The 71,063-nt window shown below is 44.0% G+C and overlaps 3 protein-coding genes across 3 annotated transcripts; 2 read left to right on the top strand and 1 right to left on the bottom strand.

Moving 5' to 3' along the window:
• The first annotated feature begins 40,432 nt into the window (after positions 1-40,432).
• On the top strand, positions 40,433-53,368 carry Prelid3b (PRELI domain containing 3B). The gene is made up of 6 exons (XM_045157708.1): positions 40,433-40,569; positions 46,427-46,595; positions 47,371-47,460; positions 50,349-50,419; positions 50,529-50,631; positions 51,578-53,368. The coding sequence occupies exons 1-6, from the start codon at positions 40,538-40,540 to the stop codon at positions 51,695-51,697; spliced, it is 585 nt and encodes a 194-aa protein (XP_045013643.1). The 5' UTR covers positions 40,433-40,537; the 3' UTR covers positions 51,698-53,368.
• Positions 53,369-53,610: 242 nt separating this feature from the next.
• Atp5f1e (ATP synthase F1 subunit epsilon) lies at positions 53,611-58,099 on the top strand. Its single transcript, XM_004669480.2, has 3 exons — positions 53,611-53,767; positions 56,392-56,518; positions 57,959-58,099. Exons 1-2 carry the CDS (start codon positions 53,736-53,738, stop codon positions 56,513-56,515), a joined length of 156 nt encoding a protein of 51 aa, XP_004669537.1. The 5' UTR covers positions 53,611-53,735; the 3' UTR covers positions 56,516-56,518; positions 57,959-58,099.
• Positions 58,100-62,755: 4,656 nt separating this feature from the next.
• Tubb1 (tubulin beta 1 class VI) lies at positions 62,756-70,062 on the bottom strand. The gene is made up of 4 exons (XM_004669479.2): positions 69,969-70,062; positions 66,056-66,164; positions 63,926-64,036; positions 62,756-63,837 (listed from the first exon to the last, which is right to left on the bottom strand). Exons 1-4 carry the CDS (start codon positions 70,023-70,025, stop codon positions 62,756-62,758), a joined length of 1,359 nt encoding a protein of 452 aa, XP_004669536.1. The 5' UTR covers positions 70,026-70,062.
• Positions 70,063-71,063: the final 1,001 nt, after the last annotated feature.

The following is a 71,063-nucleotide window of genomic DNA, read 5'->3' as shown; positions in this document are numbered from 1 at the left end:
GGAGGCAAAGGGTAGGTGGATCACTGTGAGTTCAAGGCCAACCTGAGACTACATAGCGAATTCTGGGTCAGCCTGTCCCAGAGTGAGACCCTACCTCAAAAAATAAAATAAAATAAAAATAAAAATTCTCATAAAGCAGATACAGTGGTTCACATGTTTAATGCCAGCACCCAGGAGACTGAGGTAGAAGGAACACTGTGAGTATGAGGCCAGCCTGGGCTACAGGCTGAGTTCCAGGTCAGCCTGGGCTACAGGCTGAGTTCCAGGTCAGCCTGGGCTAGAGCAAGACTCTAACTCCAAAGAAAAAGATTCTCTTGGCACATTTCAAACATGATATTGGAACAGCTAAATGTGAGCACACTACAGCTTGAGATGTGTGTGCTTTGGTTTGGTTTGGGAGGAAGTTCAGGACCAGAGGACACATGATAAAAAGGGAAATGAATAGGTCTGTGTTGTCCAACATGACACCAGGGTGTTCGTGTCCGTGGCCCGCCCACGTGCAGAAACCTGGCTGCTTGGTATCTGGTTTCCATGTTGGAGACCAGTAATCTAACTTGGTCTTTGTGATGCCTCATCTCTATTGTTGACTTGACCGGATTTGCCATCACCCAGAAGGCACACCTCTGGCCATGCTTCTGAGAATGTTTCCAGAGAGGGTTGAGGAAACACTCACCCTGACGGTAGTCACCACTATCCCACGGGCTGGGGTCACTAACTGAACAAAAACGGGAAATGGAGCTGGGTGTGGTGGCGCACACCTTTACTCCCAGCACTCGGGAGGCAGAGGTACGAGGATCACCGCAAGTTCAAGGCCAGCCTGAGACTACACAGTGAATTCCAGGTTGGCCTGGGCTAGAGTGAGACCCTACCTCGAAAAGACGAAACAGGGCAGGGAAGGCAGTGGAGGAGATAAGCTAGCACCGGCGGTCCTCTCTGCATCCTTGCTACAGGGGCAGCGCGAGCAGCCGCCTCACGCCGCTGTCTCCACACGTCCTCCATCCTCATGGACTGTGTCCTTAAACAGTGAGTAAAATAAGCTCTTCCTGCCGGGCGTGGTGGCTCATGCCTTTAATCCTAGCACTTGAGAGGCAGAGGTAGGAGAATCACTGTGAGTTCAAGGCCACTCTGAGACTCTATTGTGAATTCTAGGTCAGCCTGGACTACAAAAAAACAACAAAAAAAAAACCAAAAATAAATTTAAAAAAAAATAAGCTCTTCCTTCCTTAAACACTTTTGTCAAGTTTTTGTTGTTGTTGTTGTTGTTTTGGTATTTTTTTTCCCCCAGGTAGGATCTCACTCTAGCTCAGACTAACCTGGAATTCACTATGTAGTCTCGGGCTGGCCTTGAACTCACAGCAATCCTCCTACCTCTGCCTCCCGAGTGCTGGGATTAAAAACATCACCATGCCCAGTTTTTGTCAAGTATTTTGTCACAGCAATAAGAAAAGGAACTCCTGAGGCTACATAGTGAATTCCAGGTCAGCCTGAGCCAGAGTGAGACCCTACCTTGAAAAACCAAAAAAAAAAGGAACTAACGCAGTGTCCCATTTCCTGCTGTGATGGGATAAACTTGTCCATGAATAAACATGACAACAGATGAGTAGAGGAAAGGCTGCCTGATGAAGAGCCCACACGCACCTGTCTTTATGTACCTGTTGAGCCCCAAGGCCTTGAGAAAGAACCACCAGATATTCCCCTGAGAGCCTCAATCAAGAACCTCACACCCATAAGGCACTGAGCTTCAGGTAGCCCTCTGCACTGTCAGGCCCGCTTCTGCTCTGGGGCTCTTGCTACTTTCTGAAGGGACTTGATCTGTCCTTACAGGATGACTGTAAGGAAAGTGTAGGAGAAAAGCAAAAGAGAACAGTGAACTTGATCTCTACAGACAGACTGCTTATTGAGAGAAATAGTGAGGGGCCACAGCCTTCCCATGGGATGAAGGCTGAAGCATTGGACCAGGGTGGGGTGCAAGCTTATAAGGAGGATCCTAAGAAAAAGAGACGGTACCAGCTGCAGGCCCAAGGGAAGTGATAAGGAACTGTAGTTATTTGTGTGCTTGCTCAGAATAATTTAGCTAAATTATTTAGGGAAGGTATTCTGAGTTAAGGGAAGTTTATCAATCAGGAGGAGCCTGTCAAGACCACATGGCTCTGTGACTTCTTTACTGCCTGCTACTTTTAAGGATAGTTATTAACTCCTTACTTCCCTCTAGTTTTCAGAGAAAGCTATTAAAACTTCAGTCCAGACTCTGGAAGGATAAAAAAGACTGGGGAGAACTGAGAATGAGTGGGTGCACTGAAGGGGTGGGCTGCACGACAGGAGCAGGGGGAAATTCAGATCCTGTGGTTACTTCCCGCTGGGAGGCAGGAGATCTCTCCGGGTGTTCCACATAGTCCTTTGAAAGTTGGATGTCTAGGGCTGATGTGCAGTGGCCATGAAGAATTTAGTGACCTGCTGTAAAGTGAAGGTGAGGATTTTATCTTGAAGGAATTTAGTGAGAATCTGAGTAGGTAAGGACCAAAAGATGGGGTGAACATTATCATAATCAGGGGAATAAAGTACATGTCAGAGACAGGATAGGTTTAACTTGAAGGGAGTAGAGCTGTGAGATGGGCTAACACATAGCACTAGATATCTTAGTTGGTCACAGAAAGATGTCAGGTCACATGTGGAGAAATAATATTATTGGCTATCAAAAAGGCTAATACAGCCCAAAATATTATTGGCTCTGGATTGGTAATATTTACCTCTCCACAAGTATTATAGTCCATCATTGAAGTTTTAGTCATACAGGTGTGGCTTTTGGGAGTTTTAGCTTATAGTTTCCCATTTTCCAAACTTTATTTCATTATTTTGTAGTTTGTGTACATAGTAGGCTATTACCTCATGTTGGTCTTATGAACAGACAAGGTGGCAGCTCTTCAGGAGAGTGATAGTTATCAGAGCCATTAGGAAATAAACACCTAGATCATGTCAAACTAATTATCTAATATGACCTGGTTATTATCTATTTATGAGTTTTCCTGCATGTGGTATGACACTTGCAGGTGGCATGAACACTACATTTAAGGCAGAAAAATAATAATAATATAGGAGCAAGGTATGAAAGAAGGAGTTGTTAACTTAGATGGGAAGTTAATTGGAATTTGTGGAAATATAAAGACATGGTTTATCAGTTAGGAAGTATGAGAGATTAGTATTGAAGACACTTATGTTAAGAAGGCAGTGTAGGAACCATCCTGAAGCAGCCTAGGGGAGAAAAAGCCCCCCCCAAAACCCAGCAAAATAAATGCTTCTACTACAAAGGGAAGGTGTATAAGGAATTATCAACCACAGCAGAGATGTAGGAGAGACCCAGAGCGTCCAGAGCCCACAGAAGCAGGCAGAAGCAGCTCCAGCAGTGGCAGCACCAGGGCTATGTGGCCACAGCCTCCAGGCTTGGCATCAGCCACAGGAAAAGCCAAGTGAGGGGACTTTCCACTCACACCAGCCTCCTTGCACTCAAGAAACATGAAGGGAGGGCGGCAGGGAGCAAAGGAGTGGCTTGCGAGGAAGAGAATCGCAATGACCAGTGGGACGACTTCAGCCACCATCCTCAGCCTCCCCTCCCCCACCACCAGCACAAGTGACAGCAAGCACCAGAGACCTGGGGAAGGGAGCTCGCCTAGACAGCACCCAGCACTGGTGATCAGAGCAGCGACCCAGCAACCCAGCCAGCCTGCCTGAGCCCACAGCCAAACAGAAAGGAACCCAAGCGGGCGCGCAGGTGACTGGAACTACACCAGGTTAGTACCCTTCAAATAAGTCTGGTATGTAGGCTTGAACTGGAAGTGCTGGTTGCACCTTCCATGTCAGGGTAAATTATGTTAAATCTGATGATCGTCAGATTTGCCATTCTTAAATAAGATATATTTTAGGCTTGTCATTTGTTGCTTCATGATTTATAGTGCCTTTGTTTCCTCTTCTGTTGTTGGATACAGAAGGGTCTCACTCAGTCACAAGCTGAGTTGGAGCCCTCGACAGACCAGAAATCTTAGCCTCCCAGTTGACAGGATTAAGGGTATGGGGCAACACACATACTTAGGAACTGTGACTTTGTTAGAGGATTTGGTTGACATAACACCTACTCTTGCATTCTCTGTGCTGTTTTTTCATTAAATGTGTACATTGTTTAGTCAAATTTTAGAATTTGCATGTATTTTGTTCCACTTAGCCTACTTGAATAATCTCATACCAGGCAAACCCAACACCTACAGTCACTCCTGTGGTTATTCTGAGTGTCTCAAGAGCCACAGCTAGCATGTCAAGCTCATACCCTGAAGATATATAACATCAGATTGATTGATACATCTAATAATACTGCAGATAATTAGAAAAACCAAGCTATTAAATTAATCCAAGATGCAAAAATCACTACATTATAATACAAGAAACACAAAAAATCAAGATAATATAAGTCTACCAGAAAGATTTAATGCATCAGAAATGACCCCCAGGGAGACTGATTTAGATGAAATGCCTGAGACGGATTTCAAAAATATGAATATAAATATTTTCAAAGAAATCAAAGAGGAAATCAAAGGAATAAAAGCAGACACTAGAAACCAATTTAATGAAATAAGGAGGTCAATACAAGACAACAAATAAGGAAATAGAAATAATAAATAAAAACAATCAGAAATATGAGCAATAAGGAAAACAGTCAGTGAAATAAAAAACTCTGTAGAAAATCTCACCAGTAGAATGGATGAAGGAGAGAACAGAATAACTAGAAGACCAGGTAGCAGACCTAATACAGTCCAACAAAGAGAAAGACAAACTAATAGGAAGGTATGAATGGGAATTTCAAGATATTTGAGACACTATGAAAAGATCAAACATAAGAATTCAAGGCTTAGTAATAGAAGAATTTCATTCCAAAGGCATAGTAGACATTTTCAGCAAAATCATTTCCCCCAAATTAAGAAAGAGATGCCAGTGCACATACAGGAAGCCTTTAGAACACCAAATAGACAAAACCTGGAAAGAACCTCTCCTCACCATATTATAATTAAACTACCAAACATACAAATGAAAGGAAATATATTGAAAGCAGTTAGAGAGAAAAATCAAGCCACATACAAAGGCAAGCCCATCAGGATCACAGCAGATTATTCAATACAAACCTTAAAAGCCAGAAGGGCTTAGAATCATGTATTCCAAGTTCTGAAAGATAACAACTGCCAATCAAGGTTACTTTATCCTGCAAAACTATCCATTCAAACAGAAGGAGAAATGAGGACATTCCAAAACAAATTCAGGCTAAAGGACTATTTGAAGACAAAATGAGCTCTACAAAAAATACTTGACAGGATCCTCCATGCTGAAGAGAAAGAAAAGCACACATATAAGGAACCTGAAAAAAAACAAACCACACTCACATACTAGTTAATACAAGAGACCAAAGATTAAACTAGAAGAACTCCAATACAAGAAAATGACAAAAATAAATACAAACCTTTCATTAATAGCTCTTAATATCAACAACCTCAATGCCCCAAGCAAAAGACACAGGTTTGTAGATTTGGTTAAAAAGTAGAATCTTTCAATTTTTTGCCCCCAGGAAACTCACCTTTTTACAAAGGATGGATACTATCTTAGAGTGAAGGGTTGAAAAATGGTGTTTCAAGTAAATGGACCTCGAAAACAAGCAGGGTCTGCTATCCTACTATCTAACAAGGTAGACATCAGAGCAATGTTAGTTAAGAAAGAAAAGGAAGGTTACTTTATACTGAATAAAGAAACACTCCAACAGGAGGACATTACAATACTAAACATATATGCACCTAACATGGGGGGAGCACCCAATTTCAACAAACACTATTAGAACTAAGGTCACAGATAACACCAAACACAGTTTTAATAGGTGACTTCAACACCCAACTCTAGTCAATTAGCAGGACATCTCAACAAAAAAATAAATAAATAAACAGAGATACATCTGGATTAAATGAGGTCATAGAACAAAGGGACCTAACAGATATATATATATATATATATATATATATATATATATATATATATATGACATTTCATCCAAATCTTGCAGAATAGACATTCTTTTCAGCAGCACATGGAACATTCCCTAAAATATACCATATGTTAGGGCACAAAGTAAATCTAAACAAATACAAGAAAATTGAAATAATTCCTTGCACTCTATCTGATCACAGTGGGATTAAACTACAAATCAAAAACAAGAAAAGCTATAGAGCATTCACAAAATCATGAAAACTAAAAAATACACTACTAAATGATGAATGGGTCAATGAAGAAAAAAGAAGAAAATCAAAAGATTCATAGAGTAAAATGATAATGAGAACACAAAATACCAAATCTTTGGGACACAATGAAGGCAGTCCTAAGAGGGAAATACATAACCTTAAGTGCCTATTTGTAGAAATCAGAAAGGTCGCACGTAAACAACTTAATGCTTACCTTAAAGCCTTGTAAAAAGAAGAACAAGGAAAACTGAAAATCAGTAGATGGGCAGAAATAATAAATATTAGGGCAGAAATTACTGAAATAAAATAATAATAATCATCATCATCCAAAGAATCAATGAAACAAAGAGTTGGTCCTTTTTAAGGATAAAAAAGAATGAAAAACCCTTAGCAAACCTGATCAAAAGAAAGAGGGAAGAGACACAAATTAATAACATTAGAGATGGAAAAGGCACCATTGCAACAGATACCAGAGAAATTCAAAAACCCATCTAGACATACTATAAGAACATATACTCCACTATGTAAAATTAGTAGAAGGGAAGAAATAATAAAGATTAGTGCAGAAATCAGTGAAATATAAAGCAAAAACAAAAAAGAATCAATGAAATAAAGAGTTGGTTCTTTGAAAGGATAAACAAGATTGATAAACCCTTAGCAAACCTGACCAAAAGAGAGAAGAGACACAAATTAATATAATTAGAGATGAAAAAGGCAGTATCACAACAGATACCAGACAAATTTAAAAAATCATAGAGGCATACTATAAGAACATATACACCACTAAGTTTGGAAATCTGAAAGAAATGGATGACTTCCTTGGTTATATGACCTTCCTAAATTAAACCAAGATGAGATTAGCCACTTAAGTAGACCTATAACAAGTATGGAGATCCAAGCAGTTATCAAAAATCTCCCAAGTAAGAAAAACCCAGGCCCAGATGGATTCACTGGTGAATTTTACCAAACCTTCATGGAAGAACTAACAGCAATGCTTCTCAAAATTTTCCATAAAATAAGTGCCGGGCATGGTGGTGCACGCCTTTAATCCTAGCACTCGGGAGGCAGAGGTAGGAGGATCGCCGTGAGTTCCAGGCCACCCTGAGACTCCATAGTGGATTCCAGGTCAGCCTGGGCTAGAGTGAGACCCTACCTTGAAAAACCAAAAAAAAAAAACAGAAAAAGAAAAAGAAAAAATTTTCCATAAAATAGAAAAAGAAGGAATCCTACCAAATTCTTTCTACAAAGCCAGCATCACCCTGATACCAAAACCAGACAAAGTTAGAACAACAACAAAAAGATAATTACAGACAAATTGCCCTCATGCACACAGATGCAAAAATTCTCAACAAAATCTTGGTAAACAGAGTACAAGAATATATCAGAAAGATCATTGATCAGACCAAGAAGGCTTTATCATGGAGATGCAGGGATAGTTGATAAATGTAATACAGTATATAAATGGACTGAAGGACAAAAATCACATGATCATCTCATTAGATATATAAAAAGTATTTGACAAAATCCAACATCCCTTCATGATAAAAGTCCTACAGAGACTGAGAATAGAAGGAACATATCTCAACATAATAAAGGAACCTACAGCCAACATAATAATGGAGAAAAACTTGAAGCTTTGCCACTCAAATCAGGAACAAGACAAAGGTGTTTCGTAGAGTATATAGCACTGGAAGTCTTATGTACGTATATAGTATTTACATAGTCCTCCTGTTGGAGTGTTTCTTTAATCAATATAAAGTACCTTCCTTATCTTTCTTGACTAACATTGGTCTGAAGCCTACCCTGTCAGATATTACAATAGCAACCCCTGTTTGTGTTCTAGGCTCATTTGCTTCAAACATTGTTTTCCAGCCTTCCACCCTAAGTTAGTGTCTATTCTTTGTAAAAAGGTGAGCTTCTTGTGGGCAACAAATTGAAGTACTTATATAGTACTGGAAGTCTTAGCCATAACAATAAGGCAAGAGATGCCATAAAAGGGATATAAATTGGAAAGGAAGAGATCAAGTTATCATTATTTGCAGATGACATGATTCTATACGTAAAGGACCCTAAAACCTCTACCAAAAACTGTTAGTGCTGATAAACACCTACAGCCATGTAGCAGGATACAAAATAAACACACAGACATCTGTAGCCTTCCCAAATGCTAACAACAAACACACAGAGGATAAAATGAGAGACTCACTCCCATTCAGAATTATATCAAAAAAAATGTACCTTGGAATAAACCTAACAAAGGAAGTGAAAGATCTCTACAATGAAAACTTTAAAACACTCAAGCAAGAAATTGCAGAAGACACAAGGAAATTGAAAGACATCCCTTGTTCTTGGATCAGAAAAATCAATATTGTGCAAATGTCAATCCTACAAAAAGCAATCTACACATTTAATGCAATCCAGATCAAAATTCCAATAGCATTCTTCATGGAATAGAAAAAAAATCCAAAAGTTAATTTAGAAACATAAAAAACCTCGAGTATCTAAAACAATTTTGAGCAACAAAAATAAGGCTGGTGGTATCACCATACCTAATTCTAACCTATATTACAGAGCCATTGTTACAAAAACAGCATGGTACTGGCACATAAACAGACATATAGATCAGGAGAAGAGAATAGAGGACCCCAGATGTAGCTATAGGCACCAACTGGATATGTATGTGTAGAAGGATGAAAATAGATCCTTATTTTTCTCCATGCACAGGAATTAAGTCCAAATGGATCAAGCACCTTAATATCAGACCTGAAACTCTGAAACTGCTAGAGGAAAAAGTAGGGGAAACCCTTCATCATATTGGTATTGGCAAAGACTTTCTGAATACAAACCCAATTACTCGGGGAAAAAAAACAACAGAGATCAACCGCTGAAACCTCATAAAAGTACAAAGCTTTTATACAGCAAAAGACACTGTGAATAGAGTACACAGGCAACCTACAGAATGGGAGAAAATCTTTGCTAGCTATACATCTGACAAAGGATGAATACCTCAGATATACAAGAACTCAAAAAATTAAATAATAAGAAATCAAACAACCCAATTAAAAAATGGGCTATGCCAGGTGTTGTAGTACATGCCTTTAATCCCAGCACTCAGGAGGCAGAGGTAGGAGGATCGCCAGGAGTTAGAGGCCACCTGAAACTACATAGTGAATTCCAGGTCAGCCTGGGCTAGAGCGAGACCCTACCTCAATAAAACCAAAATTTAAAAAAAGGCTATAGAACTAAATAGAGAATTCTCAAAAGAAGAAATACAGATGATATACAAACATCTTTTTAAAAAAAGTTCTACATCCCTAGTCATCAGGGAAATGCAGATTAAAACTATGCTGAGGGCTGGAGAGATGGCTTAGTGGTTAACCGCTTGCCTGTGAAGCCTAAGGACCCCGGTTCGAGGCTTGGTTCCCCAGGTCCCACGTTAGCCAGATGCACAAGGGGGCGCACGCGTCTGGAGTTTGTTTGCAGAGGCTGGAAGCCCTGGCGCGCCCATTCTCTCTCTCTCTCCCTCTGTCTTTCTCTCTGTGTCTGTCACTCTCAAATAAATAAATAAATAAATAAATATTTAAAAAAAAAAACTATGCTGAGATTCCTTCTCACTCCTGTCAGAATGGCTACCATCATGAAAACAAATGACCATAAATGCTGATGAGGATGTGGAAAAAGAGGAACCCTTCTGCATTGTTGGTGGGAATGCAATTGGGTTCAGCCATTGTGGAAATCAGTGTGGAGGTTCCTGAGATGGCTAAAAATAGATCGACCGTATGACCCAGAAATACCACTCCTAGGCATATTTCTTAAGGACTCATCTCACAACCTTAGAGATACTTACTCAACCATGCTTTTTGGCCCTCTGTTCACAACAGCTAGGAAATGGAAACAGCATAGATGTCCATCACTGCTGAGTGGATAATGAAGATGTGGCACATTTACACAATGGAGTTCTACTCAGAGGCAAAGAAAAATGAAGTTATGAAATTTGCAAAAAAAAAATGGATGGATCTGGAAAGGATTATACTTAGTGAGGTAAGCCAGACCCAGAAAGCCAAATGTCACATGTTCTCTCTCATATGTGGATCCTAGTTACAAATGATTGGACTTCTATGTGAGTAGGAATAAAACTCACTAGCAGAGGCCAGTAAGCTAGAAATGAGATACAAAGGGAATAAAAATGGAGGGAAGGGGGTCTTAATAGGATAGTATTTATATATGTAAGTAGAAGAACAGATTAAGTGGATGTAAAGGCCTAAGTGAGGCCAGGGGAAGAGATTGAATAAAGGAAAGATAGAGAAAGGGCTAATCAAAATCTAAGAGGATATAAATAAATCATATGGAAACCTACTTTTTTGAACAATGGAACACTCAGGAGCCATAGATTGTTACTAGAAAATTTTCAGTGCCAGGGATGGGATACCTTCCAGTGAGTTGTTAGCCAGGGAGGTCCCTGATACCCCCAAAACATTACAGGCAATTACTGAGGCCCTTGGTTTCCCACCAGGAATAGATAGTAAGACCCTATTGCTGAAGACTCCACACACATGGGCTGCAAGGCCACTGAGAAATCCTGCTGGAACTGAGCTGATAGCCTCCTCCATGTAAACCAGCTGACAGAAAGCTGAAAAAGCTGCATGCAGTTCAATGGGAGAGAGAAATCACCAGTGACGGTAGTCAACAGTGGACACCACAAGCCTTATATTTGGCCAGCCAGGTCAAATGAGCCACCGGGTCCAATAGTAGCAAATCTGTTATGGAGGAAACCAACAGCCCTCTAATTGGACTGGAGGCCTGCTCCATGGGAGGGAACATATCCCTGATACTGAAAACCTACAATAGGGTTAGTCATGAGCCTTGGGGGTGTAACATCTGCTGGTGTCTGGCTAAATGTATATACTGTGCTCACCAAACTGCCCAGTAAGTATTTCTCTTAATGTCCATACCCATATATTAATGCTCTTCTCACTTTTTGTTAGAGAAGCTTCTCATTTCAGGTGGCAATGACCTTGGGATGACTCAGGAGGCACCATGGTGCTGAGAAGTGACAGAAGAGTGCTCAGCACACCTTCCAAGGCTCAGGGTCCATTGTGGAAGAGGTGGCAGAAAGAATGTAAGAGCCAAGTGAAGGGTAAGACTCCTTAGAATGTGCTCCTCCAGACACAAAATAACCTGGATAGCCATGACCTCACAGTATCTGACAGTAACTTCACAAGACCATCATAATAGAAGGAAAAGATCATGACATCAAATAAAAGAGAGACTGATTGAGAGGGAAAAGGGATATTATGGAGAGTGGAGTTCAAAGGGGAAAGTGGGAGGAGATAGGAAATTACCATGGGATATTGTTTACAATTATGGAAGTTGTCAATTAATAAATAAATAATACAAAAAAAGAAAAAGAAAGAGACCCCAGTCAGGGTCTTTAGGTATGCTCTCCCATTTCTGGAAATCACTTCTGGGAAGGAAGGACCAGTTTTCCTTCTCTTAATCTTTCCAATAAAGTCTTCCTAAACCTCAAAAAAAAAAAAAAAAAAAGATTTGTTTAACTCATAGTTTTTAAATAAATAATTTTACTTATCGGTAAGCACGGAGAGAAATAGAGAGGTTGAAGGAGTTCTCCAGGGCTTCTTTTGCCACTACAAACAAACTCCATCATGCATCACTTTATGCATCTGGATTTACATGTGTACTGGGGACTGGAACCCAGACCATCGGGCTTTGCAAGCAAGTGCCTTTAACTTCTGAGTCATCTCTACAGCCCTAACTCATAGTGTTTTATATGTATTTCTTTAATATATCAAGTAGTAAGGAGCAATCTTATTTAATTCATAATAGGTATTTCAATAATATTTACAACATGGACAAATATAACGACTTTTATACACTGAATTTTTTTGTCTGTTTGTTTTTCAAGGTAGGGTCTCTAGCACAGGCAGACCTGGAATTCACTACGTAGTCTCACACTGACCTCAAACTCAGCAATCCTCCTACCTCTGCCTCCGCAATACTGGGTTTAAATGCCTGTGTCACCTGTCTCTAAGTAGTTTTTTTTTTTAATATTTCATTTTATTTATTTGAGAGAAAGAGAGAAAGCAGATAGAGAGAGAATGGACACTCCAGAGCTTCTATCCCGGCAACCTCCAGACACATGTGCCACCTTGTACATCTGGCATACATGGGTCCTGGGGAATCAAACCTGGGTCCTTTGACTTTGCAGGCAAGTGCCTTAACCACTAGCCCATCTTTCCAGCCCTCTAAATAGTTTGTTTATTTTTTTAGAAAGACAACTAGCTGTGGGTAAAATAATGCATTAAAACGACTATAAAATAAACTCAAACATGGTTAAAAGTAATTTTGGAACAATTGAAAAGAAAATGTATAATAAAACACTTTGAGATTAAGAAAAAGGTTTAGGAATGTATTTAAAAATCTTTAAAAGATGGCTGGAGAGATGGCTTAGTAGTTAAGACATTTGTCTGCAAAGCCAAAGGATCCCAGTTTGACTCTCCAGGACCCACATAAGACAGATGCACATGGGGGCACATGTGTCTGAAGTTGGTTTGCAGTGGCTGGAAGCCCTGGCATGCTCGCTCTCTCTCTCTCTCTCTCTCTCTCTCTCTCTCTCTCTCTCTCTCTCTCCCTCCCTCTTTCTCTCTCTCAAATAAATTAATTAATTATATATTTTTTAAATCTTTAAAAGAAAGCTGTCTAAAACTGTTTATCCAAACATCTTCACCAAACCAAACACTGAAGCTCCTTTTGTATTTTAAATAAATATAAAATTACAACAGAAAAAAAGTTAAATTTTAACCTACTTTTTGGACATTGGAACACTCAGAAACCATAGATTGTTACTAGAAAATTTTCAGCGCCAGGGATGGGATACCTTCCAGTGAGTTGTTGGCCAGGGAGGTCCCTGATAGCCTCAAAATATTACAGGCCATTGCCAAAGCCCTTGGTTTCCCACCAGGAATAGATGGTAAGACATTATTGCTAAAGACTCCACATACTTGGGCTGCAAGGTCACTGAGAAATCCTGCTGGAGCTGAGCTGAAAACCTCCTTCATGTAGATCAGCTGACAGAAAGCTGGAAGAAGCCATTCTGCATGCAGTTATATGGGAGAGAGAGAACTCACCAGTGAAAATACTCAATAGTGAACACTTCAAGCTCAAATTTCACCAGCCAGGCCAAATGAGCCGATGGGTGTAATAGTGGCATGTATCTTATGGGGAAACCAACCACCCTCTAATTGGATTGGAGGCCTGCTCCATGGAAGTGAATACATCCCTAATACTGAAAACCTACAACAGGGGTAGTCATGAACCCTAGGGGTGTAATATCTGCTGGTGTCTGGCTAAATGTATATACTGTGCTCACCAAACTACCCAGTAAGCACTTCTCTTAATGTTCATACCCATATCGTAATGCTACTCTCACTTTCTATTAGATAACCTTCTCTTTTCAGATGGCAGTGACTTGGGATGACTCAGAAGGCACCATGGTGCTGAGAAAAAGGGACAGAGGAATGCTCAGCACTGAAATATTTCTATCACACCTTCCAAAGCTCAGGGTCCATTGCAGAAGAGGTAGGAGAAGGAAACTAAGAGCCAAAGGAAGGGTTGACTCCTTACAATGTGCTCCTCCAGACACAAAATGGCCTGGATATCCATGACCTCACAGTGCCTGGCACTACCATCATAATAGGAGGAAAAGGTATGACATCAAAATAGAAGAGAGACTGATTGAGATGGGGAGGGGATATTATGGAGAGTAGAGTTTCAAAGGGGAAAGTGGGGGGGGGGGAATTACCATGGGATACAGTTTATAATTATGGGAATTGTCAATTAAAAAAAGAAATTAGTATTGAATCAATATTTGAAAAATCTTAAATCATTTTAATTTTAAATATGATAGAGATTAAGAAGTTAACTAATTCTGAAGTTTAGGTTTAAAGGGTGTTTTGTGTGTGTGTGTGCGTGTAAGTCTTTAACATAGAAGGTTCATGGTCTTTACTTACTTGGTCCAAAGACCAAAAAGTCTTATCTTTAGGAGAACTAATGAATTTATATTAAGCCGAAAGGCCAAAAGTTTGATTAATCTTGATAATTTGTTATTATCAGTTGTTTATTTTACAAACATAATGAAATTATGTTTTATATAATTATATTGGTTATATAATACAATGAATTATATATACATGTATTTTTTTTCTGAGGTAGGGTCTCACTCTAGCTCAGGCTGACCTGGAATTGACTATGTAGTCTCAGGGTGGCCTCAAACTCATGGTGATCCTCCTACCTCTGCCTCTCAAGTGCTTGAATCAAAAGACTGCACCACCTTGCATGGCATGAAATATATTTTATATAATTAGGCACAGTTTTATTTCTTAGAATAAGTTTATAGCAAATAAATGAAACTCTTACCCAATAGGAAACCATATAAGAGCAAAACACTCAAGAAACCTATTGTAAACAGATGTTCTATGTAACAAAATAAAGGCTTAGTTTTGATTTTTATGTCACATTTACATAGAGTTTAAATAAATAGACAAAACTACTTAAAATATCTTGATCTTGTCAACCTTGATATAGGAAACTAAGGCTTACAGAACCGGCAGCAGAAATGGAGTAGAGAATCAGTCTATTTTTACACCAGCGTGAGTCTAGGGGAAATCTCATCCAAAGCCAAAAAAAAAATGGTTAATTAGTAGAGAGATATCTGGAACTATGTTATGGAATTAAGAAGAAACACAAGATAATTTTAGTATTGGCCAGAAGCTGTAATATAAACTATGACCTTGAAATATTACAAAAACTACAGTGTCAGTAGGAAAGACTATGTAGTATGGGACATAATTAGCAGAAAAGTTTATTACAATACAAGACATAACTTTGGGCCAAAGGCCCTCAACTTTTCTTTTTTTGTAATAGGAGGTATGATAAGTAAATTTATCGCCTTATTATAGAGAATCATGTTTGAACTATTTATATAAACAAGGTAAGAGAAATACAGCTTTTTAGAGGGCAGGCACATCTTACTCTTCAAATGTATAATAGTTATAAGTACAGGCAGAATATGTCAAGTGAGGCAGCATAAAGTTTTCGCATTTGTATTGGGTAACATCTTTGATTAGTTTAGATACCTGTGTGGGTACCAATTACCCCACAAACTGGAAGCAGAACAGCAGCACTTAAGATTGTTTTTATAGTGGCTGGACAGATGGCTTAGCAGTTAAGGTGCATGTCTGTGAAGCCTAAGGACCCAGGCTCTATTCTCCAGTTCCCACATAAACCAGATGCACATGGTGATACATGCATCTGGAGTTCGTTTGCAGTGGCTACAGGCCCTGGCATGCCCTTTTTTTTTTTTTTTTTCCTTCTCTCTCTCCATTTCTCAAATAAATAAAAATAAAATCCTTTAAAAATCATTCTTTTAGATTAGGGAATATGTCTTAAGTATCAATATATCTATAAACAATGAACTTAAGATATAAGAAATGAGACTGAGACTGCGTAAGCAGAGCCTAATAATAAAACCAAACCTGGTCATTGTTGAGCTAAATAAGTCTGATTTTGATACATATTAGAGATATTATGACAGATATAAAGTGATTTCCTCATCAACTACCTTTAATCATTGAACCCCTTTTAAGTTTAACATAAGGCAATATTTATGACTGGTAGAATATATGAAGCCTAGACAAACTATGTTAACATTGTGTGTATATTGTATGCTTTCCTAGGACAGGAGGAGATTCCTCAGTTACCCTAAGAACAAACTCACAATGACTAAATCACCTTTTCTAAGACTTAGACAATAATCTCAGTGATAATCACCCAGCAAAACAGCATGAACAAGGCAGAAACCATCTTAAGGTTACAGTTTTTTTTTAAGATATAATAATCACATTAAATAGTAAAAGGTTGACAAATAGAGGGCCATAGCAATCTTATTGAGAACTTTAAAGTGAGTTTTACATGACCATTATCATGATCAGATTAATATCACTGAGTTAAAGCTTTTAAGTTAAGTTTTAATACTACAGCATCCTCTTACCAGCTAGGGCCATTCTTTGTTACCTGAGATAAGCCCTAGGCTAATAGTCATCTTATATATCTCAAGGAGTCTGTAATCTGATCAAGTACATTAAGACTTAATAATCAACTTTGTCTTTAACTTTTTGTTTAAGCTTACTCATTCCTTCATCCACATACTGTATTCATACTTTCATCTACATACTTTTATCTTACAAGCTATGTACCCACTCTGTAACAATCTTTTTCATCAAACATTTATCAACATTTAGTTTCCTCTCCATCTTATCTTCCTTAGTCAGTTCATTTCATAACTACCAAAAAAAAAAAAAAGAAACTTTTACTGGGGGCTGGAGAGATGGCTTAGTGGTTAAGGCGCTTGCCTCCAAAGCCAAAGGACTTCAGCTTGATTCCCCAGTACCCACGTAAGCCAGATGCACAAGGTGGCACATGCATCTGAAGTTCGTTTGCAATTGCTGGAAGCCCTGGTAGACCCAGTCTCTCTTTCTCTGTCTCTTTCCCTATCTCAAATGAATAAATCAAATATTTGAAAAAAATAACTTTTATTGTCCTTACCATAAGACTTTAGATATGACAATTTAAGTATTTTTTTAACTTCTGTTTTTATGACTTTTGTGTTTCTATCGTTAATTATAAATAGACTGTCTGGATTCTGATTGTCTTCCCATTTCCTTGGGTCAGCAATCCCCCTAGGCTCCTCTCTTTTATTCTTTTTTAATTTTATTTATTTGAGAGAACAAGAGAGAAAGAGGCAGACAGAGAAAGGGTGGGGGAATGGGTGTGCCAGGGCCTCCAGCCACTGCAAATGAACTCCAGATGCATGTGCCCCCTTGTGCATCTGGCTTACGTGGGTCCTGAGGAATCAAACTAAGGTCCTTTGGCTTTGCAGGCAAACACCTTAACCACTAAGCCATCTCTCCAGCCCTCCTTTTTTTTGTTAATATCTAGAAGGTCAGTTATATCAATTTCATATTTTTGACTTTTATATTAATTAACATAAGGTTTAAATAAGCAAACAAAACTCATTAAAAATGAATCTTAATTTTGTTAAACATTTAGTGTTTTGTAGTAGTCAGAGTTTAACAGTAGGAAATATAGGCATAGTCCAATTTAACTTTGATTTGATACATGACAATATAAATAAATTTAACAACTTATTGCAAAGAGTAAAGTTTGAACTGTATGAACAATTAAGGTGAGAAAAACTATGGAGAATAAAAACTTTTAAGTTAACCCATTTTACCTCAGGCAACCCAAACCTTCTTCAATTTAAGTCCCACAACCTTTTCATATCATTTTTATATCCTTTTAATAAGATACCTTACAACAGTCTTTTACCTTATAAAGTCATTTTTGATCTGAAATTACATCTATTTTTGTAGAAGCAGGATTAGAATTTGGTATACAAATATGTCTATTGTTGTAGCAAGCATGAACAAGCATATTGCAAAAACGTTGCAAACATAAAGCAAAAACATAGAGATTGATTATTTTACATAATTTTTTATTTAATTAATTTATTTATTTGACAGAGAAAGAGGGAGAGAGAGAGAATGGGTGTGCCAGGGCCTCCAACCACTGAAAATGAACTCCAGACACGTGTGCCCCTTTGTGCTTCTGGCTAATGTGGGTCCTGGGGACTTGAACCTGGGTCCTTTGGCTTTGCAGGCAAACACCTTAACTGCTAATCCATCCTTCCAGCCCAAGATTATTTTAGATATATTGTAAACCTGGTTTGAATAATTTAACATCATCTTAAAATACAAGTATCAGAACATTTAATGACCATAAGCATTGGAACAATTAATGACCATGAATGTAGTTATACATAAGGAAAGATTATATGAAACATAGAGCAGATGATATGACATAGTTGGCCAACATTAGACATGACAGCATGAAACATGGAGAGACTTTTTTAAAGATTTTAGCTATGTTTTAAATTCATGAGGACTTAATCTTAACAGGGCAACAGCCAGTGATTTGAATTTAAAGTTGACTTTTTTTTTGTGGCTTGTAATGAAAAGAAGGGGGAAAGGGAAAAGAAAGAAAAAATAAACAGAAGAAGTGTAGTGGTTTTAACTTTTAGCAAGGAGAGAAAATTCAATATCCACATGTAGCAGAAGGTGAAGAGACCCAGCAGAGGCAGGAGCTGCTTTAAGAAGCAGGGTTTGTGTTTGATTTAGTGAGATGGCTTGAATTTGCAGTGAGCGGGAGAGGCCCTCGCAAGTCATAGCCAGATGGCAGAACCGTGTATGAGAAATAGAGCTTTAGAAGGGGCAGGATTCTAGAGGGCTTTGGTGACAGGAGAATTTAGTTGGTAGAACAAGAAGTATAAAAGGGCCGGGCATGGTGGCGCACGCCTTTAATCCCAGCACTCAAGAGGCAGAGTTAAGGAGGATTGCCATGAGTTCAAGGCCACCCTGAGACCATAGTGAATTCCAGGTCAGTCTGGGCCAGAGTGAGACCCTACCTCCAAAACCAAAAAAAAAAAAAAAAGAAGAAGAAGAAGAAGAAGAAGAAGAAGTACAAAAGGAAAGGCAGGAATGGAGGGCAAAAAAGTCCTGAAGGAAAGGAACTTTGGATCACTTATCTTGTCTCCTTAGGAAGTTAACAAGATCAATAACAATATTAAAACAAAAGTAAAGTGAGGTCAGGGAAAAGATTGAGTAAAGGAAAAGGTGGAGGGAGGGATAATCGAAATCTAAGAGGACACAAATAAATCATATGGAATCCTCTGGTTTCAGACAATGGAACACTCAGGAGCCATAGATCATTGGGAGAAAATTTTCAGTGCTAGGGATAGGATACCTCCAGTGAGTTGTTGGCCAGGGAGGTCACTGATGACCCCAAAACAATATAGGCCATTGCTGAGGCCCTTGGTTTCCCACCAGGAATAGGTGGAAAGACCCTATTGCTGAAGACTCCACATACTTGGGCTGCAAGGCCACTGAGAAATCCTGCTGGAACTGAGCTGGTAACCTCCTCCATGTAGACAGCTGACAGAAAGCTGGAAGAAGCCATTCTGCATGCAGTTCAATGGGAGAAAAAGATACTACCAGTGAAGATACTCAACAGTGGACACTGCAAGCCTTAGATTAGGCCAGCCAGGCCAAATGAGCCTACGGGTGCAATAGTGGCACATCTGTCATGGTGGAAACCAACTGCCCTCCAACTGGACTGGAGGCCCCCTCCATGGGTGGGGGGGAATATATCCCTGTACTGAAAACGTAAAACAGGGGTAGTCATGAGCCCTAGGGGTGTAACATCTCCTGATGTCTGGAAAAATGTATATACTATGCTTATCAAACTGCCCAGTAAGCACATCTCTTAATATTTATACACTTATATTAACGTTACTCTCACTTTGGGTAGAGAATCTTCTCTTTTCAGATGGCAGGGACCTTGGGGTGACTCAGAAGGTATCATAGTGCTGGAAAGAAGTGACAGGAGTGCTCAGTACTGCAATATCTCTTTCACACCTTCCAAGGCTCAGGGTCCATTTCAGAAGAGGTGGTGGAAAGAATGTAAGAGCCAAAGGAACTGTAGGACTCCTTACAACGTGCTCCCTCCAGCCACAAAATGGCCTGCATATCCATGACCTCATAGTGCCTGACACTAACTACACAAGACCATCATAAGAGGAGGAAAAGACCATGACATCAAAATAAAAGAGAGACTGATTGAGATGGGGGAGGGGATATGATGGAGAATGGAATTTCAAATGGGAAAATGGGAGAGTGAGGGTATTACCATGGGATATTTTTTATAATCATGGAAAATGTTAATAAAAATTGAGAAAAATAAAATAAAATCAACAGTACAAAATTTAGGTCAGTGGTAGCCATTATCTAAGGAATACTGTGGCCAAATCTGAACAGACAGCTGGAGTAATTTAGCAGGCAGGAGTTCGAGAAGTTTGAGGGGTTTTTTTTGTTTTTGGTTTTTTGTTTTGTTTTGTTTTCCAAGGTAGGGTCTTACTCTAGCTCAGGCTGACCTGGAATTCACAATGTAGTTTCAGGCTGGCCTCGAACACCAGGCAATTCTCCTACCTCTGCCTCCAGAGTGCAGGGATTAAAGGTGTGCGCCACCACACCTGGCTTGAGTTTGTTTGTTTGTTTTTTTTAATTAGCCTTAAGACATGCCAATGGAGTGTATTTTGGAACAGATAATTTGATAATTTAGAGCCCATTTTGGAGGACAAGGACTAGAGTGGCCAATCCCGCCACCAAGGACGTCTTCCAGACATAGGGGAGGACAAACAAAACCCAAGGATTAGGAGGGAGCACCTTCACATTTGTAATGCTTGGGGTGTCTCGTGGAATGATATGTGGGAGGCTCCCAGAGTCTCCAATCATCCAGGGACTGGAAAGTGAGAAACTGCCCGAGTTTCTAAGGTCTTGGGTGGGGTGCCTCTGGCACAGACTTAATGCCTTGTCCTAAAGTTGTTATTTGATGAGGGTGTGTGTGCAGTGGATCACATGGCAAGAGGACTCTAGTCTGGAATTCTAAAGTCCAGTGGGAGAGACTGAAAAGAAGAAAAGGAAGAAGCCCCCAAGTATCAACCTGGAGAGACTGGAAGTTTCAGGTCACAGATGGCTGTTTAGTTCATTATAGTGAGCACAGTGAGCTTTTGTGCTCCTGAGGGAGTGAAACATTGGCAGGGAGGTAGAGAGGAGAGAGAAAGGGAGGGCATGGCCCGAAAGCCCCCAAGGGCTCTGATCCGAGTTAGCACTAAAATATAAGGCAAGTGTAAGAGAAAAGCGAAAGAGAACAGCAGACCTGATCTTTACAGACAGACTGTTTATTGAGAGAAACAGCAAGGGGCCGCAGCCTTCCCGCAGGATGAAGCACTGGACCAGACTGGGGTGCAAGTTTATAAGGATGATTCTCAAAAAAAACACCAGACTGCACCAGCTGCAGGTCTAAGAGAAGTAGTTATGTGTGTCCTGGCTCACAATAAGCTTTTTAAGCCAAATTGTCTAGGGCATATACCCCACCAGACAGTTTCTGTTCCCTCAAGGTTTTCTGAGTTAAGGGAAGTTTATCAATCAGGAGTAGCCTGTCAAGGTCACAAATCTCTGTGACTTCTTTATCACCTGCTAGTTTTAAGGAGAGTTATTAACTCTTTAGTTACCTCTAGTTTTCAGGGAAGGCTATTAACCCATCAATGACACATGATGACAACTGACTTTCCTCTACATTCATATTTTTTTAATTTTTTAATTTTTTTATTTTTTGTTCATTTTTTATTTATTTATTTATTTGAGAGTGACAGACAGGGCAAGAAAGGCAGAGAGAGAGAGAGAGAGAGAGAATGGGTGCGCCAGGGCCTCCAGCCACTGCAAACGAACTCCAGACGTGTGTGCCCCCTTGTGCATCTGGCTAATGTGGGTCCTGGGGAATCGAGCCTCAAACCAGGGTCCTTAGGCTTCATAGGCAAATGCTGAATTGCTAAGCCATCTCTCCAGCCCTCATATTTCTTTTTTTAATATTTTATTTTTATTTATTTATTTATTTATTAGATGGAGAAAGAGGGAGAGAGAGAGAGAATAGGCAAGCCAGGCCTCCAGCCACTGCAAACAAACTCCGGATGCATGTGCCCCCTTGTGCATCTGGCTAACATGGGTCCTGGGGAATTGAACCTGGGTCCTTTGGCTTTGCAGGCAGATACCTTAACTGGTAAGCCATCCCTCCAGCCCTCATATTTCTTTTTATCTTATTATTTTATTTTTCTAACTCAGACTGACCTGTAATCTACTATGTAGTCTCAGGCTGGCCTCAAATTCCTACCTCCTATCCCAGCCATCTGAGTGCTGAGACTAAAGATGTGCGCTACGATGGAATGAATAAGGTAGACAGTGAGGATGCTCAACACATACCAAAGCAGAAATCCAGAAGCTCCTGAGAGTTCAACACTGAAGTAGACTTAAAACACACCCACTGGGCTGGAGAGATGGCTTGGCTGTTAGGGCACTTGTCTACAAAGCCAACGGACCCAGGTTCCGTTACCCAGGACACACAAAAGCCAGATGCAGAAGGTAGCACATGCATCTGGAGTTCGTTTGCAGTGGCCAAGGCCCTGATGTGTCCATTCTCTAACTTGATCTGCCTTTCCTTCTCTCAGTCTCTCTCTCTCAAACAAATAAAATATTTTTAAAAAATTTAAAAAAAATTTAAACTTAAAAAAGCATGCCCACCACGGCTTGGAATTTTGCAGTAGAGGAGATGCAAAGATTGTAAGAGCCACAGGTTAGGAGAGCATGTTCAGAAACATTTCCCCTGCAATAACTGACTGCTGCCCTTACAACTCATAACCCATAACCCCATGAGGAATACCAGCAATCGCAATGAGGAGGACCTTCAACAGAATGGGGCAGGGAGAAAGGAAATGATGCTACCAACACATGATGTGTCCATACAAAGCAATACTTAATAGTAATAATAATAATAAAGAGGACTGAAGAGATGGCTTAGCAGTTAAGGCTCTTGGCAGCAAAGCCAAAGGACCAAGGTTCAATTTCCCAGAACCCATGTTAAGCCAGATGCACAAGGTGCATGTGCCTGAAATTCATTTGCAGCAGCTAGAGGCCCTGCCACACCCATTCTCTCTGTCAGTCCCTCCTCTCTCCCTCCCTCCCTCTCCTCTCTCTCTCTCTGTCTCTCTCTCTCTCTCTCTCTCTCTCTCTCTCTCCATGCAAATAAATTAATTAAATTTAAAAATGAAATATTTTAAAAAAGAAAAAGTATGCACCACCATGCCTGGCCATTTGTACTTCTTCTTAGTATGACTCTTAAAATATATGATAAGGAATTAGGGTTTGCTGTTAATGTACCATATGATAGGTCAGTATGCCATATGTAAATTTGGTGTGTCTTTGAGAGCTATGGAGCCTTTCTCAGAAAAGATTCCACTGAGTCGGTGGTCCCTGGGCTCTTGTCTTTTGAGTCCAAAGAATCAAAATCCACAGATCAAAGCTAGGCATGGTGGCACACACCTTTAATCCCAGCACTCAGGAGGCAGAGGTAGGAGGATCGCCATGAGTTCAAGGCCACCCTGAGACTACATAGTGAATTCCAGGTCAGCCTGTGCTAGAGTGAGACCCTACCTCAGAAAGCCATAAATAAATAAATAAAAATAAAATCCACAGACCAATGTGCAAGGTTTAGAGAGATTTTATTAGACTATAGGTAGAACTTGAAACACTTAAGAAAGAAAGGGGAGGGAGTGCATAGAACCACCACCATAGGAAGGCGGAAGGGAAAAGCCTACCGAGAGACCCAGACGGGCTCCTTCCTAGGTTCTGAATGGAGCCCAAGCTAACCAGCCCAATGCCAAGCTTGTCCTTAGGAGATCATGTTTAATCCTTGAGTACCCAAGAAAGGGGTACTACAGTCTAGAGAGAGACTGCTAGGGAGGTTGAATTTCAGGAAAAAACAGACTTGGGGAACTTCTTTAGACAGCGAGAGATAAGGAGAAGCCAGATCCTTCCCTGACCTCTAGCAAAGTGGACACTGTGAGGACGGGCTGAAGAGCATTGTTGTGTTTGCAGTGGTGGCCCTGGCACCACAAAGCTGCCTCGTGTACAGAGAAGGTGCCACCATAAAACAAACCAGTGGCTCTGCCCCATATCCTGTGCATGAACTCCACAAGTGTTCGCCACACCTCCATGCATGTTCAGAACACAACAGTGAGGAACAGCACGCCCGTCTGCTTCAGCGGAGCCAGGGTTCAGCATCTGATCCAGCTATTCAATCAGCTCTCTCCCCACTGCTCCTAAGGCAGCCCCTAAACCCAGACTGATCAACTCAGCCAGGCTCACCTTAGCCTAAGGGTAAAGCCCACCACAATAAAATTATAAATAGGTGCTCACCAGGTGGGCAAGACCTCTTCTGGGATTTTCACCTCTCCTGAACCTCCAGGTCCCTGTTCTAGCAAGCCCCCCCTAACTCCCATGGGGGCTCCCCACCCCTCCTGCCTCCCTTATAGCGGGAGCTTTCTGTACTTATTTTTCCTTGTCTTTTTTAATAAAGTTATTTATTTATTTACTTATTTATGAGAGAGAGAAAGAGGCAGAAAGAGAGAGAGAATGGGCATGCCAGGGCATCCAGCCAAACTCCAGATGCATGCCACCAATTGTGCACCTGGGGAAATCGAACCGGGGTCCTTTGTTTTTGCAGGCAAATGCTTTATCTGCTAAACCATCTCTCCAGCCTTTTTTTCCTTCTCTTAATCTAATAAAGTCTCTCTAAACCTTACTATCTGGTGTATGGATTCTAATTCTTTAAATTCATAAGACAGGATCTGTGAGCTTCTGGATACCACACACCACGGTCAACACTAGGCTGGCTGGTGAGCTTGTCCATCCCCTTCTCCCCATAGGTGAGCTGCGATTACCAATGCTCCCTAAGGTAGATACTGAGGGTCCAAGTCTGGTCATGAATTTGTGTAGCAAGCACATTACCCACCAAGCCATCTCTACAGCCCCCCGCCCCCAATTTAGCTGCGCCCCGCTGTTGCCGGCTTTGTCTTCAGAAACTTGAAACAGGGCAGGTGTGTCACCTAACATGTGTTTTTTCTTGCTGTTGTCACCCCTACTTCCCCTCCATAGCCTAGTGACAAGAGGACCAGGCTAGGAATGGAACAAGAGAGGCCCCAAGCCTCTGTACTTCAATTTCCTAGCTGTAAGGGAGGAATAATGGTCCTACCTTTTTTAAATATATAAATACATATAAATATATATGTATTTTAGAGAGAGAAAGACACAGAGAATGGGCGCACCAGGGTTTCCAGCCCCTGCAAATGAACTTCAACTGTATGCAGCACTTTGTGCATCTGGCTTTACATGGGTGCTGGGGAATTGAACCTGGGTTTGTTAGGCTTTGCAGGCAAATGCCTTAACTGCTGAGCCGTCTCTCCATCCCCCTTCCCCCTCTTTATACAATCCACCACAAGGCAGAGAAAAGATATGGGGCTCTGAAAGGGTTCAATGGCTTTGGAGAAGGCCAAGTGCTTCCCAGGCACTCCTTACTGAGTGGGTGGCCCCTGGGTGTGGAAGAGGTGACAGTTTGAGCCTTTGAAACTGGAAGCAGCTTTCTGGAAGTGGGCTGTGGGCGTAGTTGTCCTCTCCCTTGGCCACAGATATGTTAGATCTGAAAGGTCATCAAGATAAAGTCAAACAAGGCTGGGAAGATAGCTCAACAGTTAAGAGTATTTGCTTACAAAACCTGCCAGCCTGGGGTTCAATTCCCCAGACACATGCATCTGGAATTAATTATAAATTTACTGCTGTATTCTCTCTCTCTCTCTCTTTCTCTCTCTCTCTCCCTCCCTCCCTTTCTCCTCCCATATGAATAAGGAAAAGGCCAAGCAAAAAGGAAACCATGTGACTCTGTCCTGGACCCACATGCAGCATCAAATGTTCCCATTTCCACGATCCCCCGTAGTTACCAGTACTTGGAAAAGGACCCCCTGCAAGGCCGAAGTCTGTTTCTGGGCCGGTTCATTTGCCTCCAGCAAAGATGGAAAACTAATCTGCCTCCAGCCTAATGGAGGATGCTGCCAAGCTCTGCCACAGAAGCCGGGCACTGCCCTCTTTTGTAAGCCTAATTATGCTCCTCACAACGGAGATGAGTCTTGGCTCACCGACTCTTCCCCTCAGTGACATATGAAAGCCCTGTAGTCAGCCGGTAATGTGCCATAGCCACCAAACAGCAGGTCACTGTCTGAGGGACCTCAAAAAAAAGAATGTCCTTTATAATGATAAAGAAAAAGAAAGATGCCACTCAATGCCCCCAAAACTGACCTGAGCCTCCCAAGTCTACAGGTGCTGGGCAGCCACCCGGGAACCTTCCTCCACCTCCTCACACGACAGGAACGAAGCAAAATCTATTGCGTGAGTAGGAAGCAGGCTGCAGGAGCCACTCCATCAGGGCCTCATGCAGGGATGATGCTCTATTCTCTGGTAAGAACTTCTAGCCAAATGTTCTATGTTGTGCTTGAGGGAGTCTTTTCATAGAGAAAGAAAGAAAAGCAAGCTGAACATAGTGACACACGCCTTTAATTCCAGCACTTGGGAGTCAAAGGTAGGGGGATCATTGTGAGTTTGAGGCCAGCCTGAAACTACAGAGTGAATTCCAGGACAGCCTGGGCTAGAGCGAGACCCTACCTCAGAAAAAAAAAACAAAGAGAGAGAGAGAGGCTAATTTAGGTAGAGACAGCCAGGTAATGGCAGACTCTTAATAAGACAAATAAATTGGCTTTCCCTTAAGAAATCACCCATTGGCTGGGGACATTGGCAATGGGTCAAGTGCTGGCTGCAGAAGCATGGGGGTCTGACTTCGGATCCCCAGCACCCATGGGAAAGCCAGGCTTGGCAGCACATTCCTGTAACCCCAACACTGGGAAGATGACACAGAAGGTGCCCGGGGACTTACTGGCCAGCTGGGGAAAAGGCACACTTTCTTAAAATATTTATCTTTAAAATATGTGTTTTCCACCGAACGATAACAGCAAGGCCTGACCAGTTTCTTAGTTATAGCATCACAGGAAGGTACATCATGCTGAAGCGTACTGTGCCTCATCACTGGTCCTTATAGTACAGAACAGATCGAAAGGAGAATCTCCAGTATCATTATGTGCAAATGCCTCCATTCTCTCTGTATTTTTGGTGCATATCTGCTAAGAAATAAAGTTTTTAGAATTCACTAACAAATATTACCAAAATTCACAAGGTAATCATCATCCGGGTGCTGCTAAACTTTTACCTAGTATTAGTCAGACTCAACAATTGGTGTAAGAGAACGCATTCAGTCTAATATATATTAAAACCTAGAAAAATAAGTAATAAAATCTAGTCATTTAATGAAGATTGTTTACATAATTGCTATACCAGAAAGCCATGGTGGAAAACCCTTTGCATCCACGGTAACATACTTTGTTCTTTTGGCTGTAAATAAGTTGGATAAAACTGTCTTATTCACAATTCTAGCTAGGGGAAGGAACTAGTGAAAGACATAATGGTCAATTCTGTCTATAACTGATATTTAGGAAAAAGCACTTTTCACTGTTTTATACGGTCAACCACTGATTTGTGAGAGACAATATTAACCTAAGCAGTCACTTAGCAAGTCATGTTGAGACTTGGGTTGAGGTGTTATATTCTGAGCACATGTTGTAGTCATGAAAAATGAAAATATGGGAGAAACCTCTAAAAGAACCAGTATTTTAACTTTATAATATTGGGGACTTCAAAGTAGCAACAAAGGATGCTGAAAATATGTTACTTTTACTTTGGTCACATTTTTTATGATCCAATTTCTTAAAATTCTGTATTTTCAGTCTTGGAATTAGGAATATCTGTATGGATATATACATAATTAAAAATGTAATTCTGAAATATTCAATAACTAAATTTGTTTTCTGCAAAATGTCTAGCTTATTGTATCCAATTTACATGTTACATTAATCTGGCAAATGTTCTAAAAACAGTGTTTAAGCTATTTTAGTTCTAGAATTTCTTTCCCTCTCCCTCAGGACATAAAAAAATGTGATCTTATATTAACCTTATATAACATCCTGTGAATTTTGCCTTATTAAACATTGTGCCTTATTTTATTAAATTGTTTTATTGGAATCCAAAATATGGTGTCGCTGACAATAGAATTTTATGCAGCTGTAAAGAATGAAATTATGGACTTCCAGTTAAGATGGTGGCGTAGGAACCACGCCAAAGCAGCCTAGGGGAGAGAAAGCCAAAAAAAAAAAAAAAACAGCAAAATACACACTTTTTTTAAAAAGTGAGGTGTATAAGAAATTAAAACAGCAGCAGAGAAGTAGGAGAGAGTTATAGCCACCTGATACTCAATAAAAATGCCAAAAATACTCATTGGAGAAAAGACAGCCTCTTCAGCAAATGATGCTGGGAAAACTGGATATTTATCTGTAGAAAAATGAAAATAGATTCTTCTCTCTCTCCATGCACAAGAATTAAGTCCAAATGGATTAAAGACCTTAAAATCAGACCTGAAACTCTGAAACTGCTAGAGGAAAAAGTAGGGGAAACCCTTTAACATATAAGTCTTGGCAAACACTTTCTGAATATAACCCCAATTGCTCAGGCAATAAAACTACAGATTAACTGCTGGGACCTCAGGAAATTACAAAGATTTTGCACTGCAAAGGACACAGTAAAAAAAGCAAAGAGGCAACCTGCAGAATGGGAAAAAATCCTCGCCAGCTATACATCTGATAGAGGATTAATATCTAGGATATACAAAGAACTCAAAAAATTAAATAATAAGAAATCAAGCCGGGTGTGGTGGCGCACGCCTTTAATCCCAGCACTTGGGACGCAGAGGTAGGAGGATCGCTGTGAGTTCGAGGCCACCCTGAGACTACATAGTGAATTCCAGGTCAGCCTGGGCTAGAGTGAGACCCTACCTCAAAAAACCAAAAAAATAAATAAATAAATAAATAAATAAAAAGAAATCAAACAAGCCAATTAAAAATGGGCTATGGAACTAAATAGAGAGTTCTCAAAAGAAGAAATACAGCTGGCATATAAGCATCTAAAAAAATGTTCTACATCCTTAGTCATCAGGGAAATGCAGATTAAAACTACATTGAGATTCTATCTCACTCCTACCAGATTGGCTACCATCATGAAAACAAATGGCCATAAATGCTGGTGAGAATGTGGAAAAAGAGGAACCCATCTACACTGCTGTAGGAATGTAATCTGGTCCAGCCATTGTGGGATTCAGTGTGGAGGTTCCTAAGACAGCTAAAAATTGATCTACCATATGACCCAGCTATAGCACTCCTAGGCATATATCCTAAGGACTCATCTCATTACCTTAGAAATACTTGCTCAACCATGTTTATTGCCGCTCAATTGACAATAGCTGGGAAATGGAACCAGCTTAGGTGTCCTTCAACTGATGAGTGGACAATGAAGATATGGCACATTTATACAATGAAATTCACAATGGACTTAATTTTTGTGCATGGAGAAAGAGAAGAATCTATTTATACTCAGCAGTAAAGAAAAATGAACTTATGAAATTTGCAGGAAAATGGATGGATCTGGAAAGGATTATACTTATTGAGGTAACCCAGGCCCAGAAAGCCAAGCATAGCATGCCCTCTCTCATATGTGGATCCTAGATACAGATAATTGGGCTTCTGTGTGAGAAGGAAAAAACTCAGTAGCAGAGGCCAGTAAACTAGAAAACAGATATAAAGGGAAGAGAAAAGAAGGGAGGGAGGTACTTAATCAGATGGTGTTGTATATATGTAAGTAGAAGAATAGATTAATGGGGGTGAAAAGGCCCAAAGTGAGGTCAGGGAAAGAGATCAAGTAAAGGAAAGGGGGGGGCTAATCAAAATCTAACAGGATATAAATAAATTATATGGAATCCTACTTTTTTAGGACAATGGAACACTCGGGAGCCATAGATTGTTGCTAGAAAACTTTCAGTGCCAGGGATGCGATGCTTTCCAGTGAGTTGTTGGCCAGGGAGGTCCCTGATGCACCCAAAACATTATAGTCCATTGCCAAGGCCCTTGGTTTCCCACCAGGAATAGGTGGAAAGACCCTATTGCTAAAGACTCCACACACTTGGGCTGCAAGGCCACTGAGAAATCCTGCTGGAACTGAGCTGGTAACCTCCTCCATGTAGACAGCTGACAGAAAGCTGGAAGAAGCCATTCTGCATGCAGTTCAATGGGAGAAAGAGATACTACCAGTGAAGATACTCAACAGTGATCACTGCAAGCCTTAGATTTGGCCAGCCAGGACAAATGAGCCAACAGGTGCAATAGTGGCACATCTATCATGGTGGAAAACAACTGACCTCTAATTGGACTATAGGCCTGCTCCATGGGAAGGAATACATTACTGATACTGAAAACGTAAAACAGGGGTAGTCATGAGCCCTAGGGGTGTAACATCTAATCTTGTCTGGTTAAATGTATATGCTATGCTTATCAAACTGCCCAGTAAGCAGTTAATATTCTGTTAATATTCATACCCTTATATTAATGCTACTCTCACTTTTGTTAGAGAATCTTCTCTTTTCAGATGGCAGTGGCCTTGGGAAAACTCAGAAGGTATCATGGTGCTGGAAAGAAGTGACCACAGTGCTCAGTACTGCAATATCTCTCTCACACCTTTGAAGGCTCAGGGTCTAATGCAGAAGAGGTGGCAGAAAGAATGTAAGAGCCAAAGGAAGGGTAGGACTCCTTACATCGTGCTCCCTCCAGACACAAAAATGGCCTGGATATCCATGACCTCACAGTACCTGAAACTACCTACACAAGACCATCATAAGAGGAGGAAAAGACCATGACCTCAAAATTAAGAGACTGATTGAGAAGGGGAGGGGATATTATGGAGAAATGGAGTTTCAAAGGGGAAAGTGGGGTGGGAGGGTATTACCATGAGATATTTTTTATAATCATGGAAGTTGTTAATAAACATTTTTTTAAAAGGAATGAAATTATGTCATTTATAACCCAGACTCAGAAAGACAAATCTTACATTTTCCCTCATATGTGAACTCTATATCTAAACATATACATATATATACATATATGACATGAAAGGTGAGGCAGGAGTATGTGAGGGTGGAGAAATGGCTCTAAAGGGTAGGGCCTAAGAGATGTGGGGAGTACAAAGACAGAATATCATGTTTTATCTCTGTGGTAGCTTGAATAGATGTTCCCCAGTGTTTTTTTGTTTTGTTTTGTTTTGTTTTTTGGTTTTTCAAGGTAGGGTCTCACTCTAGCCCAGGCTGACCTGGAATTCACTATGGAGTCTCAGGGTGGTTTCGAACTCATGGCAGTCCTCCTACCTCTGCCTCCTGTGTGCTGAGTTAAAGGTGTGTGCCACCATGCCCAGCTATTCAGTGTTTTATTAGTTGGTAGTTTGTATCTGCAGCCACCTGGTGTCACTAGGTGGATCTTAAGATGTGGTGGTAGGTTTGAGATTTCAATCTAAACATATGCAAAGTGTGCCTAGCTGGAGTTCCTAAAGTGTGCTGTGCTGTGTAGTTTTTGTCTTTTAAGCTTGTGCTTGTCTGTCGGTGTTTGGTCCTGTGAAAGAAGACCAACTTCTTCTGCCATTATGGAACTTCCCCTGTATATGTAAGCTTCAATAAATATCCCATCCTCCATTACTATGTCTAGTCTGGAAGTACATCTCAGCAAACCTGAAGCTGTCTGCTACAGAAATTGTTACCAAGGAGTGGGATGAGATAAACCTGACCATGTGGATGTTGGTCTTTTGGAACCTTTGTTTTGGAGGAATGGACATGGACTTGGTGCTTGCAACTGAAGATGCCTTCTGGAGTGGTAAGCCAAGTTTTATGGACTATTCTAATGAGAGTTTGAGAATGCTAAGTGCAGATGGTATTGAACTTTGAAACTTGGCTTATTAGCTTTCTAAGGGGAAGAAAGACTGCAGAGGAGTTTGTTGGAACTGAGATACTGGCACAAAGGCTGACTGCATTCTGCTGCCCAGGCCCAGAGAGTTTGATCAAGGTTAAATTTTTAATGGACTGATGTGCTTGGCTAAAGATAATTGGACTGAAAGATTTAATACTTTTAAGCTGGAAAACCTCAAGAAAGTTAAAATCACAGGCACTGAGACTGGTCTTAAGTTACTGAACCTGCTATTGCCAAACACATTAGCAATCTTAAGGAATATGGCCCAACTGCTTTGCCTGCAAAGCCAAAGGACCCTGGTTCAATTCCTCAGGTTAGCCAGATGCATCTGGAGTTCATTTGCAGTGGCTGTATGCCGATTCTCTCCCTCCCTCCCTCTCTTCCTCCCTCTCTCCCTCTCTCTCTCTCTCTCTCTCTCTCTCTCCTTCCCTCCCTCCCTCCATCCCTCCCTCTTTCTCTGTCAAATAAATAAATAAAATAAAATATTAAAACAAAAAGTAGCACTGTGTGGCCCTTCATGCCTGCAACCCCAGTTCTGTGGGAATAGACATTTAAAAAAGAAAAGAAAGAAAGAATATGGCTGTGTCCTTCACACCTGGAATTGGTTTCAGAAGCATGAAAAATGCCAAGAGTGTTTGTGAATTGCACACAGTTCCAGGAGCTGCTGCTGAGATGCAACATGAGGCATGCCTGATGCCCTGATAGGCTGAAAGAGCCTCTGGAAGATGGACCATGGTTTGCATGAAGACCTGAAGATGTTATGGATATACAAGGACTGTGCAAGGGCTACCACAGAGTGCACTGTTGGCCTAGGATGGAACTGTTCCCTGGCTACTCTGCCCAGCTGGAGGGGTGGAATTGAAAAATCTGGAGACTGTCAGTCTCTGGTTATATTGAACTTGAACTACAGCAGTCTGATGTTTGTTTGATGGTGGTTGAGTTTGCACTGTTTTAGTCTCTCCTGGGTATGCATTATCCCAGTTGAAAATGTTTATTCTGTGCCTTTTAACTTGTTTGATTTTACAGGACTCACTATCTTAAGTTGGTCAAGATTGTGGGGACCTCTGAAATTGAACTGAGTTTATAATATGTGATGGTTATAAATCTATTGGGGACCAGGTGTGGAATGTGGTGGTTTTAATAGATAGTCCCAACATATTCAGTGTTTTGTGAGTTTGTAGTTTGCATCTGCAGCCACCTGGCTGGAGGCAGTGTCATTGGGAGGATCTTAAAATGTGGTGGTAGGTTTGAGATTTCAATCTAAAGATATGCAAAGTGTGCCTAGCTGGAGTTCTTGAAGAGTGCTGTGCTGCATGGCTTTTAGGCTTGTGCTTCTCTCTCTGCTTGGTCCTGTGAAGGCAGGCCAGCTTCTTCTGCCATTATGGAATTTCCCCTGGATCTGTAAGCTTCAATAAACCCCTTCCTCCATAACTGTGCCTGGTCTAGAAGTTCATCTCAGCGAACCTAAATCTGTCTACTACACTCTCATATGCAGAATCTAAATTAACTAGATATATGTATATACATGACATGAAAGTAGGAGTCTATTCAGAGAGATAAAAGGAGAAGAGACAAGTTAGGTAGTAGAGGGCCAGATATAAATGTGAGCAAGGTACAATGATGTCTATGTATGAAAATATCATAATGAAACTCATTTGTATGCTAATTTTAAGAAAGTATAACTGAGATTTTTCCTGAAAAATGGCATATAAAATTGTATCAGTATGTTTGCATAGACACATATGCATGCATATGGTGATATATGCATATATTACAATATACTTTATAAGATATATGTAGATATATATATCTACATACACACACACATATATATACATATACATACACATATATACATACACATATAACTTTGATTAGAAATGGAACTATGAAAATCCTCATAGCATGATGAATCAAGGGCTAGTTTAGTCATAATTTGCCCTGCAAGATGAAAATAACACTACACAATACATTTGTATGTCGCTGATAAACCATAATGATAGACATCTTTGCAGAAATATTCAAGGACTTGATTCTTTTTCCCAGTGGTTTCTCCCAAGCCCAGCTATTCAAATAGCAGCTAGATGGCATGCTCTTCCCTCTTCAAGTGATTGCTGCTGGTTCAATATGGGACAAGGAATCCTGGAACATTCCTATCCTCACCTCCTGAAGTCTTACCTCTTCCAAGACCCAGTTTCGCTTTTCAACCTACATGGCAGAGTTTTTATCTTGGACAACCAGAGAGGGTCTTCAGCAAGCCCTAGGGATGGGCAGGTGAGGGTCCCCACTGGCATGTCAGCCACTGATGTTTGGTTTGTAGGTGGAGATTTTAATGTTAGGATATGGAGCCAAAAGATAGCAAGAATTCACTGGGCATGATGGCTCATGCATTTAATCTCAGCACTTGGGAAGCAGAGGTAGGAGGACCCTGAGAGTTCGAGGCCACTCTGAGACTACATAGTGAATTCCAGGTCAGCCTGGGCTACAGTGAGACCCTACCTTGAAATAAACAACAACAACAACAAAAGATATCAAGGACTCAAAATGAAGTTCAGATCCCCAGTATCCACATAAAATCGTCAAACCTGTAGGCTCATGTATGTAACTCCAGACTCTAGTGCCGGGGAGGTTGAGACAGGGAATCCCTGAGGCTTTCTGGCTAGCCAGATTTAAAATCTGTGAGCTCCAGGTTCAGTGAAAGACCCTGTCTCAAAGAATAAGGTGGAAATTGATAGAGGAATATACTCTTGATGCTGATCTCACACACACATGCAAAGCACACACATACACAAGGGAAGGGCAGAAGGAAGGGAAGGAGGAAGGGAAAGAGGAAAAGAAGGACTCCTATCACTGACATGGATGCTTTCCCTCTTTCCTTACACTGGCTTAGACATACACCATCTTTATGGGACAGTGTGGCTATCCTGAGGATTGTGTGAAACACCAGGAACAACATGCAAGCTGGCTGGGCTTTATGCCAAGCTCAGAAAGGCACCTCAGAGACGCCTTTGGGGAGTGGAGTATTTACACAAAACTTCACGAGGTGAGTAAGGCTTTTCAAGGCAAATACAGGGGAAGTGTATTGTGTATGCAGGGAATAGCAGGTTCAAAGTTCAAAGGGATGGAAGTGTGTGGCGACAGATGAAAAGTAACCGGCACAGCAATAGAGTTGAGGAGTGAAAAGATTGAACATGGGAGTTATCCAGGTGGCCTGAACCAGATTATCCCAGCCTGTTCGCTGTTCACCTGGGCTTCTACTCTGGCATGCCACTGCTGCCATGACATTTGGGACCATAGTCTTTCTTTTTTTTTTGTTTTGTTTTTTTGAGGTACGGTGTCACTCTAGCCCAGGCTGACCTGGAATTCACTCTGTAGTCTCAGGGTGGCCTCGAACTCATGGCTATCCTCCTACCTCTGCCTCCTGAGAGCCGGGATTAAAGGCGTGTGCCACCATGCCTGGACATATTCTTCTTTATTATAAGGTGGCTGCCACTGTCCTGTGTCTCAGAGGGTGCAGAACAGCTACGTCTACCCACTGGATGCCACCAGTGGTGACAACAAACAGTGCCCAGTGTCAAATTGGGAAAATGTCCCAGCCGAGGACTGCTACCATAAGGTGTGAGGAGAAGCCGGCTACACCGCTCCTGAGCATATGTGCTAAGGGCCTACTCATCACTACAGAGACACTGACTCATCCATATTTGCCACTGCCTACTCACAATAGCTAGGAAATGGAACCAGCCTAGATGCCCATCAATTCATGAACGGATAATGAAGATGTGGTATGTTTACATACTGGAGTTTTCTTCAGCTGTAAATAAAAATTAAATTTGCAGGGAAATATATAGATCTGGAAAAGATTATACTAAGTGAGGTAACCCAGGCCCTAAAAGTCAAACAGTGCATATTATTTCTCATTTGTGGCTCCTAGCTTTAAATGTTTAGGTTTGTATGCGAATTGGAGTAAAAGTCATTAGCAGAGAACAGGAAGCTAGAAAAGGGCTCTGAGGGAGGGAGGAGAGATGAGAGCTTAAAGAGCGGGTGTAGTCTGTATGTAAATAGAGGGACAGAATACTGCAGGCAAAGTGATTTAAGTGGGCTCAGTGGAGGGAATGGAGGAGAAGAGGGGATGAGAGAAGGGTTAATCAAAATTTAAGATGTTATGAATAAGCTATAGTGAAACGTACTTCTTTGCTAGCTAAAAAAAAAAAAAATGTTAAAAAAGTGACAGTTTGGGCAGAAATATCCTATGAATGTGAATAATCCTGTATCCAGAAACCAAAGATAGTTTACTACAAAATTTCAGGGCTAGGGGTGGGATACCTTCCAAAGAGTTGCTGGTTAGGGAGGCCCATGAAGTCTCCAAAACACTCCAGGCTATTTTCAAGGCTCTTGGTTGCCCGCCAGAATAGATGGTAAGATCCTAGTGCTGAAGACTCCACGTGCTTGGGCTGCAGGTCACTGAAAAATGAAGCTGGAGATGAGCGGGAAGCCTCCTCCTATTGACTGGCTGTCAGCATGCTGGAAAGTTATGCAGCCTGTTGGGGAAGAAAAGTCATCAATGGTGGTAACCAGCAATGGACCCTGAAAGCTTTATAGCTGGGCAGCCAGGCCACATGTACCAATGGGAGCAATGGTGGCATGTCTGTTATGGGGGGTATTAACCACTCTCTGGTTGGACTGGAGGCCCACTCCATATAAGGGAATTCCTGCCCGGTACTGAAACCTAATCAAAGCCTATGGCTGGGGACTCATAAGTCTCTGAGGGAGAACCCACTACTGTTGTCTAGCTACATGTTGATATCATGCCCACCGAATTGCCTTCCAAATACTTATGTTTATGCCTATATTTTTATATTTTTAAAAATATTTTTTATTTATTTATTTGAGGGAGAGAATGAGGCAAATAGTGAAAGAGAGAGAATGGGTGCGCCAGGGCCTCTAGCCATTGCAAACAAACCTCAGACACAGGAGCCACCTTGTGCACTGGGCTTTACATGGGTACTGGGAAACTGAGCCTGGGTCTCATGGCTTCGCCAGTAACTACCTTAACTGCTAAGCCATCTCTCTGTATGCCCCTATTTTAATGCTACTTTCACTTTTGGTAGAGATGCTTCTCTTTTCAGATGGCAGTGACTACTGAGGTGACGCAAAATTCACCAAAGTGCTGAGAAGATGTGACAGTGGAGTGCTCAGCACTAAGTGAGACATCTCTATCACACCCTCCAAGGCTCAGGGACCATTGTGGAAGAGGTGGCAAAGAGAAAGTCAGAGTCAGGCTGGAGAGATAGCTCAGCAGGTAAAGGTGTTTGCTAGTAAAGCCTGTTGGCTTAGGTACAATTCCCCAGTACCCATATAAAGCCAGATGCACAAGATGGCATAAGTGTCTGGAATTTGTTTGCAGTGGGGGAAGGCACTGGCATGCCCATTTCCTCTCTCTCTCTCTCTCTCTCTCTCTCTCTCACTTCTTTCAAGTCATAAAATAAAATAAAATGTGGGCTGCAGGGATGGCTTAGCAGTTAAGGTATTTGCCTACAAGTCCAAAGGACCCAGGTTCAATTCCACAGGACCCACGTAAGCCAGATGTACAAGGTGGCGCAATCATCTGAAGTTCATTTACACTGGCTGAAGTCCCTTGGGGTGCCCATTCTCTCCCTCCCTCTCCCTCCCTCCCTCTCTTCTCCCATATCTCTGTAATAAATAAATAAAACAAAATAACAGTCAAAGGAAGAGGAGGAGGGTTTAAAATACTGTCTTCCAGACATAAAGTGGCTAAGGTAAGCATGACATCACAGTAGCTGGTGCTACCTACTCAAGGCCTGCATAATAGGAGAGAAAACTGATGACAGCAAAATAGAAGACTAGTTAGAAAGAAGAAAGGGTTCAGTGCAGGAGGTATTTGGGTTGGGGAAAGGGGGGCCATGGGAGGGGATTATGATCATGGTATAGTGTCTATATGTATAGATCTTGTTAAGAAAATGTTTTTTAAGAGCCAGGCATGGTGGCGCACACCTTTAATTCCAGCACTCAAGAGGCGGAGGTAGGAGGATCACCATGAGTTCGAGGCCACCCTGAGACTACATAGTGAATTCCAGGTCAGCTTGGACTAGAGTGAAACCCTACCTTGGAAATCCAAAAATAATAATAGTAATAATAATAATAATAATAAATTTTAGGAAAGCTTTTTAAATGTGGGATTTAAATGATACCATGATCACGGAGGAGGTTTTCCCAGGGTGAAGCTTATCTATTGCACTCCAGGTGTGCCATCTCCCCAAATGCGAGAAACTGCAATCATTTATGGTAGTGGACTGCTTTTGAGCTTTCCCCTGAAAAATAAAAGAAAGAAAAAGAAGGAAGAAAGGGAGGATGGCACTGCCTAGAATAGATGATTGTGGCTGTTCGTGAAATGAATTAATTAAGGAAGCAAAGGCTGAATGATCCGAAAAGGAGAAAGGTCACATTCCTGAATCAAGAAGAAATGCAGACAATTGAGAATGGCCTTGGGAAGAGGAAAGGTCAGCATTTCCTATCAACTCAGAGATAAAGGTCACCGCTGAGAAGGTCAGAAGAGAAGGTGGTCTGCCTTTTGGGAAAAATGGATAAGAGTAGAAAATGCCGCTGAGATATAGGCAGGTCAACCGCAAAAAGACAAGTCCACTTCCAGAGAAGTATGCATGAAGAGAAGCCAGGGAACCCCCAAGCCTTATGGTTTTATAAGAGTTGTTTGACTAGGGGATCTGGGGTGCACTTCCCTCCTCTTCACCAACCCAAAAACCCATCAGATCTTCCTATCTTAATCTTAATTTTCTATCTTAATCTCTAATTCCACTCACCCTTCCTTGGATGTTGGTGCAGCTAAAAATTCTAATCTTTTGTTGTTGTTGTCGTTGTGTTTTTGTTTTTCGAAGTAGGGTCTTATTCTAGCTCAGGCTGACCCGGAATTCACTCTGTAGTCCACGGTGATCCTCCTACCTCTGCCTCCCGAGTGCTAGAGTTAAAGAAGGTGTGCATCACTACGCCTGGCTAAAAGTTCTAATTTTTAATCACTTGGTCTCTCTTATGTCTATGCTGAGGCTTGCAGAGTCCCCCTGAAGTTCCTTCATTATAAATTCAAGAGTTAGCTAACGGAACTCATTATGACAAAAAAATTTTATGTCATATCTACAGATACCAATAGACCATGGGTAATTGAAACTGTGGATAAAGAGTTGTGTACCACATTCATACAAAAAAGTAATAATAGACTGGACAGGATAAAGACAGTGCAAAAAAAAAATGTGAGAATAGTGAATGAACAAGTCAAGTTTAGAAATCAAAGGAGCTGAGGCCCAATTGGAGTAAGAACCAGGACCTGTGTTTCCCTGTTCCTTGGCATGCCAACCCCCGATCCCAGACCTGCAGCCACCTCCTCTTCGAAGGTCCAGAAAGACGCTTGCTGTCTTCAGTGAGGCCCAAGGTCGTACTTGGTCCTGGGTCTCTCAGCTCTAAACTTAGAACCCTCCCTTTTAAGTGTCCTTAATGAAGCAGTCATTCTAACTAACCAGATGGAAAGATTTACTTCCACAACCATCCTTTCAAAGGGCAAATCGTTATGTTGTAAGGAACAACGCAGGGGACAGTGGGGCAAGCAAGGGTAGAAAGTTGCACCCTAACAGCCAAGACAGGCAGTTCATCCACTGCACAGACACACGTCCATAAAGAACACGCGCCATCCCCTCTTGCGTTCTGACTCCTCAGTCATTCATTCATGTCACACATAATTATTAGGTAGGTACAGGGAGGCAGCCACTCAACAGGTCTGGCCCAGGGCGTGGCCTTCTCGTGGGTGCAGTCTTGTAGCAATCAAGCAGACGATTGCACGAATACATTCCTCAGGTCATTATTACTGAACCTTCGCTATTCTGAGGCACTGAGGCGCATCATCGTGCAAGACACACACGAGATCCTTGCATTCCAGGGCTTACTCCTGGTGTGAGTTAAGCAAGTAAAAACATGATCTCAGAGTGATAATTGCTCGTGGAACCGGATGTTGTGATGGAGGCTGCAAGGGTGGAAGGATGACTGAGGAAGGGTAACGGGGGAAGACCTATGACCTCCGGGCAACATGCACCAGGTGCACCACCCCAAGCTTCTGACTGCGCCCCTAGCTGGAGCAGTGACCACTGTATGATATCTGGACATCCTAGCTCACAGAAGCTCATCTTGGCGGGCAGGTGGAATGAGCAGAAAGTTGGGTTGACTTCTGTCCCACCAAACTCGATGGAAGTGACTTCTGCCCCACCATTGCCTCAATGGGAAGAACTTTCTAAGAGAACGCAAAAAAAAAAAAAAAAAAAAAGCGTCCTGTGCGGCTAACCAACCAGCCCCAAGCACTTCCGCAAGCCCTGGCGCTGCCTGGGGCTGGTCAGACCCTGCCTGGGCGCAGAAGTTGCGCGGGGCAGCCCCGCGCGTGCGCACTACGCCGCTCGCCCGCTGCCCTCCGCCTGGGCGCGGGCGCGCTGAGCCTGCGCGAGGCGAGGGGCGGGGCCCGGCTGCGCCGAGCGCGAGGGGCGGGGCTTGGTAGCGCCCGCGCGGGTGGGCGTGGCCGGGCTGCGGCCGCGCAGGCCGGGCTGGGCTAGGGCACCGGTCCCCGCGTCGGCCCCGACGGCGCCTGCGCGCTGCGAAGCCGGCCGGAAGCGACGGGGCGGGACGGGGACAGGTGAACTTGGGTTCGTCTTCGTTCCCTCGCGCCGCCGGACACCGGGCAGGCCCCGGCACCATGAAGATCTGGACGTCCGAGCACGTTTTTGAGTAAGTTCGGGCGCGGACGGCGGCGGGGCCCGGGCGTCCTCGGGGTTCCCGACGTCGGTGTGCGCGGGGCGGGCGGAGCCGGAATCCCCGTGGACCCCGCGCGGTGGCGGGGGGACCTGGCCAAGGTCACGGCCCCGGGGCCGAGCCCAGGGGACCCTCCAGGCAGCGCCGGCCCGGCGTGGGCGGAAGTGGCGAGGACCGGCCGTCGAGCCTGACCCGGAAGCGGCCTGCCGGGACCCCAGCGGCCTTCTGAGCCACCCCTAACGCGATCCTGGCCATGCCCCACCCGAGGGCCGGAGCCAGGGCGTCGGCCTGCCCGTGCTTGCCGTTGGGTGTGAGGCAACCCTCCTCCCCCCCCCCCCCCCGGTGTGAGAAGTTTGCACCGGGCGGTCGTGTCCACCGTGGGTTAGGAAAAGTAGACTGCGACCCAGAGGGACAGCACCACATCCCCACAGTGCTCTCTGCTTGCACAAATGGCTTGTCGTGGCATGCACTTGTCAGGCCTAGGTAGGAGTGCCAGCCTGGCCTGTCGAGTGAGTTCTGGTGAGACCTGCCTCCAAAATAAAGCGTCCATTCTTCCCACACTACTTGTGGATGATCCGCTGCCCTTTCTGGTGGGAGATACCATCTTGTCCTAAACACTGTTGAGTTTGTATTGGGTTCCAGTTCTAGACGGTTCTGTTCCACTCATTTCACTTCTGTTGCCACACTGTTTTTAGTAGTGTAGTTTTACAGTATTTTTTAGTGTATCCATTTCTTTTCTTTCATTTTTTTTCCCCAAGGTAGAGTCTCACTCTATCTCAGGCTGACCTGGAATTCACTATGTAGTCTCAGGGTGGCCTTGAATTCATGGCAATCCTTCTACCTCCGCCCACCTCCTGAGTGCTGGGATTAAAGGCATACCACCACGCCTGACTCATTTCAGCTTTTTGTTTGTTAGTTTGGTTTTCGAAGTAGGATCTCCTATCCTACCTCTGCCTCCTGATTACTGAGATTAAAGGCGTGCCACACCACGCCCAGCTTCGACATTTCTGTTTTTATTTGGTTTATTTTAATTTATTTATTAGCAACACACAGAGAGAGTATGGGCACACCAAGTCATCCAGCCACTGCAAACAAACTCCAGACACATGTACATCTGGCTTATATGAATTCCAGTAATGGGGCTGGAGAGATGGCATAGCGGTTAAGGCGCATACCTACAAAGCCTAAGGACCTAGGTTCAATTCCCCGGAACTCACATAAACCAGATGCACAAGGTGGTGCGTACGTTTGGAGTTTGTTTGCAGTGGCTGAAGGCCCTGATGCTCCCATATGCATTCCCTCTCCCTGTCTCTCTCCCTCTCTCTCTCATCTGCCTCTTTCTCTTTCAAATAAATAAAATATTTTTATGTCATTTTCAATTTATTTGAGACAGAGAGAGGAAGAGAGAATGGGCACACCGGGGCCTCCAGCCACTGCAAATGAACTCCAGACCCATGTGCCCCTTGTGAATCTGGCTTACATGGGTCCTGGGGATTCTAACCGGGGTCCTTTGGCTTTGCAGGCAAATGCCTTAACCGCTAAGCCATCTCTCCAGCCCTAAATAAAGTATTTTTAAAAAGCATTACTAAGTGAAGTTTTAAAAGAACTTATCCAACATTTTTACCTACTGGATCAAACCCATCTGAGAACCTGCTGTATCCCAGAAGGAATAGAGTATTAGATCCAGAAAGAGACCCTCTCCTTTTCTAACATCTATAACCCTTCTGAGGCCCCAAGTCTATTCTGTAACCAGGTTCTTTCCTTCACTAAGCCATTTCTGCACCAGGGATACTGGACCTCAGTCCTGTTCTGGGTTTGAATGCTTCAAAGTTGTTGGCACTGGATGTTCTCAGAACCCCCTTTTCCCTTGCCTTCCCTGACACTCTTCCCTCCCTTTTCCCTCTCAGTGTTTTGTGAAGATTTGATGGTTAGCCTTCCTTGATCTTGAGCTTTTCTCTCTCATCACAGATCTCTGAGATCTGACAGCTCTGGGCCCTCTCTTTTAGAAGGACATTCAGGTAAATGCTGCCCCCGCCCCAGGAGAAGTAGTTAGGATGATATTTAGTCATCACATAGCCTGGGCTGCTCTGTCTGCGATCCCAGCTCATGCCAATACACATTTATGGCACCTAGATCTACTCCATAAGTAGGGCATGGTGACACACACCTGTAAACCTAGCACTTGGGAAACTGAGGCAGGAGAATTCCCATGAGTCTGAGGACAGCCTGAGCTGCATAGTGGTCCCTGGGCTGTACCAAGACCTTGTCTCAAAACCAAACAACCCCACATCTTCTCCTTGAGGCCCAGTCTCTTAAGGGGCTCCAAGGACAGGAAGTCATTCCCTGTGTGGGCACAGGGCCTGGCAAACATGAAGCTGAAGTCATCATGTCCTCCCACAAATCTGTCGTGCTCACATTTCCTGTTTCCATGATGCTTGGCAGCAGTATCCATCGGTTTGTGTGTGGCCATCTGATGCTCTGCCTTTCCTTGTGAGGTCTGCCCTGGAGCTGGTATTCACGTGACAAAGTGCATTGGTTCCGCCAGCGTGCCTGAGCACAGGATGTGCTGAGCATCTTTGGTCACCTTTCATGAGAGCCAGGCACTTGCCTTGGGCCTTAACAGTGTTTCCATTGCGGGGGAGGGGGTGCTCTGATAGAACAGTGAGCCACAGGATCTTTCACATAATCATCTTTTTGTTGTTGTTGTCTATTTTAATTTATTTATTGGAGAGTGGCAGAGAAAGAACCAGATAGCAAGAGAGCAAATGGGCGCTCCAGGCCTCCAGCCTCTGCAAACGATCTCCAGACGCGTCCAGCCCCTCGTGCATCTGGCTAACGTGGGTCCTGGGGAATGAATGGAGCCTCGAACTGAGGTCCTTAGGCTTCACAGGCAAGTGCTTAACCGCTAAGCCATCTCTGCAGCCCATAACATAATCATCTTAATTGCTGGAACCCTGTTTGTCACCACTTGGACAACAAGGAGTGTTGTATCAAGCAGTCTTCATCAAAGTCAATACTGATCTTTGCAAGGACATGGAGAGCAGAGATAGTGTGGATTCCAAGTAACACATAACCACCTGGAGATAAGCGTTTAGAAGCCAGCTAACCATGCTTTATGACTCCATGGATGCTGGGATGGGGTTGGGGTCTCATCTGATTTTCTTTTCAGATAGTTGCCTTGGTAACAGTCAGTGTTTGACCAGGTTAATGACTCGGCCCTGCTTACAGAAAGAGGTTATTTATACATGATTTCAGAGTAAATGGAAACATTAACAGTCATGTCACCAGTGGTCTGGGGTTCTGGGAAATTAATGGCACCCAGATCTTCCTTCTGTTGACAAGGTGTAATTGTCAGTCTGAGTCTCCAAGTTGAGGTAGATGAAGGCCTCTCCGCTCTGGAGAAGACAGGCAGCGCTGTCTGTGAGCTTTGCTTGGGTTGCACAGCTTACATCATCTCCAGGTGTCAAGGACACAGGTAAGGAATGTAGAACCAGTTGGGAGCAGACTGCAGGTGGAAAGGCCAGCTTTCTCACGCCAGATATTCTTGTAGTCATCTTGTCCACAGGGTAAGGAAGGCACACGTTGGCCACATTCTGAACTAAACACAAGAAAGCAAAGATGCTGCCAGTTCTCGGGTGCTTGTTGCCACCTCCATCCCCTGTGATGAGCAAAGACACCCGTAGAAAATAGCATATAGCAGAGCTGGGTGTGGTGGCCTTTCCTTCAGCACTCAGGAGGGTCACTGTGAGTTTGAGGCCAGCCTAAGCTAAAGTGAGACCTACCTGAAAAAGAAAGAAAGAGACAAAGAAAAAGAGAAAGGAAGAAAATAGCATATAGGAGTACCTTAACATTTTATTATATTGAGTGGCTTTTTCAAAACAAATCAGTTGCTTCTTTGAGGAAAACAATGAATGAATAATGACTGGTGAAGTTATTGTTATCATAATATGAAAAGTTTGTAGTAAGTTAATGTTAGGTAATTTGTCATGCTTAGTAATTTACAGTGACTTTTTTTTCTTCCTTATAACTGCATAGAATTGTGGTCAAGACATGAATAAATGATATAGTGAGTTTTCATACTCACTAGTGGAAACATCCTATGTGCTTTTACAATGTGTTGTTTTTTCCCATAGGAAAGTGGGTCATGGTAAATAAGAAGGTTATACAGCACTGTAATGCTTCTATAGGAAAGTGGCCGTATGTGCTCACCTATCCTGTGTTCTGGGAAAATACTGGCACTTATACACATTAAAAAGGCAGGACTGGAGAGATGGCATAGTGGTTAAGGAACTTGCCTGCAAAGCCTAAGGACCCAAGTCCAGTTCCCTCAGGACCCATGTAAAGCCAGGTGCACAAGGTAGCTCATGCGTCTGAAGTTAGTTTGCAATGGCTGGAGGCCCTGGCGTGGCCATATTCTCCTTCCTCCCTCTCCCTCACCTCCTCTCTCTCCCTTTCTCTCTCTTCCCCCTCCCCCCTTCCCTTCTCACTCTCTCTCAAAAAATAAAATGTTTTTTAATGTAGATTTGGCGGTGAGGGGGTGCTGGAGAGATGACTTGGCAGTTAAAGGCACTACTTTGGAAAGCCTGAACACCCAGGTTTGATTCCCCAGTACCCATGTAAAGCCAGATGGCCAAAGTGGCACATGCATCTCTTGTTTGTTTGCAGTGCAAGGGGCCATTGCGTGCCTATTTTCTCTTTCTCTCACTTTCTTTGCAAATAAATAAAATATGTATTTTTTAATTTTTTTTAATTTAATTTTTATGAACATTTTCCATGATTATAAAAAAATCCCATGGTAATACCCTCCCTCCCCCCACACACACTTTCCCCTTTGACATTCCATTCTCCATCATATTACCTCCCCATCTCAATCATTGTTGTATTTTTTAATTTAGATAAGGGCTGGAGAGATGGCTTAGCAGTCTAAAGGCAAGTTTACCCACATAAATCCAGATGCACAAAGTGGTGTGTGCATCTGAAGTTCATTTATAGTGGCAAGAGGACCTGGTATATCCAATCTCTCTGTCTCTAATAAAAAATAAATAAATAAATAAATAAATAAATAAATTTTTAAATTTATTTGCAAGGAGGCAGGGAGAGAACGAGCATGCCAGAGCTTCTTGCTGCTGCAAAATGAACTCCGGCCCTTAAAAATGTAGACAAGACACTCAAAAACCATCATTTAGCCTGTGTTTCAGAAGTAATTTGGTGGGCTAGAAAGATGGCCCAGTGGTTAAGGCACTTCCTTATAAAGCCTGATGGCCCTGGGACTTAACGTCACCTGCACAAAGTGATTGCCTGTGTCTGGAGTTTGCTTTCAGTGCGCAGCAGAGACCCTGTTGCACTCATACTCTGTCTTCCTCAGATAAGTCAATTAATTAAATAAATAAAATGCCTTGTGAAAGAATAATCTTCCCAGGTAAACCAATTAAACTGCCAATTAAAAAGTGATTTGAGGGCTGGAGAAATTTCTTAGTGGTTAAACACTTGCCTATGACGCCTAAGGACCCCGGTTGGGGCCCCAGGACCCACGTTAGCCAGATGTACAAGGGGGCAGTGGCTGGAGGCCCTGGCACATCCATTCTCTCTTTCTCTCTCTCTGTTGCTATCAAATAAAAATAAACAAAAAAAGTGATTTGAGCTGGAAATGGTGGCACACACCTTTAATCCCAACCGTTGGGGAGGCAGAGGTAGGAGGATCACGGTGAGAATGATGGAGAGATGACTTGGCAGGTCAGCCTTGGCTAGAGTGACACCTACCCTTGAAAAGCCCCCAAAAAGTTGAATTCATACATGTATTTTTAAATATTTTGGTTTTGGGTTGTGTTGGCAGCCACCCATGGGAAACCGTTACTACCGCTGCCATGCAGAAATACCCAAACCCGATGAACCCCAGCGTGGTTGGCGTTGATGTGCTCCACCGACATATAGATCCTTCTGGAAAGCTGCACAGCCACCGGCTTCTCAGCACCGAGTGGGGCCTGCCCTCCATTGTGAAGTCTGTGAGTACTCTGCGACCAGCAGTAGGTTCAGAAGCAGAGCTAGTCTGCTTGTGGGTCTGGTGAACATTATCAGACTTGTACTGGCACGTTTATATCACGGTCTGCTACTTTTTCCTGTGTGTTTAAAAACAGTTCTGTTGGGTGACAGTCGGCCTCCAGTAGTTGCTGGTAGACTGTGAGAAGCTCAAAAATGCCACGTGTTGCAGATGTAAGAATGCTGGTGATACTGGGAACCACATTGCCTTAGCAGGCCTCTATAAAAGGGGTGTCGCTCAGGAAAGTAAAGACACATTCCCCCACAGGAATGCCTCCTCCTCACAAAGCACAGCCTTGGAAAGTGGGGCACAGGGATGGTATTGGGGGCAAACCCAGGGAATTAAGGTAGGTGGTAATGTATGGGCTCCCCTTCCCCCCAGATTCAGTTGGTTGAGTATCTGGAGGCCTTTTCCTTTGAGCTTCTGGGAGACACTGGCCAGTGCACCTGAGCATTGGTTTGAATGTTAGGTGCCATCTTTCCCCACTTCTCCTAGTGTATAAGTTTCACCGTGGCAATTCTAGTATCATGCCTTAGGTGGCATATGCTCTCAGTTTGCTGGTTCCTAGTTGCTGCTGTGGTTCTTGAATGTAGCGAATGGCAGTCTTGTTTGCTCCATGATGGGTGAGTTCCTGTTTCCTCTGGTGACCTTTGTGTTTCTCCTGTTTACTTCAAAACAAAATATCTAAGGCCTGTTGTGAATGCCTTCCTCTCATCACTAGTTCTGGGCATTTTCCTTAGCTTATTGGTGCAGAAAGAACCAAGACGTATGTGCAGGAGCACTCTGTGGTTGACCCTGTGAGGAAGACAATGGAGCTGAGGTCTACCAACGTAAGTCTCCACTCCTGTGCTTTAAGTTAATTTAATTTATTAGAGAGAGAGAGAGAGAGAACTGGCGTGCCAGGGCCTCTAGCCATTGCAAGGAACTCCAGACACACATCACCATGTACATCTGGCTTACGTGGGTTCTGGGGAGTTGGACGTGGGTCCCTAGGCTTCACAGGCAAGTGCCTTAACTGCTAAGCCATGTCTCCAGCCTTTTTTTTCCCCTGAGGCAGACTTCTCTGTAGCCCAAGCTGGTCTTGAACTCATGATCCTACTACCTCAGCCTTTTGAATGCTGGGCTTAAAGGCATGTGCCACCATGCTGGGCCCTGTGCTTTAATTTTTAACTGTTGGGCTTAATTTTTCATCTCATAATTGAAATATTAATGGGTATAAGTGCTTGAGTGTGGTGTAGAAAGGCAATTCTTAGCCAGGTTCAGGCCTGTAATCCTAGCTGCTCCAGAGGCTAAGATAGGAGGATCTCACATTCAGGGCCAGCCTGGGCAATTTAGTGGCACCTGTCTTTAAAAACAAAGAACTGGGCTGGAAAGATGGCTTAGCACTCAAAACGTTTGCCTGTAAAGCCAAAGAACACAGGCTCAATTCCCCAGCACCCATGTAAGCCAGGTGCACAAGGTGGTGCATGCGTCTAGAGTTGTTTACAGCAGCTGAAGGACCTAGCATGCCTATTCTCTCTCTCTCTCTCTCTCTCTCTCTCTCTCTCTCTCTCTAAAAAATAAAGTAGAACCAGGGGTGGTGGCACATGCCTTTAATAATCCCAGCACTCGGAGGCATAGGTAGGAAGATCACCGTGAGTTCAAGGTCAGCCTGGGCTAGAGTAAAACCCTACATCAAAAAACAAAACAAAAAAAAACAATAAATAATAATTTTTTTTAAAAAAGAGGACTGGTGCTAGAAAGGTGGTTTAGTAGTTAAAGACACTTGCTTGTAAAGCTTGATGGTCTGAGTTCAATTACCCAGTATCCATATAAAGCCAAATATAGAGAGTGGTTTATGTATCTGTAGTTTATTTGCAGTGGCAAGAGGCACTGACTTGCCCATTCTCAAGCTCTTTCTCCATGTCCCTCTCAAATAAAAATAAATAAATCATGCCACGCATGGTGGCACTCGCCTTTAATCCCACTTGGGAGGGCAAAGATGGGAGGATCGCCATGAGTTCATGGCCACCCTGAGACTAGAGTAAATTCCAGGTCAGCCTGAGAGCTAGAGATCTACCTCAAAAACAAAAGAAAAGAATAAAATTAATGAATTGTACTGTTTAAAGGGCAGGGGTCTGGGCATGAAGCTCAGTAGTGTAGTGCTTGCCTGGCATGCTAGCGTGTGCAGGCTCCTGAGTTTAATCCCTTGCACCACAAATTCAAAATAAGTGGTAGAAGAGGGACGGATGGAAGTACCTTGATGCTGCGGGGTCTGTCCTGCTGAGCTTCTGCAGCCTCCTGCGCTTATCTTACATTGATTTTCCTTGTAGACAGGGCTGGGAAAGGGGTCTCATTCTAGTCCAGGCTGACCTGAAATTCACTGTGTAGTCTCATGGTGGCCTTGAACTCAAGGTGCTCCTCCTACCTCTGCCTTTTTGTTTCTTTTTCAAGAAAAAAAAAAAAATAATAATAATAATAATAATTTGATCCCAGCACTTGGGAGGCAGAGGTAGGTGGATACTGTCAGTTCAAGGCCACCCTTGAGATTACATAGTGAATTCCAGATCAGCTTGGGTTGGAGCAAGACCCTATCGAAAAACCAAACATTAGCCAGGAGTGGTAGCACACGCCTTTAACCCCAGCACTCGGGAGGCAGGGGTAGGAGGATCACCATGAGTTTGAGGCCACCCTGAGACTACATAGCGAATTCCAGGTCAACCTGAGCTAGAGTGAAACCCTACCTTAAAAAAATAAATAAATAAATAAAATTTAAAAAATAAATTAGACTTTAGGGTTTGAGGGATGGCTTAACAGTTACTCCCCAGGACTCACATAAGCCAGATGCACAAGGTGGTGCATGGGTCTGTAGTTCATTTGTAGCGGCTGGGGCCCCTGGCATGCCCATTCTTTCTCCCTCTTTCTCTCTGTCAAATAAATAAAAATGTATTTTTAAAAAATTAGACTGTTCAGGGCTGGAGAGATGGCTTAGCAGTTAAAGCACTTACCTTCAAAGCCTAAGGACCCTGGTTCGATTCTCCAGCACCCACATAAGCCAGATGCATAATGTGGCACATGTCTGAAGTTTGTTTACAATAGCTGGAGGCCCTGGTGCACCCATTCTCTCTCTCTGTGTCAGCTTCTTTCCCTCTTTCTCTTTCAAATAAATAACACACACATTTGTGTGTGTGTGTGTTCGTATATATTTTTAGTTTTTATAGGTAGGGTCTCAATCTAGCTCATGCTGACCTGGATTTCACTATGGAGTCTCAGGGCGGCCTCAAACTCAGGGCAATCCTCCTACCTCTGCCAAAAGCTGGGATTAAAGATAATCTCAGGTGCTGGGATTAAAGGCGTGCATCACCATGCCTGGCAAAATAAATAACATATGTTTTTAAAAATTAGACTTTAAATAAAATGGATTTTATTTCTATCACACAGTAATGTCAAATGTTTTTTTTTTTTTTTTTTTTTTTTTTTTTTGAGGTAGGGTCTCACTCTAGCCCAGGCTGACCTGGAATTCACTATGTAGTTTCAGGGTGGCCTCGAACTCACAGTGAACCCCCTTACCTCTGCCTCCTGAGTGCTGGGATTAAAGGCATGCGCCATCCAGTGATTTATTTTTGTGGATTTCTTGTTTTGTATATTTAGTGAATAAGATTTTGGCTTGTGTGTTAAATGTTGGAAATGTTTTTTACTCTTTGTTTCCACAATGTCTTGACATACTCTGTTTTTCCAGATTTCATTCACTAATATGGTTTCCGTAGATGAGAGACTTACATACAAGCCACATCCTCAGGACCCAGAAAAGTGAGTAAAGTGTTTTAACTAATTTATTTTCTACAGTGTTTAAGTTTCTGATAAGTAATTTTAACAAGTGCAAGTTGGGTCAAGGAGGCTGTGGTGTGTTTTGTGCCAGGACTGTTTTGACCCAGGAAGCCGTAATCACTGTGAAAGGTGTCAACTTGAGCAGCTCCCTCGAAGGACTGATGGCCAGCACCATATCTTCCAACGCAAGGAAAGTAAGTGAATGCTTCCTAACTATTTGGCCCCTCGGGCTCAGCCTGGCAGGGAGGGCACTCGCATGCATTCACTTTCTCCCCCTCCCCCCTCCCTCCCTCTCTCTCTCTCTGTCTCTCTCTCTTTCTCTGAATGTGACATAAAGAACGTAGCCCAGGGCTGGAGAGATGGCTTAGCAGCTTGCCTGTGAAGCCTAAGGACCCCATCGGAGGCTCGATTACTCAGGACTCATATTAGCCAGATGCACAAGAGGGCACACACATCTGGAGATCGTTTGCAGTGGCCTGAAGGCCTGGTGTGCCCATTTTCTCTCTCTCTGTCACTCTCAAATAAATACAAATGAAAAAAATTTTTTTTTAAAGAACAGAGCCCAGTGCAGAGAACTGTTTGGAGGATGATTAGCTGTGTGTCATGTAATTGCTTAAAGCACTGCTTCTCAGCCTTGTTTTATTTTTTCAAGGTAGGGTCTCTCTCACCCAGGCTGACCTGAAACACTCACTCTGTAGCTTCAGACTGGCCTCAGACTCATGACAATACTCCTGTCTCATGTCCTGAGTGTTAGGTAAAGCATGTGCCAAGTCTGGCCCTCAGCCTCATGCAGGAAGCACAAAAGGTCCCTTCCATTCTCAAGGAACTCAAGATAGCCAGTGAAGATGGGATGAAAACATGGGGGTTTGGCCTCTAATCATTCAATAAACACAGCATGCTGTCATTTAGTTGTAGATTCTCCTCAGAACATCTTTTGCATACAAAATAAAAATGAGTTTATAGAGCAAGCCAGGCTTTGATATTTGGTAAATAATTTAGAAAGAGACAAGGACAAAAGCGATCTGTCCTCGAGGTTTAGTTACACTTGGTGATACTTCCTGGTGTGTCATTTATTTGACATATGCCCTTGTGCTGAATAATGAATAATGTAATAATGAATGTGTGCAACTTCTATTGAAGGGCCGAGAAGCAATGGAGTGGGTGATCCGTAAGTTAAACGCCGAGATTGAAGAACTGGCCGCTTCGGCACGAGGAAGCATAAGGGCGCCCATAGCGGCGGCTGCGCTGGGCGAGGAGTGACCGCGAGAGTGGGGGCGCAGCGGCCAGTCCCCGGGCTCTCCAAGCTGACAGCATATTTATTTGTTATTTAAAAAAATACAAGTATTTTAGGTAGAATTTTTTTGTTTGTTTATATGAGGTGGGGTAAGGCTGTGACTTGATGAAGATAAAGAGATGTGGGGTTTTGAAATCAAAAGGGTCATTCATGTGAGGCTAGTGTGGCTTGAAGCGACTGATTTTGAGGGCCATGGTGCTCATGTGAACAATTAACAGCTTTTCTAAAGTACTTGTAAGAAATCGATACTGATCTTGAGTCTCCGGGAGGTACTTTGCAGGCGCTGGCACTCTGCCTGGCTGTGGACCAAGCTCATGATGAAGCAGGCCCCCTCTGTCCACACAGTTGCCTTACTGCCATAGCTAGAATGGCATGTGTGAGGAGAACTTGTGTAGTTTCAGATGACAGTTTGTATAAAATAACTTGCTCTGCTAAGAACCATGGTATTTTGATTTGGTACTTAAGTGATATTTTTGGAGTGTAAATTAGCATTAACATATATATGACTCCAACAAAAACAGTTTGTTGTATTAAAGAGTACTGTATTGATTTACCAAAGTTTTGTCACTTAGTAAAATTCTCACCTTTCTTGGACTTGCCCTTGTTCACTGAGCACGCTGCCGGGGTGGGGGCGTGGCACCCAGAAAACGAAGTCCTTCCAGGAGTGGAGTGGGTTCCGCGCCGGAGCTGCGCTCGTTCTTGTTGCCTTCACGTGCTCCGTAGAAAGTCGAGCCGTGTGTGGCAGCCAGGCACGTGTGCTTCAGTTAAGGGAATGTGATTACTTTTTTGAGGTAATTGACCACAAAGTATCACATGCGAACTATGTCATGTGAGATTGCTTGACGCAGTCTTGATTCAAAGCCAGGTCCCCCTGGTGATGGTGTCCCCACGGGGTGTGTCGCTGGGAGGACACAGCAGTGGGGTAGGGGAACCCCAGCAAGAGCTGCAGTCCAGGTTCTCCGCGCTACAAAGTACAAATCCAGAAAACGTGTCTGTTCCACTTTCAAGCACGAGACCATTCTGAGAGAGATCTCTGGAGACTAGGGTTGTATCTTTTTGGCAAAAGGTGATTGGTTCTCACCTTTATTTTACAGTGCTTAATGTAACCAATCTCAGGTGGGTTTTCCTACTAGATCCTAGTTAATATGTATACATAAGGCCAGAAAAAGTATTACTAAATTTAATTTGTGGTTTTCTTAAAATATTACTTAAAGAATCTAAGAGGGTGGGAATCTTTGGCTAGTTATAAAAGCAGATTAAAACCAATGGAGTTTCTGAGGGTTTTTGTTTTTGGGGTGTGGGGGGGGTTTTTTTTGTAATTGAAGATGGTTTTTATAAATGAAATGCCATTGCATCTTAACAACATTGCCAAATATTGTACAAAAAGTGACTTGTATAATTTTGTGTTCTGAAATGAATATTTCTGGAAAAGTCCTATGCGGTTTTTTTTTACTTTGATGTAGCGATGAAATTCTGTAAGCTGGTAAAATATAAATACACAAACGAACTCACTGAAGATTTCAAATTACCCTGGAATAAATGTTAGTCAATGCAGCCTTGAGCATCTTAACCCTATTTAAGTGAACTTACATGAATTTAAAACCTTTGTGGTTAATAAAAACTTAATTTCTCTATGATTACTGTCTTGATTATTGTTTCTTTATAACAGCTATGAGTAAACAGCAAAAGCTTTTTTCATAAGCCTTTTGGCCACGGGTCCACGTGCACCTGGGATGGGCCGGAGTTAGTCCCCGCCGGAGGCTACTCTGCGCGGGCCGTTGCCGGCTACGGAAGCCCAGAGGGCTCCGGCCGGCTCGCCCCGGGATTGGTACCGGCGGCCTGAGCCGTGCGCTCTCATTGGCTCTTGGGGGAGAGGCGGTGATCGGCAGGTCCGTGCGCCCGCCTCTTCCGCTTCTCGGGCCTGACCTTCCTGCGGCTCAGCCCGGTTGAGCTGATTTTGCGGCGTCCTAGCGATTCGGCCCGACGCGCCCCTTCTCCGACATCATGGTGTCGTACTGGCGACAGGCTGGACTCAGGTATGCCCGGTCCGCGGGGGCCAGTGCGGCGGGCGGTCACGGCGGGGCGGAGGCCCGCCTGGGCTCCGGGGCCTCGCCACCAAGATGGCGTCGCCGTGGACAGGCCCGGCGCGGGGTCACGGGGTCACGGCTTGCCTGCAGCCCCTGTGCAAGCCTTCTGAACCGTGGGCTCCTCGCAGACTGGTGGACCTGGAGTCCACTGCGGGGGAGCCTCAGGCCTGGGTGTGACACCTGATTTGTTTGCCTCCTGCTCGGGCTGACCCAACATGTTAACTGGGTAGTTTGAGTAAGTTGCACCTTCCAGAATAACGTCCTGCCGCAGCTGAACAACCACGTGTCCCACGTGAGTCAAGCAAAGCTCCGTGGGCTTGGAGGAGTGGTAGTCCCAGTAACCAGTTTTTAAGCTGTCTGCAGTGGGATCCGTGCACGGTCTCCTTTCTCTTTCTCCTCCCAGACCCTGCAGGGTAGATTCTTGTTTGCCTTTCGGTCTGTTCTTGCAGGTAAATGACAAGCTGAAGACGTTGGAACGCCTGAAGGTCACCCAGTTAAGACCTGGAAACTGACTCCTCCAAAACAAATTCTGAAATACGAGCCATAGGCAGCCACCACCACTCCCTAATTTTTATCAAAAAGTGTGAAAAGTGGGCTGGAGAGATGGCTTAGCGGTTAAGCGCTCACCTGTGAAGCCTAAGGACCTCGGTTCGAGGCTTGATTCCCCAGGACCCATGTAAGCCAGATGCACAAGGTGGCGCATGCGCCTGGACTTCTTTTGAAATGGCTGGAGAGCCTGGCACGCCCATTCTCCCTCCCTCTCTCTCTGACTCCTCTGTTGCTCTCAAATAAATAAATAAAAATAAAATTGGAAAAATAGGATGTTGATGGAAGTCCATCTACCAAACCGGAAGCAGCCTTTTATTTTGCTAGGATTGGCAATGTTCTCTGAAGGCTTTCATTTAGCAAGCTTGATTAGAAAGTATTTGAGAGACAAAATCCAATAGCACTTTCAAGAAAGCCTGTATATAATTTATCATAAAGAGAACTTTTAATTCAAGACAGTTTTTCCAGTTATATGTACTTTGTACGAATAACATAATTGTGCTTTTAAAGAAAGTTTTAGCCAGGTGTGGTGGCACACGCCTTTAATCCCAGCACTTGGGAGGCAGAGGTAGGAGGATCACTGTCAGTTCGAAGCCACCCTGAGACTACATAGTGAATTCCAGATCAGCCTAGGCTGAAGCGAGACCCTATCTCAAAAAGAGAGAAAAATAAGCAGGTAGAGAGAAAAAAAATAGACATGTCAGAGCCTTAGTCACTGCACAGGAACTCCACACATGTGCTCCCCCTTGTGCATCTGGCTTATGTGGGTTCTGGGAAATCGAACCTGGGTCCCTTAGCTTTACAGGCAAGCACCTTAACCACTAAGCCATTTCTCCAGCCCTTGAACTTTTTTTTTTTTTTAGGCAGACCTGGAACTCTAGTTCAGGCTGTCCTCAAATTTAGGTGATCCTCCTGCCTCAGCTTCCCACGTGCTGGGATTAAAGGTGTAAGCCACAATACTCAAATCAAGAATAATATAATTAGGGAGTGGGGAGGGAATTATCATGGTTAATTGTATGTAGTTATGGAAGCTAGCTATATAAAGTTTGTTGCTTTTTTTTTAAAAGCTGGGCATGGTGGGCTGGAGAGATGGCTTAGCGGTTAAGCGCTTGCCTGTGAAGCCTAAGGACCCCGGTTCGAGGCTCGGTTCCCCAGGTCCCACGTTAGCCAGATGCACAAGGGGGCGCACGCGTCTGGATTTCGTTTGCAGTGGCTGGCAGCCCTGGCGTGCCCATTCTCTCTCTTTCCCTCTATGTGTCTTTCTCTCTATGTCTGTCGCTCTCAAATAAATAAATAAAAAATGAACCAAAAAACTTTAAAAAAAAAAAAAAAGCTGGGCGTGGTGGTACACACCTTTAATTCCAGCACTTGGGAGGCAGAGTTCCAGGATCACCATAAGTTCCAGGCTACCCTTAGACCCTACCTCAAAATGCCTAAACCAAAAAGAATAATTAAAAAAGTTTAAGGGGCTGGAGAGATGGCTTAGCAGTTAAGTGCTTGCCTGTGAAGCCTAAGGACCCCAGTTCGAGGCTCGGTTCCCCGGGTCCCACGTTAGCCAGATGCACAAGGGGGTGCACGTGTCTGGAGTTCGTTTGCAGTGGTTGGAGGTCCTGGCGCACCCATTCTCTTTCTCTCCCTCTATCTGTCTTTCTCCCTGTGTCTGTCACTCTCAAATAAATAAATAAAAAATGAACAAAAAATATTTAAAAAAAAAAGTTTAAGTATGCTGCGGCATCATCATTGTTAGCAACATTTTGGTCTGTTTCTTATACTGGGATTAAAATATATATATATATATATATCCTGTATTTTACATCAGTATGCCATGAAAAATAGATCACTCATCCAAACACCAGTTTCCATTTGACACATTTCTCCTGTTTTCTTTGCATAGATTCTGTTTAGCTTTAGCCACTTTTAAGCCCGTTTCTTCAATAACACATAACCAACCCAAAAATGGAGAGAGCACTGCAGGTGCTTGACGCAGCGACTTGTCGTCGTCATTGCCCTCTCTTCTGTTCCCCCAGCTACATCCGCTACTCCCAGATCTGTGCCAAGGCTGTGCGGGACGCACTGAAGACAGAGTTCCGAGCAAATGCCGAGAAGGCATCTGGAAGCAATGTGAAAATCGTGAAAGCAAAAAAGGAATAATCAGTAAGTTTCTGACTTATTTGAAATTAGAAGAAATGTATGTTAAATTTTTGGTGCACCATAAAAGCTAACACCAGTATAGTTTGGAATTCTGTCCACTTTAGCCAACCCATGCATGGTGAAGTTAGTTAGTGGGGTAATAATTTAAAGTGTTAAGCTTTTAGAAGTCCCATGACATGATAAAAGAATGTCCTTTCGGGCCCTGACAGGCAAAGTAATTGGCACATTGATTTTCGGCGCATTGAGCTGTGCTTAGGTAGAGAGCCATCTTCTTTTAATTAAACCTGTTTCATTCGCCTGCACAAAATCAAATAATTTGGAGGCTGAGCCCCCCTTGGTAACTGCTATTAGTTAGGTAACTCTCAGAGCATGAACAGGGACAGTATTTGGTTTCATTCCCTCCCACCCTCCCCCACACACACACCATCTGTTCAGGTCCTCACAAGTCATGTCCAGGCTCCATGTCAGACAGGGTGTGCTTCTTTAGTTAGCTAGGAGAGCTGAGACCCCACAGGGGTCTTGCTCTGCCCGGTTCCTTATGCTCACAGCATTTGGTTTTAGTTCCTCAAGGATGTTGCTGATGTCGTTATACCCTCAAACAACAAAAGACCTTTCTATGCATTTGGTATGTCCATACTACAAAAGTGACCCAGTCTCTCAGCTACTTTTTTTTTTTTTTTTTTTTTGGTTTTTTGAGGTAGGGTCTCACTCTGGTCCAGGCTGACCTGGAATTAACTCTGTCATCTCAGGGTGGCCTTGAACTCATGGCAATCCTCCTACCTCTGCCTCCCGAGTGCTGGGATTAAAGGCGTGCGCCACCACGCCCGACTCTCAGCTACATTTTTGACAATATTTCAGAGATGTGCAGAGCAAATTAGGCCTTTCTTCCTCCTTTCAGCAGCATGCTTCACAGCCTATGCTCTGAGCAGTTTGACTTACCAAAATTGTCTCCCCGTGGCGCTTTCCATTATCACTGAGGATTAGTAAATGTTTTATAACAAGCCTACTGATACAGGTGTTTTGAACGTAGTCCTTTTCCTAGGGTCCAGCTCTGTGTAGTCTTGTGGTTGTGAGTAATGGGACCTGGTTTGTGCTAGGGTATTTGATTTCAGCAGTGAGTTAAGTAAGGACCTCTAACGTGCTGCACACCTCCCGGCCCTGCACCTGACTCCTATGACTGCCAGAGCCTCAGGGTCAGGAAGTCATGTCCGGCTCATACAAGAGGCTTGGTCCTCTCAGTGTCCTGCAGCAGTGAAGACTGCCCCATTGATACAGGGATTTCAGTGTCTTTAAAAGGCCAAGTAGTTTCTCTCTTACCAGGATGATTACCTAGTAAGGGTCAGGCCTGTGAGCCAAGCGGTGCATGCACAGCCCGTCTCCGTAAGTTCATTCTCTTGTTCACACAATTAGCCAGCAACTATACCTTCATGTTTTTCCTCCTAGACCCTGGCTAAAGCTGGAAGTGCTGCACGTGGCACGTGAAGATGTGTGAGAGCCTGCTGTGGCTGAGTGAAGTCACCGCACTCCGTGGGAGAAATGCCTGTCTTCAGTTGATGATGACAATAAATTGATATGGTTCACTCACTGTTGCCTCTGTTTTCTGTTGGACTTTACTTTTATTTATTATGAGAAAGAGAATGGGTGCACCAGGGCCTCTTGCTGGTATAAAATGAACTGCAGACATACGGACCACTTTGTAGGTCTGGCTCTTACGTTGGTCCTGGGAAATTGAACCGTGACTGGCAAGTTTTGTGAGCAAGTACCTTTAATTGCTGAGCCATCTCCCCAGCCCCAAAATTTCTTTATTTTTGTTTTTTGAAGCTGAACTGGAATTCACTATGTAGTCTCAGGGTGACCTCAATCTCAAAGCAGTCTTCCTATTTCTGCCTCCTGAGTGTTGGGATTAAAGGCAAGCTCCACCACAGCTGGCTTGATTTTTTTTTTTTTAATGCTTTATTATTTATTTATTTGACCAAGAAAGAGAGAATGGATGTACCAAGTCACCCAGCCACTGCAAATGAACCCTTGACACATGCACCACCTTGTACATCTGACTCATGGGTCCTGGGGAATCGAACCTGGGTCCTTTGCTTTTTCAGGCACACACCTTAACCACTAAGCCATCTCTAGCCCTACGCTAAAAGTCAGGTTCTTGCCAGGTCTAGGGATCAGGGCCTAAGAAAAAAAAAAAGGCTTCAGATATTTTGTTTCCATTTTCTTTGCAACTTGGAAGCTGAGTGAAGCCATTGTCACATGAGCTTCCTTTCTGGAGAAACGGGCCATGTTAGAACCAGCAGTCATCAAGACGCTAAAGATGACAACGATGGGGCCCGGCAGCCGGAGAATATGTCTGCGAACATTTGACTCGGACTGGGTTCTCGGCACAGGCCTTGCAAGGAGGAGCGCAGCAGACGCCAGGGCAGCCGGTTAGGAGCCCCTGGTGTCAGGCTGGGGCTGGGGTCCTGCCAGCAAGTTAAAGCACCCATTCAGTACCAATGCCCCCGACTAAGGTCCTGGGAGGCATCTGTACAGGGGATGGAACAGATAAATCACAAGACCATGGGGCCCCTTTTAATACCAAAGTAATAATAAAAGAGGGCCAAATGGCCTACTAGGTAACTGGAGGTCAGCCATTTATTTGGGAGGCCAGAGGACTTTAAAAACGAGATGCCAAGGACAAGGCTTGTGGCATGGAGAGTATTAAGGTAAAAAGTTACTGTTCAGAGGTTCTTTTAGGTTCTCTGATTTAAAAAGATAAATCCAGGCTGGGTCCCAGCACCTGGGACGCAGAGGTAGGAGGATCTCCATCCAGAGTCCGAGGCCACCTTGAGACCACAGTGAATTCCATGTCAGCCTGGACTAGAGTGAGACCCTACCTCAAACAACAACAAAAAAGATACATTCTGAGCCAATGCTGTGAAGTAATAAACTTCCCGCATCCAGCAATGCAGCGAAATGCAGGACAGCATGAGTGGACCCCAACCAGGCTGAGCCAAGGTGCAGCTGGGTGCTGTCAGGTGATGTTTGAGGGACAGTGCGCAAAGTGAAGGCATCGGACTGCTGTCTGGATTTTAGAGACCAGTGTCACCATGGCAACCATGCCATGGAAGGGATAAGCTTCAGGATCTGGAGGGGTGTCTTTCACGGGATTCTAGTAGGTTTAATCGACTTGTTCCCTATGAAGGAGGGTGATGGTGAGGTGTATCCTGAGGTATTTTTAATGATTCAGTCAACTTAGGTGGCCAGGCTTCACAAAAAGGAATTGACTTAGTCTCCAACAACATGAAATGTCATTTAAAATTGGATTTCTTGTTAGGGAAGCTTCACTTTTTTTTTTTTTTTTTTTTTTTTTTTGGTTTTTCGAGGTAGGGTCTCACTCTGGTCCAGGCTGACCTGGAATTAACTGTCATCTCAGGGTGGCCTTGAACTCATGGCAATCCTACCTCTGCCTCCCGAGTGCTGGGATTAAAGGCGTGCACCACCACGCCCGGCTAAGAGAAGCTTCACTTTTCAGATGGTGGTGACCTCCGGGATGACTCAAAAGGCACCATGGTGGGCTGGAGAGATGGCTTAGCTGTTAAGCACTTGCCTGTGAAGCCTAAGGGCCCCGGTTCAAGGCTCAATTCCCCAGGACCCATGTTAGCCAGAGGCACAAAGGGTGCACGCGTCTGGAGTTCATTTGCAGCAGCTAGAAGCCCTGGTGCACCCACTCTCCTCTCCCTCTCTCTCTCTCTCTCTCTCACTCTCTCTCTCTCTCTGCCTCTTTCTCTCTCTGTCTGTTGCTCTCAAATAAATAAGTAAAAATAAAAATAAAAGGCACCATGGTGCTGAGAAGAAGCGACAGAGGGGTGAGTGTTCAGCACTAAAACATCTCTATCCCACCTTCCAAGGCTCAGGGTCCATTGCAGAAGAGGTGGCGGAAAGAATGTAAGAGCCAAAGGAAGCATAGGATTCCTTACAATATGTCCTTCCAGACACAAAATGGCCTAGTTATCCCATGACCTCACAATGCTTGGCACTACCTACATAAGACCATCATAATAAGAGGAAAAGATGACGACATCAAAATTAAAGAGGCCGGGCATGGTGCCTTTAATCCCAGCACTTAGGAGGCAGAGGTAGGAAGATGGCTATGAGTTCAAGGCCACCCTGAGACTACCTAGTGAATTCCAGGCCAGCCTGGGCTAGAGGGAGACCCTACCTCGAAACAACAACAACAAAAACTGATCGAGAGGGGGAGGGGATATGATGGAGAGTGGAGTTGTGAAGGGGAAAGTAAGGGGGGGAGAGAATTATGGCTTATTGTCTATAATTGTGGAAGTTGTCAATAATAAAAAATAAAATAAAAATAATTGGATTTCTTTATAGTTTAATGATTAGTACTGAGCAAACAAAAGTCTTCACAATGAATCAGAAATTTTTCAAAAGGATTTTATTCTATAATCAATCCTTACATCTGCTAATTGCCTTTTTAGGTTTGCAAAGGAAAGTGCCAGAGGAAGCGTCTATGTAAATTGCACAATCTCAGGTTGTTAGACTTCAGCATCAAAGAACTGATGATATAGGTGCATGTGTTACACAAGCAAAAGGCTTTCAAACGTTTTGTGGTGTTTTAGTCGTATAAATTGGAGGCTGGTCAGTGACACCAACCACAAGGCTTTATTGCCTTCTGGTGTATAGTTTATTTTCTTGCAATTTACACACACAGAGGCTGAAGCTTCTAGAATGATGTGAACAACTCATCCACTAGCATATTGCTGATTACAAATGAGGACTCCAGGGGACTAAGGGCTTAATGGGTTTACTCGCCTACCATACAGGCAGGCCCCCAGGTTCCATCCCTAGAGACCAAAAAAGAGAAAACCAAAAGTAAATCCGGATATGGAAACTCAGTTTCCTGCTAGTAAACATTCCTGGCACAGTGAGTGTCAAGCCTTCTCCCATCACCCGTTTATCCGTGGATGGAGCAGTGGAGCGCTGTAGCAAGCGTAGACAGCCACTAAGGCTCCTACGGTACCAGAAGGCATCGCAGTGCTACATGTCAGACCTAGGTAAAGTGTAATTAAGACGTTACGGGTGATTTGATTGCGCTCTTGTGAATATGGTCCTGTTGCAATGCGAGCAGATTAAAGTCCTGTCACCCTGAGAGCTGTATCACCAACGCGCAAACATTTACGGCAACTTCCGCCAGTTAATGTGCACTGTAAGCGTTCCCTAATGAGGCGACGTCCTCCATCACCACAAAGGACACTGCGGCTGTCTCTGCTCCTTGTTCTTGTATCTGAATGGCTGCCGAGCGCAACCGGGTGCCCTTTTCCCAGAGCCACAGAGTGGTTATGGGGCGATTACTGAGCGGAAATGAAAAGGGCATCTCCAGATCGCCTTTCAACAGAAAACCAAAGACAATTATTATGAATTCCTGGAATCTAGTTACATAGTGATATGTTGAAAGCTAGTTACTCAGGAACAAAAATCGAGGATTAGAGCTCTGGAGTTTTACTTTTCATTCTTCTGGTGGGTGTGGGCATGGAGGGCCATGGCAGAGAGAACCATGGCTTTTCATGCCTCCTTTTCCTTGTCTGGCTAGGGTGTTGAATTGTATGCAAGGTCTACACAATTCGCTTGCGCAGGTTGGCTCCATCCCCTCTGCCCCGAGCCTCCTAGGCACTCCTCGGGCACCTGGCTTGTCTGGGTTTGTGCAGGAGAGGCTCCGGTAAACATCCTGGCAGCCTGGGTTAAGAGAGGCCTTGGCCGCAGGGGCTCCTGCAAACCCACTTGTGACATCTGTGTGCCTAGCATGCAGGGCTCCAGGACACCAAAAGGGGGTGTTTTACAGCTTTGCTATTAAAAGAAAAAGAAAAGAAAAGCCAGGCATGGTGGCCCATGCCTTTAATCCCAGCCCTTGAGAAGCAGAGGTAGGAGGACTGTTGTGAGTTCAAGGCCACCGTGATACTACATAGTGAATTCCAGGTCAGCCTGGACTAGAGTGAGACCCTACCTCGAAAAACCAAAAAAGAAAAAGAAAAAAAAAAAGCTAAGAGAATGTGCATTGGATGTCACGCCTTTCCTGGGTAGTAACTGTCAACAGAGACCCAAGCATCCACCAGCCACTCCCCCCCCCACACACACAGTCCCAACTCCAAGGCCCGACTGAAGTGAGGACAGGCTTCAAGGGCTACTGTACAGGAACAAATCTTTGGAGAAACTTCTGGGGGTGACTCCTGCATGGCTCCTCCCCGGCTAACGTTCCTTGTCCTCTGCTTCCATCTCTGCCTCGCCTTCGGCACTCTCTTCCTCGTCGTCCACAGCAGCCTTGGCATCTTGAAACTGCTGGTACTCAGAGACCAGGTCGCGGAGGTTACTCTCCGCCTCCCCGAACTCACTTATGTCCATGCCCTCGCTAGTGTACCAGTGCACAAACGCTCTCCTCTTGAACATGGCCGAGAATTGCTCGGAAACCCTGGTGAAGAGCTCCTGGATGGCAGTGTTGTTGCCTAGGAAGGTGGCTGCCATGTTCAGCCCCCGGGGCGGGATGTCACACACGGCCACCTTGACATTGTTGGGGATCCAGTCCACAAAACAGCTGCTGTTCCTCGTCTGCACAGACAGTAGCTGTTGGTCCACTTCTTTGGTGGACATCTTGCCGCGAAAGATGCAGGCCACCGTCAGGTAGCGGCCGTGACGCGGGTCGCAGGCGGCCATGATGTTGCGGGCATCGAACATCTGCTGGGTGAGCTCTGCCACCGACAGGGCCCGGTACTGCTGGCTGCCCTGGGCCGTGAGCGGGGCGAAGCCGGGCATGAAGAAGTGCAGACGGGGGAAGGGCACCATGTTCACCGCCAGCTTGCGCAGGTCTGCGTTGAGCTGGCCGGGAAAGCGCAGCGAGGTGGTCACCCCGCTCATGGTCAGGGACACCAGGTGGTTGAGGTCCCCGTAGGTGGGCGTGCTGAGCCGCAGCGTGCGGAAGCAGATGTCGTAGAGGGCCTCGTTGTCGATGCAGAAGCAGGCGTCGGCGTTCTGGATGAGCTGGTGGAGGGACAGCACGGCGTTGTAGGGCTCGACCACCGTGTCGGACACCTTGGGGGACGGCATGACGCTGAAGGAGTTCAGGATGCGGTCGGGGTACTCCTCCCTGATCTTGCTCATGAGCAGCGTGCCCATGCCCGAGCCCGTGCCCCCGCCCAGGGAGTGCACGATCTGGAAGCCTTGCAAGCAGTCGCAGCTCTCGCTCTCCGCCCTCACCACGTCCATGGCGTTTTCGATGAGCTCGGCGCCCTCGGTGTAGTGGCCCTTGGCCCAGTTGTTGCCAGCGCCCGAGTTACCTGGGCGCGGGAGAGGCGGGGAGGGCACAGGTGAGGCGGGAAGAGCGCCACTAGGAGGCGACCTCACCTGCTCGTGCTGAAAACCTACCGTGGACGAAACTGTCGGGCTGAAAGAGGGCGCCCAGGCTGCTGGATCGAATGCTGTCCATCGTCCCGGGCTCCAGGTCCACCAGGACCGCGCGGGGCACGTATTTCTTACCTGTTTGGAGGATGAACAGGAAAAAGCCAGCAAAGGGGCGCCTGTAAGTCCATGGCTCGTCAACGTGGACCCTGGGACTGCCGTTCAAAACACAAGCGCATTCTAGAAAGAGGCTTTAGGACGGCAAGATCTGGATTCCTCCCATGATGGTGTTGACCCCAGAAGCCACTACACAAATTGTCTAAGCGCGGGCTGGAGAGATGGCTTAATGGTTAAAGGTGTTTTCCTGCAAAGCCAAGGGACCCAGGTTCAATTCCCCAGTACCCAAGTAAAGCCAGATGCACAAGATGGCGCATGTGTTTGGAGTTGGTTTGCAGTGGTTGGAGGCCCTGACGTGCCCATTCTCTCTGTGTGTCTCTCTCAAATATATAAATAAAAATATTTTTCCCTAAAAAAACTCCTAAGTTTGGATCCTCAACACCCACATAAAAGTGCCTCTAATCTCAGTACTGGGGAGGCAGGGGCAGGAGGGTCCCCAGGACTGTCAGCATCTAGTCTAGCCACATCAGCGAGCGCTGGGTTCAGTAAGAGACCCTATCTCAAAACAGAAAGCAGCTAGGGCAGTAATGACTACTGTTGTCTGGCTAAATGGGTACATTATGCCCTCTAAATGCTTATGTTTATGCCCATATACTAATGCCACTTTCACTTTTAGTTAGAGAACTTCTCTTTTCAGATGGTGATGACCACTGGGGTGACTCAAAACTCCCCATAATGCTGAGAAAAAGTGACAGTGGAGTGGTCAGCACTAGTGAGACATCTCTATCACACCCTCCACGGCTCAGATGGACCATTGTGGAAGGCAGAAAGAATGTAAGAGGACTGGAGAGATGGCTTAGTGGTTAAGGCACCTGCCTGCGGAGCCTAAGGACCCAGGTTCAATTCCCCAATTCCACATAAGCCAGATACACAAAGTGGTGCATGCTTTAGGAGTTTATTTGCAGTGGCTAGAGGCCCTGGTCTATCCATTCTCTCTGTCTCTCTTCTCTCTCTTTCTGATTGCAAATAAATAAATAAACAAACAATTTTTTTTAAGAATGTGAGGGCTGGAGGGATGGCTTTGTGGTTAAGGCGCTTGCTCGTAAAGCCAATGGACCCAGGTCTGATTCCCCAGGACCCACATAAGCCAGATGCACAAGGCAGTACACGCTTCTGGAGTTCATCTGCAGCAGCTGAAGGCCCATTCTCTGTGTTTCTATCTGCCTTTTTCTCTTGCTCTCTCTCAAGTAAATAAAATAAATTTTAAAAATTAAAAAAAAAAAAGAATTTAAGAGCCAAAGGCAGGGGAGAAGTGCTTACAATACTGTTTTCCAGACACAAAGTGGCCTTGATATTCATGACCTCACAGTGGCTGATACTACCTACACCTGATACTACCTACAAGACCTGCATAATAAGGAGGAAAAATGATGACATCAACATAGAAGAGAGACTAGTTGAAAAGAAGAAGGGATTCAGCAGAGTGGAGACTGGAAGGGGGAAGAGGGAAGGTGGTTGAGAGGGGATTATGATCATGGTATATTGTTTATATTTATGGAAGCTGTCAATAAAGAATCAAAAAATAGAAAACAAAATAAGGCAGACCAGGTGTGGTGGCATATACCTTTCATCCCAGCACTCGGGAGGCAGAGGTAGGAAGATTCATGAGTTCGAGGCCACCCTGAGACTCCATAGTGAATTCCAGGTCAGCCTGGGCTAGAGTGAGACCCTACCTCGAAAAACCAAAATAAATAAATAAATAAAAATAAAAATAAAAAGAACACAGATTCTATTCGTTCCTATGGGGAATAACGGTGGCCTTACAAACAAATGAGGATATGAGCGCAAATTCTTGTGGCCATGGTAGCTGCCCCCCATCGTGCAGGAATCAAGGCTCTGCCCTCAAGGTCTTGCTGCCCTGCTTCTCCAGTGGATCCAGACCTGAACATCACTTATTTAGTACTGGTTGCATGATCTGTTCCTTTCTCTGCCCATGTTCCCGGATGTTAGGCCACCATGAACCCAGGCCTCCAACCCTACCGTAGGCTTCATTGTAGTACACGCTGATCCTCTCCAGCTGCAGGGCAGAGGCCCCCAGGTTGCTGCCGGCGCAGTCAATCCCATGTTCTTCCCCAATCACCTCCCAGAACTGTAAGCACAAGAAAGATCAGTGCAGAGAGAACCAGGCTATCCCCTGGGGCTACCTGACCACCCCCCACCCCAGCCCCAATACATTCTTTTTGTTTCTTTCCTTTACATGACCAGGGCTTAGTTTGCTTTTGTTTTCCCTCTGCTAAGTGTGAATATGAAACTGTATTTTATACGCACCTGAGCTCCTGGAGTGAAATGTCAAACGCATAAAATATTAAATTGGATTTTGCTCCTATTAAATTCAGCCAGTTGTACACATTGAAACTGTCTTTTTAGAATCTTACATCAGACAAGGTATCTCTAATTTCACCTTGTACCGCTCGGAGCTAGTAAAGTGTAGATCCCATTAAATGAAAATAAACTGAATTCTTATCTGATTTCACAACGATATCTCATTTCACTTTGAGGATTTCTTTTCATAAAGTTTTCCCTCCCCAAAAGCCCATGACCAGGGCCTTACACATGATCTTAAGTAATGTGCCTTTTCAATGATCACGTATACACATAATTTAAAACTATGCCTAGTTGCTCTCATAAATATTTGTAACATACTGTACCTTCAGCCAGTAGGATCAAGTTGGCTGTGTGAAGGCTGACTCTGGAATGGCCCCTGCCCATCACTTGGAAAAGCATATATTCACTTTTGCCCAAATCCTCATTTCCCCAGTCATATCTTGTAAATAGCAACTCCACTCCAACCATAGTCTTTTTTGGGGGGGTGAGGGTAGAGTCTCACTCTATTCCAGGCTGGTCTCAAACTCACAGCAATCTTTTTACTTCAGCTTCCTAAATGCTGGGATTAAAGATATGAGCCACTGGGCTGGAGGGATGGCTTAGCCGTTAAGGCATTTGCCTGCAAACCCAAAGGACCTAGGTTCAATTGCCCAGGACCCACGTTATCCAGGTGCATAAGGGGGCACACGTGTATGGAGTTCGTTTGCAGTGGCTGGAGGCCCTGGCGCCCCCATTCTTCCTCTCTCTCTGTCAAATAAATAAACAAATAAGTAAAAATAAAATACTTAAAAAAATTAAATAAAATATTTTTAAAGATATAAGTGGGTGCACCTTCCAACCATGATCTTAACACAAGGCTGTTTTATGATAAGCTACCAGACTGTTTAGAGAGTGGAATAGCAAGAAATTGAGGTTCTTAGACAACGCAAAGAAAATGTGTCTTAACATTCTATTGGGCCCAAGGAGGTCATTGCAAGCACCCCAATCCCTACCACCTAGGAGCAGAGCAGTGGGGGCTCCTCTGCTGCCTCTCTGCACTGGTTATAAAGGTGTGCTCCCGTGGCATGCCAGGATGCCCATGGCTTTTCAGACAGTGATATATTCTGTACGTAGGGCTAAAAGACTTCCGTGTGTGTGCGCACACACATCTGTGCCACAGTGCGTGCCTGAAGGCCAGAGGACAATGTCAGATGTGGCCCTTGCCTTCTACCCTGTTTGAGGCAGGGTCCCTTGTGCACTGCTGCACTTGACAGGCTAGCTGGATCACAGGCTTCCCGGCAATTCTCCCATCTGCACCTCCTTTTATGCCCTAGGCGTGTTTAGATTACAGATGTGTAGAGGTTTGAATCAGGTGTTTTGAATGCTTAGTTCCCAGCTGATGGCAATTTGCGAGGTGGTGCCTTGCTGGAGGAGGTGTGTTGTTGGAGGGTGGCCCTACGGGTGTCAGAGGCGAGAGTTCAGCCCACTCTCCTGCTGCTGCTGTCCACCCGATGTTGGGGATGTCAGCCTCTGCTCTACTCTTTATTCGAGACTGTCGGTTAATATCCTGTCACAGCAGGAACAAGTAAATAGGAAGACGGGCCCGGATTCACTTGTGTTAGATGGAGAGGTTATACACCCCTCCTAGAACTCAACTCTGGAATATGCAAGCATTCTTTTTTTTTTTAAATATATTTTATTTTTTATTTATTTATTTGAGAGCGACAGACAGAGAGAGGAAGAGGCAGAGAAACAGAGAGAATGGGCGCGCCAGGGCCTCCAGCCACTGCAAACGAACTCCAGACGCGTGCGCCCCCTTGTGCATCTGGCTAATGTGGGTCCTGGGGAATCGAGCCTCGAACCAGGGTCCTTAGGCTTCACAGGCAAGCACTTAACCGCTAAGCCATCTCTCCAGCCCTGCAAGCATTCTTTTTGTTGTTCTTTTCCAAGGTAGCTTCTCGCGTTAGCCCAGGCAAACATTCTTTTTTGTTGTTGTTGTTTGTTTCTTTTGGTTTTTCGAGGTAGGATTTCATTCTAGCCCAGGCCGACCTGGAATTCACTGAGTAGTCTCAGGATAGCCTCAAACTCCTACTTTTCCTCTCAAGTGCTGGGATCAAAGGTGTGCACCGCATGCCCAGCTTCCAGGCAAGCATTCTTGAATTTTGAAGTTCTCAGCATAAATCTTGGGTCTCTTGCATACCTCCCATCTAATTTAGACCTTGCAAACTTGTCCTCTTTTAAGGTCTTTCCAGAGATAAACTGTTTCTACTTCTTTTTTTTTTACATGGGAGGCAGTCTATGAGGAGGGCCTGATAGCTAAGAATGTGAGATTGCAGCCAGGTGTGGTGGTGTACGCCTTTAATCCCAGCACATGGGAGGCAGAGGTAGGAGGATCATCATGACTTCAAGGTCACCCTGAGACTACACAGTAAATTCCAGGTCAGCCTGGACTACAGTAAAACCCTACCTCAGGAGAAAAAAAAAAAAATGTGAGATTTCAGAACCAGCAACCTGGTTTGCTTTCCAGCCCTGCCATCTCCAAGAGGTGTGGACATGGATGTTTTAGTTCTCGTCAAGAATAGTATCTAGGGGGCTGGAGAGATGGCTTAGTGGTTAAGGCACTTGCCTGCAAAGCCAAAGGACCCAGGTTCTATACTCCAGGACCCACGTAAGCCAGATGCACAAGGTGCTACATGTGTCTGGAGTTTGTAGCAGCTGGAGGCCCTTGCATGCCCATCTGTCTCTATCTACCTCTTTCTTTCAAATAAATAAAAATAACTAAAAAAAAAAAAAAAGAATAGCACCTAGGGCTGGAGAGATAGCTTGGCTGGCTTCGTGGTTAAGGTGCTTGCCTACAAAGCCAAAGGACCAGGTTTGGTTCCCCAATACCCATGTAAGCCAGATGCACTTGCATTTGGAGTTCATTTACAGTGGCTGGAGGGCCTGACACTCCCATTCTCTTTCTCAATAAGTAAATAAGTAAAATATCAAAAAATGAGTAAAAAGTAGTGGTGGACATCCTGGGCTCTAGCAACTGCCTTCTCCACAGTTGAATGATTAGTACCTTACAGCACAAAGCTTCTAAGGAGGGAGAGCAGAGAGAAAAACTCAGTTATCTATGGGAAGAGGCCACTCTACCGAAAAGCTTTAGACTGAGTTCATCTCTTTAATTTCTTCTTCTTCTTTTTTTTTTTTTTTTTTTATTTGCAAGGAGAGAGAAAGAGAAAAAGAGAATGGGTGCACATCAGAGCCTCTTGCCACAGCAAACAGACTCCAGACGCGCACTGTGAGTTTGAGGTCAGCCTGAAACTACATAGTGAATTCCAGGTCAGCCTGAGCTAGAGTAAGGCCCTACCTCATAACACAAACAAGAAGAAAAGATAATAAAAATAAAATAGCTCACATCTGTATGTAGCTGTAGACAAAATTAACATCAATTAGCCCTCCACGTCTAATTCTGCCTGTGTTCTTGAAGACCAGGTGGAAGCAAGTGCCTAAGACCTGCACTGCCCATCAGCTCCCCGGGAACCGGGTGTCCCTTGGCTCAGCGAGAGCTGAGGAGGCAGGTGTGCAGGACAGCTGTACCTACCTTGGCTCCGATCTGGTTGCCACACTGGCCAATCTGAATATGCACAATTTCTCGCATCCTTGCCTGGAACCCAAGGGTGAGGTCTCAGGATACCTGGAGATGCTAGGAGAGCTGTGGTCACCAGTACAAGCTCGAGTCAACCTTGGTCATCACAGTGGGGGGCCAGCTGCTCTCCCACTTGACCCAAGGGTGCGTCTAGGCAAAGGCCCCGCCCCACTCCTTCCCCACAGTCGCTCTTTAGAAGGAGCTGCTTTTCCTTCCTGACAGAGTGACACTGCCCAGTCATTTCCTAGGTGTGGGTGTGATACCAAAGGCTGCCTTGGTATGGAACCCAGAGCTGGTCTCCCTCACCGCCTTGGCTGTGGTGGCCTCTGGGCTCTGGCACTGGCTCTCATGCCCATGGAGGATGGCTGAATGAGAGCTCCCAGTTCTCTGAGATGCCCAAGACTACCTGCAAAGGGCTCCCTTTCTCCAGGTCACCATTTTACCTATGCCCAGCACTTCATCTGCTACCTTCAGCCATGTTGTCCCTGGGTAAGGCCCTGGCTGGGCCAGTGTTTTCTTTTTTAAATATTTATTTATTTGTAATCAGAGAGAGAGAGAGAGAAAAGAGAGACAGACAAAGAAAATGAGAATGGGTGGCCAGGGCCTCCAGCCATTGCAAACAAACTGCAGACACAGGTGTCACCTTGGGTATCTGGCTTACATGGGTCCTAGGGAATTGAATCTGGGTCCTTAGGTTTCACAGGCATGCACCTTAACCACTAAGCAATCTCTCCAGGACTGGGCCATTTTTATTATTTGTAAACTTTGATGTTAATGGTGAACATAACCAGTACTTACAGCGGTAAAAGGATCATGACCAAACACTTCTGTTTTTAACTTGACCACAGCTGCCGAGGTGACAGGGCCTTAAGAGACTGATCCGCCACTAAAGAGAGTAAACATCAACTCCATGGCCAGCTCCACAACCAACCCTTTACCAGCCCGACTCTCTTTCCTGTACTGTGACAGGCCTACAGAAGCCATCTGGTGGCTAGAACATGGACCCCAAAGGGCCATGGGACTGGACTCAGTGTCAGAAGTCCTTGATGC

The sequence above is a fragment of the Jaculus jaculus genome, chromosome 8 (assembly GCF_020740685.1).
Source record: "Jaculus jaculus isolate mJacJac1 chromosome 8, mJacJac1.mat.Y.cur, whole genome shotgun sequence".
NCBI lineage: Eukaryota > Metazoa > Chordata > Mammalia > Rodentia > Dipodidae > Jaculus > Jaculus jaculus.
Note: the sequence above shows the minus strand (reverse complement) of the source record. Positions and strands in the feature narration are given on the sequence as shown.

Coding starts and splice junctions, on each gene's coding strand:
- Prelid3b (XM_045157708.1), top strand. CDS start 40,538: ATGAAGATCTGGACGTCCGAGCACGTTTTTGA. Junction 46,596..47,370: donor TGCCCTCCATTGTGAAGTCT/GTGAGTACTCTG, acceptor CATTTTCCTTAG/CTTATTGGTGCAGAAAGAAC. Junction 50,420..50,528: donor CATCCTCAGGACCCAGAAAA/GTGAGTAAAGTG, acceptor GTTTTGTGCCAG/GACTGTTTTGACCCAGGAAG.
- Atp5f1e (XM_004669480.2), top strand. CDS start 53,736: ATGGTGTCGTACTGGCGACAGGCTGGACTCAG. Junction 53,768..56,391: donor TGGCGACAGGCTGGACTCAG/GTATGCCCGGTC, acceptor CTGTTCCCCCAG/CTACATCCGCTACTCCCAGA.
- Tubb1 (XM_004669479.2), bottom strand. CDS start 70,025: ATGCGAGAAATTGTGCATATTCAGATTGGCCAGTGTGGCAACCAGATC. Junction 66,165..69,968: donor GCAACCAGATCGGAGCCAAG/GTAGGTACAGCT, acceptor TTGTGCTTACAG/TTCTGGGAGGTGATTGGGGA. Junction 63,838..63,925: donor GCCCGACAGTTTCGTCCACG/GTAGGTTTTCAG, acceptor TCCCGCGCCCAG/GTAACTCGGGCGCTGGCAAC.